Genomic DNA, 72,089 nt, shown 5'->3' on the forward strand with positions numbered 1-72,089 from the left:
TATTAGGATGGCCTATTGTAATTAGTGAGCACACTCTGCCTTGTGTAGCATGCACAACATAATTGTGATGCTTAAACTGTTTAAGACTTCATGTAAAATCAAACAAATGAATATACAGAAAACTGGCAATTAAAATGACATAAAATAAAAACTTATAAAAACTATACACATAAAGTTGTAAGTAGCTGGGACAAGAATCTGTTATAATAGTGATGTGTGTTTAGTACCTGGTAGTTTTTCTTGACACTAAGAAACAACAATAAAATATCATGATGACAAACAACCTTTTTTACACAAACCTGCCATATTAAATAAAATTATGAGGCTCACTGCATAGCACGGATTGGTGAAGAATTTGTGCTTTTGCATAGGCTGACTTTAATACCAATTTAAAGCCTGTAAGCACATTGGTATGGTAATTGTTTTACTAGAAAGGCAATTCAACTCTTTTTAATTGGAAATGCAACTAGGAAGCTGGAATTCTCCGGCACCATGGAACATGCTGAAGAGGTAGGAATAACTGAAAAGGCAAATAATGTGCTATAAATCTAAAGGCTGACGGTGGAAGGTAATCACATACCAACTTCTAAGCATCTATAACTCTTGGAAATGTTTAGCATTAACATTATCATGATATTTGATTAGTTATTTAGTTATGTGTCATTGGTAATAACTGTCATTGTTGGAATTATCTGCTTGTCATTTTATATCATTATTTGTGCCTGTTGTTGATATTTGCCTGTGGATGTTATCATCTGCATGTCATTATTATCTGCCTGTTGTTGATTATACCTGCATGTCATCACTACTGGAGACATCCAGATAAATTGGTCATACCAAACATCAACTTGGCCATGCTACCAAATGTTCACCACCTATTTACCCCCGAAAACCTTGTATTTAGATCTCTTCATAAGTTTCCAGGTATGGTTACTGCACTACCCCTGTAAAACAATTATAAAAAAAGAGTTTTTTTCTGCCCATAGCTACATGTTATAAGTCAAAATAACCACCAGCAAAACATGACAGTGGAGTCATTTCAAAATGTAAAGGTGATGTGCTTGTGGACAGAGCACTACTTACCATAAAGTGTATGGAAATCTGGGGTAACAAGCACCATACCACAACATTTACCTCTGCTAATAGCCAACACAATGCACAAGAAGGTATTAGGATGATAGTGAACTGATTTTACTGGTTTTATTTTTTAAAGTGCACCCATGTGGTACCATTTTTAAGGAATTCTAGCCTAAAACTCCACTCTGCAGTTCACAATGTCTGTTCATATTTCTATATTTAACCAGCTTCCACAATTAGTTCTTGTCTTGCCCACCCTGATTTATAATCAATGGAAGCAATGACATTTTTATCCCACCAGTGTACCATCGTGACAAAGATGGTTAGTTCTTCTGTGTTCAGGTTAGTTAATAGGATAGGCAAGCAAATTTTCTCTAAATTTGTATAGAGCTCTCTCTTGGGGAACTTCCAGGTCCATGTGTTTCAAAGTCTGTAATTGGTTCCCAGGAGGGATTGTCTGATTCACTGTTTTATAAATAGTGCCCACAGAGTGGGGAAGGATTTGAACTCCTGTTGGTTTTTTGTCCCAATAACAAGTTTCATTAAATTAAAATGAATAGAACATCTGCAGGACCAGGACATAGCAATGCAAATCCATCAGTAATACTATTCTTATCCTACTTTACTACAGATTGATCATTAAATCATTGATCCCCTGCCTACTGCTGCATCCCGCAAGAACCTTCAGTCACATGCCACTAGGTTTGGCAGAGCATATGGCATCTTTTTTTGGACTTTTAATATATATAATTTGTCTATTTTGCTGAGGATCTTTTTGCAAGTTGAGGAATTCTGTTGTTATGGATCTCCAATGCCGTTATTCTGATGTTTGAAATGCAGCACAATTCTTAATTTGATTCAAATAAAAAAACACAAATTGGCTTGGCATTCATTTTAGGTTTTCTAATATCCAAATCTGAAAATAAACACTGTTACACAAATAGTGATTAGTAGACTTAAAAACGCTGCTATGCCTCTTGCTGTAGGTAATTGTACAGTAGGCAGCACAGAGGGTTAATTGTTATAATATTGGGGATGACTCATACTAAATATTTTCTTTGTCTTGAAATAAAAATGCATGATGCTATACACTTGGCATTTGTGTTACTTTTTCTTGCTTTGTTTATATTTCTTTTATCCAGTAAAGATGCTAAGTTATTGTTCAGACAAGATTTTCAGCTACCCTGCCCACCCCACCCCATTACACTCTTTAACAGTAGCAGAAACTTTATAAAGCTGCCTTGTTTGGGGAAACTTCTGCTCTGGCATCCTACGGTGGATGTCATTTGGTATGTGATCCCCACTGCAAGGGAAGGATTAAACTTGCAATTGCTGATTGTCAATGGTTGCAGATTTCCAGCAGTTTGGTGTAGAAGCCATAGTAGACTGCAAGAGGCTGATACCAAGTTAGATCCAAATTCTTAATACATGTATTATTAATAATAACTACATAGCTGCATTTCTGTGTGTCTTTCTTATCTGCCTGCAGTTGGGCTTTAGGAAGGTTGTATGTTAGTCCAGCTGCAGAGAGCCCTGTGACTCTTCTCAGCAGTTACCACAAAGGTGACTAGATGATAGGAATTATAGGAGAAAAATTATAGGACAAAATGTGAAAGCTCTGTTGCTAACCCCTATGGCAAATGACCCTGTTTACTGTATATATATATATATATATATATATATATATATATTGCCAACATATTTTTTGCACAGGTCAGCATGTAGCTCATATACTGTTTAATCTTTATTGTGACAATATAAATAAAATCCTTCAAGTAACGTTACAGGAAACTGATGATTAAAATCTAATAAAATAAAAGCTTTAAACTGTAAAGCTTTAAATGCTGTAAATGACACCATACCATCAGGGTGACACATTTTGTAACTTTGTTCTTCACTAATAATGAAAAAATTCCTATTTTTATTATGTTGTACATTGATGACACATCTTAGGTTTTGTCTGCAGAAAATTCTGTGATATGATTGCTTGCAGTAGGACAACCTTGTTGTTTTACAATGCTATGTTCAGATTGGGTATGAAGATGGTGTGCAGTTACCACTTCCTCCTACATCCAGCTTCTCTTACGGGTGGCCCCATTGAAAATAAGTAAGGGTGTAAGTGGTATTGGTACCGGGCACTGCTGCCAGCTGTCAAATATGCAGACGCCGGTTCTCTAGGAATTAGCACTGCAGTGGAAGTGACCAAATGGCTGGTGAGGAGCTGCGCAGGATCACTGGAACCTGAACCTGCCCCTACAGTGGAGCTTAGTGTGTCACATTGTTTAAATACAACTACAGTTTTTGCTTTACAGAAATGTAGGTGAGTAGTAAAGGGTTAGAAGGCTTGTCGACTATTTAAAGCCGAATTAAATTCTTAAAAAACAAAAAACTTCAAAAAAACGAAAAAATAAGGTAAAACACATATAAAATACACACCTACTCCTCCATACAGTCCATGGACATCTTTAAAGGTAAGTTCATGTGTAATTTCATGCACAAGGCTAGATAGTACACTTTACATATTGGGCCTGATATATCCAAGACTGGAGAGGATACTCCAGTGAACCAAAAAACCTGGAATGGATCTGGTCTAGGTTTGAAAACATTTGCTAACAAAAAGAAAATCACTTTAAGGAATACATTCCAGGTTTGCTGAATCACCCAGGTTCATTGATGATCATAAATCATTCCTAGAAATAAAGACATTCCCATTGGCTGGAAGCAGGAATGCCACCACTTCTCAATAAATGGGGAATAACCAAAGGTGCAGAGAGAGAAAAAAAAAAAAAAAAGGTAAGTGAGAATAATGAAAAAAATAATGAAATAAGAGGAGAGAGAGGGAGAGATAATGATGGGATGGAGGGAAGGGGAGCCCATTAGTTATTTTTGCACAGGGGCCCCCTGGTGTCTGTATCTGCCACCCTATATAGATATACACATAGGTTTTTTATTAATATGGATATATGACATATGATTTCACAGATGACTTATGTTGCTATGCACATCATGGACATAATGTGTGTTGTTTAGTGTGATCAGGTTGTGTTTACTCATGTGGTTATTATAAATCACACAATACAATGCAGCATGCAAGGTGTGGGGCTGTTCCAGGCACCGGGTTGTATGATCAGGGTGAGTCCCTCTCACAACTTTACTTTCTCATCCACTCAGCTACCTGGCTGATCAGCTCCAACACCATGCAGGTACAGAGTATAGAGGGACACGCCCTCTAATGCTCATTGGTGGCCTGGTAATCCTTCTCGCGCGGCTGTGCCCAGGGATTGGTCGCGGGTTCTGTCAGTCAGTGGGTGTGTCCCAGCTACAGGTGCAGAATTGCGGGGACACGCGCTGTGGCCGCAGGGCGGCTGGAATGTGCGGACCGGAGCGATGTGTGAGAGATAACCGGAGAGGAGCCGTCACCCCCAGACATGGCCACCCCCGACACAGACAGGCTGGACCTCAGCTTCCTACACGAGGAAGAAGCCAGCAGGATCCTGGAGGTGCTGGACCGGGACGAGAAGCTGCGGAGGACTGACAAGCACCGGCTCAGGTAAGGTGATGGGGCGGCCATAGGGCAGAATGGAGGAAATTTGGGTCACCTCACAGCTATATGTCCATCATGTCACCATATACAGAAATACTTCCATAGTATTCAGAAAAACTTCTTCATCTCAGCAATAATCAGAGCATGACTGCCTGTGTGACATTATGTCCTTGCTGCAGCAGGAAGGAGAATTCCCCCAGTCTCCTGTCTGCCAGGTATTTGTGACTACACCAAAGTGCTGCACAGGTTTTGGAATTTATATGGCACCTCTGACCCCAGATGATGCCAGAACAAACACAGCACTGTACTTCTGGGGAGCACTTCCTATTAAAACTTTGTCAGTATAGCGATCCGTCTGCTGTGTGATCAATACCTGTAAATGTTACTTAGAGTGAGATATGCTGCCACTATTGTGATCTGGGGCTCTCTATGACATCACAGCATCTTGCAGCATTTAAAGATCATGCTGGGTCTTGTAGTTCTGTGACGTTTGGCTAGTTACATCCACCTATAGTATGGATGAGCAGCATAGCTCCAACACTGCTTTCCTGGGCAAAAAAAAGAGATGGAATGGGGGGCTGTGTATTTGGGCCTCAAGAAAATAATTTCTATGTGAAGCAACAAATTGCCTTCCAGCTGTCATTTGTGTAGTCTAGGTTTGTAAATGAAAGACAGAGTCTGATTGGTTGCTGTGGCTAATGGAAAACTTTCTTTTATATTGACAGCATGGTGGCTCAGAGGTTAGCACTCTGGCCTTTGCAGGACTGCTAACCTCTCTGCCAGGGTACTATCTGCATGGAGTGTGTGTTTCCCCAGGGTACCCAAATTTCCTCCCGCATTCCAAAAACATGCAGAATAAATAGCTTGCCCCTCAAATTTGACCTTCACCTGTGGTAATGACATATGACTATGGTAGGGACTTTATTTTTACTAATATATAACTGAAATAGGTGCACTGTCTATGTTTTGTTTTCCTTTGGAACCTGTGCCAACCAGAACTGCCCCACGCTTGCCTGCCTGCTTGTTTTGATGTGCAGAAGATAAGCTTGGAATTGCTAAGTAAACCAACCAGGAAGACTTATCCTAAAAGATGAACTTACAATGGGCTTCTTTTTCTCTGTCATACGGTGCTCCCTCTGAGCAGGTTATGATGTAACCATTCATAGTGGCTGCTACCAACACTACTGTACTGTGTGTTATGTAAACAGATGACATTGCTTTGTGACAAAGGCAGGTAGGATAACTATGGCTAATAGGTGGTTGGGTTTATATTTTAGACTGTGTGTGCTGGGTAACCTTATCAGATCTTATATCAGACCCCTAATGGGATGCCTTGCAATAGTCCCGCACCTATCCAGCAATTGTTAGTAGATACAAATGATCGCTCAGCAAACCCAACATACACATGTAACCTCACATTGCTAAAGACTTGAAGCAGTGTAAGGAAGAACAGGAAAAACGGTGAAACAAGTTTGTGCTGTATTAGGACTGGAGCCTCCAGGAACAGGAATGGATCCTGCTCATGAGACATTACAATGTACAACCAGAGCTTCGTGTAAACTCAGCCACCAACTTCAGACAAACAGAACTGCTGATTTATGGCCGTGTACAGCTGGTGCATTGTGCAATCTGCAGTTTACATGACAGCTGGATGATGTATACAGTACAGGGCTCAAACAAATGTAGGCGTTGGTAACCAATCAGATTTCGTTCTTTCAGAGACTTATTAAACAAGCGGCAAACCTGATTAGTTGGTATAAGCCGTGGTACTTTCTTTACTTAGGTTTTACTTTTGTTTCTCATTTTATGCTAATACTGCAGCCATAAGAGCTTTCAATCTAATGTCAGTACAACACACAGACATGAGCTAGCTCCTTTACATTACTGTTCATAAAGCCGCTTTACTTATTGTCCAAAAATAATGTTGGAGATATGCAGGAGGAATATGGACAGGTGTTTTTTAATCCTGATCTCAGTTACTCCCAACAAACTTACCTAAACATCAGTTTAAAAAGTAATAAACTAAAAGCACTGGCATCTAAGGCTACGTACACACGTCAGATGATTCTCATTCAATTATCACCTTAGCGCTTATATGGGACGAGAGTCTTGCATGTGTACAGCACTTGTCGTCCAGGGGACCATCCTGGCGGATCCACAGACGAGGAACGATCGTAATGAAAGTTAAGGGGAGAGAGCACAGCAGGGTGCTGCTCTGTTGTTCCCCCCTCTCTCTCTATAGAGCAGGATGGTGCTGTATGTACAACACTCGTTCATGCATCGTTCAGTCTTTTGTCATTGGAAAGAATCATAAAAGATGCTTTCCAAGACAATTATTGCATGTGTGTACATAGTCTAAGTCTTTTCTTTACCCCATTGCAAGGAGGTGGGGGGTCGTTCTGCAAAAATCCACATCTGTAATGTTGGCAGCTTCTATTGGCTGTCCAGTGGTATGGTCTTTTCTGCTCAGTCAATGGTGCCAAAAGAGTCATTGAGGAGGGAAACAATGGCTTCATTCCAAAGTGAGTGATATAGGGGATTTAAATCTTTATTGGACCAAATTAAAAAAGAAAAAGGTTTAGAACAGTGGGGAATTGGTGGTAAGTAGGGAAATAAAACTTTTCCTGGAGATCTTAAAATGGAGCTAAACAATATAAGAAATTGTGTACAGGCAAGTGATGTCTCTTCTGCAATAACCTACTTACCTGTCTGATGGCAATTCTTTTAATTTCCTCACCTGTATTTGCTGCTTAAAGATTCATACACATCATATAATTGCATACAGCACTTCAAGTCGTTTTGACATGGGATGGGAGAGTGAATATCTGTCAGCTGTTTCCGGCCCATTTAAAAAACGTGCACCATGGTATACCTCCATCTGCAGTGCTCATAAGCTCCATAGAAAAAGTTCTGTGATTTGGGGAAAGCCGGACACTTGGCCTTTGACAGGTCACATGAGCGGGATTCCCTCTTATTTATTTTTTTGTGTTTTTTTATTTTATCTAGTGGTGTCTGGAATACTTTAAAGCTTTATTTAAAGATATCACTAGTATATTGGTATAGGGTTACCTGGGTTAGCAAAATAACATCTTAATCTGCTGCTTTACAAAGAATTGGTTCAGGATAGGAGATAAGGATGGAGTTTTAACTTTGCCTAGAGATGGGCCAAGATCCGTTTGAGATCTGCTTAATTTTTCCTGTAATTACTTTGTACAAGAGATGGGGATTTTAGGTGATATCCTGCTCCAGAGTCATTGTCAAAGTTAAATTAAGTCAGTGGGTGCAGCAACCCCACCTTACTAAAATATCAATAATGGGGATATTTCACTGTCAGGGTTAATCATACTGACAAAAATACATTAGTCAACCATTTATAGTAACAGGCACATCACTTATGATAGCCTTTTAATGACACCTAGTAGGTTGTAAGGCTCCCGTGATAATTGCTAGGTGTGTAATTCATGGTAATCATGAAACATGTTTTTACTTGATGTCCATAAAACCACAATGCCTTTATTTCCTGTTTGTGTTAGGTAAATTAAAAACATTATATTTTGGTTAGAGTGTGTACTTAGGAATGCATCCTCCTATTGTTTTGAGTCATTTATTGGATGTAAAGCAGAAAACATTATGGAAATAAATCCTTTAATACTGCATGGTGTTTAAAAGATGTCAAGTAGGTGAGCATTACAGGCTGTATTGATGGCTGTGTATCACACAATTTGTTTTAAAGTATCAAGTGACCACTAATAAAAATATGTGCTGATACTGTTGATGTTGCCAGCAAAGTTACCCAATGTGGCTTAATCTAATGGTGTGGCAATGATGCTGCAAAGCTCCTAGATTCAAAGCAAGAGAGGCCACTTTCATGCAGTCTGTAGTACATCAAATAATAATGTATCTGGGAACAGTTCAGATAACCATAGAGGAGGTTTTAGTTGTTATATAGGATCTTCATAGGTAGATATTCAAAGTGCCATTCAAATTATCATATGGGGGGTAGCACCTTAAGGTGCACACTGAATCTGCTGTAAATGTCTAAAGGTGAACTCTCCAGCTACACCTGAACATTTAATTGCATGTTTTGTTTAGGAAATAGAAATGAGGAGAAGTGAAAAACTCTTTGCACCTGCAGCCTTCTTTACCGATGGTCCCCAGGGGCTGCTCCTTTACACTACTCATGGGTCTGCACACATCTGATTGTCAGGGAAGCAAAGAACAAGTGAAGTATTTTATCATATTCATCACCCCATAGAAATAATATACAATTAAGCTTTTCAGTACTGTGCAATGGAGTTGGCACTGCAAGGTTTTAATTATTTAATGGTGATGTTTAGCTTTAACAAAATATAAAGTGCTGTGCAGTGTGACATTTCTATCACCATCCAAACCAAAGTGACCCAGCCACCACCAAAATACCCGGTGCTTTTGGAGATGGGAGGAGCAGTGACCTGACTCTGGTTATCATATAATAGTGATCCCTGGACCCAAGCAGTATATCATTGGAAGTGGTCACATAATGCCCCATACAAGGAAGCACTGAACAGCTTTTGGTGGTGAATACAGAAAATGCAGCAGCATTTCTAGGGAAGGCAGGGTGGGAGAGCTTCACATAGATGTGGTCAAGTTGTGTGTCTATGTTCGACAAATTGCCAAATAAAACCAGTCTCAGATCCTGACATGTACAGAATTATAGGAAGATGCATAATTCTGTTGAGCATTAAGGAAATATTAACAGTTGCTGTTCTTATTACTGGTTACAGTATGGCTAATTGAGACTTTAATAGTACAGTAACTTGGAAACTGGCAGCACTGGGGATCATAACTGTCACCTGATGCCTGTGAGCTTTGAGACGGCCAAAGCTGTGCTAAATATTCCAGCAGTGATGGCAATAAGCCCTAGTAACATACAAAACACATATAGACTCTGGTTTTAATTTGTGAAATATTCATAGTAATTGTTGTGTGATGGGGGAGAATTATGTTTCTTTTGCATGGCATGGCAAAGGTAATTGGAAAGTTAATTTCAAATGACCAGTGATGATTCAAGCAGGAGACACTTGCCTTGGTGTCGGCACACATACAGGGGCGTGCATGGGTGCGGGAAATATCATGCAAAACGAAAGGATTAAATTCATGTCGCTGAGGCTTAAGTGATTACTTTTTACTACAGTACAATCATGCAAGTGGTATCGTCAGGAATACAATATTTCAAGAATCATATTCCAGTGCTATTTATACCTGTGTTGTGAGAGTCATCGCAGGCCATGGCCAATATAAACAGGCTACATGTATACAAATCATTATCTACAGTAAACCCTTATCCCAGCATTGTGGGATCAGCTTTTTTTTTTTTTTTTTGGTTACTTGTTTTGGTTACTCAGAATTTGTAATTTAGGATTATTTTACCAAACTGCATTATTTTAATCCTTTGAGAAATTGATCAGAAATTTCCCATGTTTGATTAACCCCAGCTTGCTCCAACTGCGTGTGACTCCAACAGTGGAAGCAAAATATACTCTAGAGGAATCATTCAAGTGCTTTTCCTCTGACCTAGACTGTTGTATGCTGTTCTCCATGGGGTATAGTGTAGACTGCAAACAAAACAACATTAAGACTCGGATGTTAAATGTACATTTTATATGTGCAGCTTAGTCTGGTGGGGGCATTTCTGCAAGGCTATCGGCATGGTGCTCAGTGCCTGTGTACTATACCCTTTTCAACTTTTATTTAACCCATAGACAATTGTACTCTTCATGTGTCTCACTTCATTGAAAGCATGTAATACCGTATATAATACAATGGTTGACATTCAAAAATCCGGCAACCTCCAGACCTGAGGAGTGACCGGTTTTTGAAAATTCTGGATTTTTGAATGTTATATATGCTGTATATATTAAAATTAAATGAAAAGCAAATGAAATTTTAAGTATTGCTATCAAGTTTTTTTTTTTTTTTAACATTTCCACTTTCTCTGCGATCGACAACGCTCAATGTTTACGTTTTACACCTCTTTTCTTTGCTGAATCTATCATACATACAGCAGCAAATAAATGAGAAGGAAAACACGTGCATGTAAGACCTAACAACTGATGGAAAACATCACCATCAAAACATATACGGCACCTCCAGAAAACAGTGTAAATTTGAAAATGCGCTCCGAGATTCATGCCGGAAAACTGATGGAATCGAATTATAGATAGCCGGATTTCTGAATGCCAACCTGTATAACGTAAAAGATCTAAAACTTTTTAATTTTAAGTATGTTTCCCTTGACTATGAAAATAATGAATTTTAATTCCATGCCAGATTAAATGGGACCTATTGGATAAGGTGGTAAGTCAGAACTAACCAGTTTGTTTTCCCCAGGTTTGTACTAGTATCACAGCTGTGTCTTTTGCATTGTTAGGTTCTATACAGATGTCTTTCTGTATCTTGTAGTCCTCAATATTAACCTTTGTAGTTGTCTCTCTTGTATGTTTTCATCTTTGGGTTTTAAAACATTTAAACTTTAAGGAATGTACTGTCTGTACATGAATGCTATTCAAAAAACTCAAAGAATTTGATCATGCTCTTGGAACATTTTAAACTATAAGCAGTAACAGTTTTTACTGTATGCTCCATATTTATTCTTAAATAGGAATTCCACAATTCAGAAGTTAACTTCCAACCAATGGGGTGGAAAAGAGAAGAAGGTAGGGTATAGAGAGAGAGCAGTGTCTATAGAAAGCGTTAGGAGCTTTGTCCCAAATAAAAGTGTACAGAGCATGAGTAATGCCTTTTTGACCCATTACTGACTTGCCATGCCTTGTTCTGTACTGATATTTTTTTTTTTTTGTGGAGGTGGCCACCTTGTTAAAGCTTTGCTTCCTCCTACCAGAGCCTCCAGGAGGGAGAACAATGAGCAGCACAGTACATGACTATCGAATCCCACCTAATATTACAGTTGGAGGCAGCAGTGCCTTAAATTACACACTGCGGATATCCAGCTATATGTCTGCAGGCACAGAAGTGCCTGGGTACCCTCATTAACTTTGCCTAATTTGATTTGGGCATTTAGGCTTTATTTGTCTATGATCGTAAAGGGGTTAAATAATGCATTTTGGCTTTTTTTTAATATTCATTTTACTTTTTTTTACAAGAAAGCCAAAATGCTGACTGGGCATTTGTGTGTTGGAAACCCATGTAAGAAAATGGAAAAAATGTTTTAAAATCCTCTATTATGTACAGCGCTGTATAATATGTTGGTGCTATATAAATCCTAATAATTTAAAAAATAAAATTCAAATGGCATGTGTATATATTTTTGAAATATAAAGCGTGCACAAATTATTCAATGAACCCTCTGCACACTGTTATACACTCATACTGTACATCTAGCAAACTTACATAAAACTGGTTATTGGCTTGTATATATTGCAATGCACACTCTAGTTGGCAACTACATCAAAGTTATTCCTCTACTGGCCAAAGAGGGGTCACTATGACACAGTTGGCAAGTGTGCAAAGGTTTTAATAAGAATTGTGATTGTTATGAAAATACATCCCTGTTGTCACCTAATTATTAATTCTGCTGGAACTCTGGCCAACCTTTAACATTCAGTATGGTTCTGAAATAAGCAAACCAAATCTCTGTTTGGGGTAACAAAAAGGGTGTATGTATGGGTGTACATACTTAAACATGGCTCTAAATTAAGTATGAGTGAAGAATAGCTAAAGTGAATAGCAATTATTTGTTCTCTCTATATTAGCATTAATATTAGTACTCATTCTGCCTTTTAAAAGTCTAGAAAGCACCATAATGTTTATATATTGTAATCCTTATAACTGCATATCTCATCCACAAAACATTGAAATTCCAGACATACTCATTCAACATTCTTTCCATGAGCCCTTGGCAAAATGCCTTTTTATCATTTTCATGTGTTTTAGTAGTTAGTGTCTTATTCAGGTTTCAGCTATGGGTATAACATATTTTTAGTAAGGCTGATAAACCCTGAGATCTCGTATAATTTGACTGACATTACAGAAGCTGTAAGCATTTAAAATATATAGATGTTTGGGAAAATGTGTTGTCAAACCTTTTACCCATTTAGGAAGTTTTCTGTGCTTTAACAAAAAAAATGCAGATTTTCCCCATTTTAAAGTATAGTGCTGGAAGAATCCTCATTGCATGGTTAGATCATATGATGTCCTGAGGGAGAGCTGTGCATGTGACAAATAAATCCTTTTGTTTTTGCTGTCATTTCATCAGTTCCATGTTTGTTTATACTGAAATCAGAAGCTTATCTTTACCTTTCTGAAAATGCAAGAAACATTCTTCTCTCACAGTAGGGATCTAAATCTGCTGCACTTCTGAAGGCTGGTTTAGGATAAAAAGTGAAACGTGAGTTTAACCCTTTTATATATGCTGGAGAGAATACACTGGTCTAGGATTCAAAACATTTACATTACATATAGCAAATGACTTTAAAGAAATCCATTACAGATTTTCTGGATCACCCAGCTTTACTGATGAAAGTGTATTCTCTCCAGCCTTGGACAGCTTTAATAAATCAGACCCAATATGTCAAAACTTTTCTGACTAGGTATGAGGAAGAAAAAGTACCAGTATTTTTCTCTTTCAGTAATTCAATAAATACTTTAATAAGACTCTGTCACCTGACAATTATTACAAGAAAATCTTTTCAGAAGATTTGTAAAGTAGATGTGTATTGGTCATACATTTTATGCATGTTAATTACATGTTTTTTTTTTTTATCCCCCAGTAGCTACATAAAAGTTGTAAATCAGGGTGAAAGATCTGGGCCAGCACAGACAGTAGTTTGACACTTCCATTGGAGCGGATAGCTAAGATGGGTCGAGAGGAAAGGGCAATTGTAAACGTGCTTGGGAATCAAAACTTCTGGTGAAGTCAAATCTATCACTTAAAAGCACATTGCAAGTGAATACAAATGTTTTTGGAAAAGAAAATATGTGCAAGTATTTTAATATTTTTTTTTAAGTTGGTCTTTTTAAACTGTTAGCATTCTTATTAAACACATAATATGGTCCAGGCCTGGTGCTGGCCACAATTGAAGAAATTTAAGCCAGTTTCAGTTATTTAACTGATCTGGTTTATTGATTTTTTTGTTTTTTGTGTATGATGGCTCTATTCTGGTCATGCTAAAGTATCTCTATTCATTTGGTGAGGATTCCTAATTTGGCTTTTCTCCTGTACAATATATGTTTTATTTAAGCTAATCTAAAGTTGTCTTGATCCTTTGTTTAGGTTTTCATTATGTATAGCCAAGATCATCTTTTATATACACGTATGTGTGTGTAATAATATATTAAATTATTTAATATATTTGTTGACCTCCCATAAACCCTAGGGTCTTTTCCAATTCCAGTGCTCCTGTCTTTACTTTTGTGATCTTCATAAGCTTTGGCATCTCTGCAATTCTTTCTGTAAAAATGAAATGTCATTTGATTGGGAAATGATTCACATTGACGTGACTAGGTGTCCCACTCAAGATATTATTAACCTAAAGATTTTTAATTTATCAGGAATCTTACTAGGTGTTTCTTAGCACTTGTTTTTTAGCCATTCGCAGCCACATTTAATAAATAGTATATGGAACACTATTAAACAAGATTAAACGGTTTTCAGACACTTAACATCTCAGAGCAGTGATTAGGGGCCTTGTTAATTGCCTTCTGACTCTGTCCATAATTACAATGATAACACTGGCCAACAAACATTTTCTTGCCAAACAGATTGAAGTCATTTTAGGTTCTATTTGATGCACAGATTCCAAATATGGTATTGGTTTTGCTAGATGGGCTCTAGTATTTGAAATAATGACCTCAATAATAACCACATGGAAAACTAATGAAACATGAAAATTAAGTAAAATTAAACTCGATATGCCTACGTATACAAAATTAAATTTTTGAAATACTTAATGTCAATATATTCTATATTCAGTATATTTTCATAACATAGAAGTCCTTTAATCAATCACGTTGGAGGCTCCAGCATGTGTCTATCCCATCTGCCCATATACCTTTCTTTCATCATCTTTATATCTTGATGGAACATCTCCCCTTGTTCCTCACTGAAATCGCCAAGGTTTTCTGGAATTTTTTACAAATGGCTATGGAGATAGTGTACCTTTAGCACCTAGTATCCTCCTAGTAGCACCCACATTTTTAAAGTTTAAGAGCAAGTTTTGTACCAGTTCTTCATAATTGTGTGCTTTATGGTTACCCAAGAAGTTCTTGACAACCATGGCATAGCTGTGCCAGGCTGACGCTTCAGTATCAGTCATGTAACTCGTGAAATTTGAAAAATGTATCAGTTTCCGAATTTGAGGTCCATCATGAGGATTCCGGCTTTTAATTTTTCCGTACTCAATCCAGAGAAGAATGTATTTGAAGCTATAACCGTCCTTGTTTACCTTGGAGACCATGTCACTTTTTTCCAGTGAACCTGCTGTGCTCTACTATCCCACAAGCAGATGATACATGGGTACTTTATGTATTCACTTTGCTGTCCAAGTAGGAAGTTCACTTTTTTTTAAATCAACACATTAAGACCATTGGTGTTCATGATAGCAAAGCTTTTGTAAGACCATTTTGATATTTTCATATTCTTCTTTATGTTTTCTTGAGTGACCGATTGGAATTGATGCATAGCAGTTGCCATTATGCAGAAAAACAGATTCCGTACTTCGAGTGTCTATGAAAAGCCGCCAGTCTTCTGCTCGGTGTTCTGGTACTCCAATATGGGCTAGTAGTCCAGAGATGTTACAACAGTACACAAAGTCTCTATCATCTTCACTGAAATATGGTCAGAGTTTCACCTCTCTTCCTATAAACCGTTATTTTAACTTCCGGTTTCAGACAGTTCTTTTCTTTTAGCCTGGATGATAAAAGTTCAGATGCTTGTTTTGACAGACTTAGGTCACGTATTAAATCAGCTCTTAAATCTATTAAATGAGCTCTTCTTGGGAGAACTGCTGGTTTGATTAAACACTTCCCTCATATTCACTTCCACTGCTAACTCCTGGATTACACTCCAAACCCTGTATATCCTCCATGTCGGATACGGGAATATCAGGTAGTGTACTGATCACTGGTATGGGAACATCAGCGTGTAAGCTCTTCGGGGCAGGGTCATCTCCTCCTGTGTCACTGTCTGTATTCGTCTGTCATTTGCAAACCCTATTTAATGTACAGCGCTGCGTAATATGTTGGCGCTATATAAATCCTGTTTAATAATAATAATAATAATAATAATAATATTAATATTAATAACCAAAGCTTGTAAAGTCTGGTACGCTCCATTCTAAAAGGTTGTAACTGCTTTGACTGGTTTCCATTTGTAAGTCTTTATCACTATAGAGTGATGGACTACACCCTTCTGGAGTAAGGTTGCGGATATCATAAAAGACCTTACAGATGTGGTTATACTAAATAAACTGGAGCTGGTTCTGCTCCACATCCCCACCATGTTCAGGAAAAAATATAGATCCATCTTACTGCACCTTTTTTTTAATGCGTCCAAATTCTGTATTCTTGCTCTATGGAAACACAGGTCCCCCGACTGTGAAACAATGGATAAATAGAGTTAACAATATTAGGGCTTTGGAAGACTAAAGCTACGTACACACGTCCAATGGTTCTCGCCTGATAATCAGCTCAGGGCCAATATTGGGTGAGAATCTGGCGTGTGTGTACTGCGCCAGTCGTTCATTGTCTGAACGACTGTCCTGGCTGATCCATGGACGAATAACGATCCTAATGCAAGGAAAGGGGAAGAGGGCTCAGCAGGGTGCCGCTCCGTCGCTCTCCTTCCCTCTCCATAGAGCAGAACGGTGCTGTATGTACAGAATCGTTCATGCATCGTGCAGTGCAAGTCGTTGGAAAGGATCGTGAAAGATCCTTTCCAATGACAATAATTGCACGTGTGTATGTGGCTTTATTGGTGACTGATGAAACAACAAAATGTAAAACGTACACGTACTTGGGTTTTATTGGGAGCAATTTATTTGGTCATCAGAATATCTTGCGTTTCAGCAGTAACAACAGTTGTGTTAATTTTTGGACAGTTGCATACAATGTCTACAGGGGAATTGATGTACTTTAAACATTTAACTGTGTGATAAGGAAAGTTTTTTTTGGGAGACTGTTGTTTTTTTTTCTCATCGGAGATGATCACTCATGTCTTTCCTCTTTGGCATTGTGTTAGCACACACCTGAATGTTACAGACCAGCAAATGATCAAAACTTCTACTTTTTATAGAGATGGTCAAACTTGATGATGATCAATTTTGCATGTGCATTTGATGAGCACACCTGTCTGCTACTTACGCTCTAAATTCCTATAGAAACAGTAAAGGTGTAAATTTTCACATTCTGAATTCTTGACTTTGTTTTTTGTTAAATAATGACATGGTGGAATGTCATGTGCCATTGTACATCTAAGGTTGTATTTACCTAACTTTACGACCTCCTAAGGACCAGATGTTTATGTCCTAAAATGAAAAATATTTAGAATTCTTTTTCTTGTTACTGTAGCATAGAAAAAAGGCAAAGGCCAAATCCAATGTGGACAAAAAAACACATAGGAGACCCCCAACTGAACCCAATCTAACCATGAATCCTAGACTGACCATAAAGCCTGGGGTAACTGATGAACCCCAGGCTGCCTATAATATCCATGAGACACTGACTGACCCTTGGGCTGACTATGCTAAACATTGAACAGCAGAGCTCGTCAGTGACCTTGTACAAAGAAAATTGCTTTGTAAACATTTAACATATGTATATAACTAGCTCATACTCTAAATAAAATCCATATAAATTATATATTTTTTTTAAGGGATTTTTCCCTTTTGCCCACAGTCTTAAGAAATATGTGGTGGACTATCAGGACCAAATGAGTTGTAGCCTTGTTTTTTATGTCAAAATGTAGTTTAGAGGTGTCTAGAACACTCACACTTCCGAAGTCCCATCTAGTACATTACAGCTCTTATCTTCAGAACTCACTTCTTTCAAAAGAAAAATTATTATTTTACATAAGTGAGAGGAATCATTCAAGGAATTAAAATTAAAGAGCAATGTTATGCTGGTTAAGATATATTCATTTAACCCACAAGCTGGAATTGTTTTGTCACATCCAACATAACCAAATAGTATTACAGGACTGTAGTGAATGATGGAATACCGTATATATTAGCAGTGGGGTCCAGGGGGCATGTTCAGGAGTGTCGCCATTTTCTTGTCATATTGGTGTCCTGATGAACCTATACCTGGGACCTTCTACCTATACCTCTTTTTGTTTATTTTTAGTATCTGAGCACTGGGTGAGTAGTTGTTGCCCACCTTTGTATGTAAAAATCTTTTCAGAAGATCCCACTGGTGCCAAAAATTGATTCAGTGATTTCAGGTCTATGGATAATTCTAGCCAAAAACTTGGAAAGCTGTATGCATTAATGCATAATAATCAAGGTTCTTTCTCTGATCACTCCATACAATGACGTCTAATTGTATTTTCTATAGCCTATGTTATAGAATAATAGAGGTCCGCAAGCACAAGAAACATAATGTTTGTGTACACTCTTGCACGTTCACACAGAATAGGAAATACTAACATGTACTACCGTATGTATATCTGACCTCTGATTCACACATGAGACAACAGTGCCACCATAGACTATGACAGGTACTACACCACATTAGTGCTGTCCATTCTGCACTGATGGTAACATGTAGTTTGGAAATAAAGTGGGACATCTTGAGCGTAATATGCATCATATGCTTGTACATTATGGCATTCTTGCCTTACAAGTGTGCTAGTCAGTGTCCCATTCCTCTACCTTCTTGTCAGCAACTTCTACAATTTTTTTTTTTTTGGTTCATGTATCTTGAAAAAACCATATGAGCTGATGCTTTTGTATCAATACAAAACAAATAAATTTTTCATCTGTTTATAAAAAGTGAAACAATTGAGCATGTCCTCAATCTCTCTATCACATCTGCCCATGCATAACAATATTAATATTATTATACAGGATTTATATAGTCCCAACATATTATGCCGCCCTGTACAATACATAGGAATTACAAATGACTGACCGATGCAGATGGTGACACAGGATGAGGAGAAGACCCTGTCCAGAAGAGCTTACAACCTAATGGAGATGCGTGACTTCTTTCTTTCTGAGTCAGCTGGAGGTCTCATGTGTCTCCCAAGTCCTTGCTCTGGAGCTGTGCTTTTATAGAACCTCACATGATGGTGTGGTGGCTTTGTTATTGCTTTGGATTTTCGAGGACCAAAGCTTTTGCTTTGTATGTGTCCACTTTGCTCTGGAAATACTAGCAGATAATTCTGTTAAATGGGCAGTGACATCATTCAGAGTAGATGAATTGTTTCTGAGCCTTTGTAATCAGATTATTTTGATGTCTTGCCTTTATTTGATCCAGCAGGGATTGCTGTAGGATTACAGTAAATGATAAGCACACCGTGCACAAGATGATAATAGGCTCAATGACATTTGTTCAGACATGCACTATTTGTGTTACCTTTTATCGTTCATGGACTGTAACATTGTGCTGCCAAGACTGCAGCATTCAGGGATTTTACTCATCAATGTGGATTCCTCGAATTCTGTGTACAGATCACACAGTAAATAAACATTCTTTTGTGTATGTTCATAGACATCCAGACAGCGATTGTGTTCCGTTTCCGTCACATCTACTTCTTCCTGTTGTAATAAATAGAAAGGTCTAAGCACAGACTTCATGTTTTACTTGTATCTCCTGCTGGTCACTTCTCTGTTAAAATGATCAAAAATATCTTTATATTACTACCGCAGGGCAAATCGGCAGGTTCACAAGTACATCTTTTTCTCCCTGCATACTCTCCATTCAGCCATTGGAGGAAAAGCTATTACCTAGTACTCCCATGTAAAGGAACCTTGTGCTTCACTTGCCTTCCTCTATACATAATGCACATGTGGGTACCTAAGTGACTGACCAACCAAGACATGTAGCACTGCCACATGAGAGTGGGGCGACAAACTTAATTCTTGTTTAGACTCAATGTTCAATGACTTAATCCTTACTCAAGGCTTGCTTGCGTTCCTTCAGCAAAGAGAAGATATGTAGGAAAGTATAAGCAGGGACATAAAAACATTATCCCACATTCCCTTAACCCCAACACTTTTTTAGTTACCCAATGCCGTGATCATGTGACAGGCCCCGTCCAAAATCTTTTAAAAGGATTCTTAATATTAATGCGCAGTATTTATATAGGCCTGACATATTACGCAGCGCTTTACAAAGTCCATAGTCATGTCACTAGCTAACATACTCGTATGTCATTATTACAAAAGGCAATTTTTTGGGGGGGAAGACAATTAACCTTACTGTGTGGTTAAAAATGTGGGAGGAAACCTAAACAAACACATGAAGAACCTGCAAACTCCATGCAGATGTCCTGGCCGGGACTCAAACTATAGACCTACCACTGCAAAGTCCATAGTGCTAACTTCTGAGCCATGGTAAATGATGGTTCTTCTTAGGTATGCACTTCTTCTTGGGTAATGTAGACAATCCCATTATTGTGCTATCTTTTAGTGTCTGGAGTCCAGTATATGGACATGAAATAGTTTTTATGATTTTTACAAACCGTAACATAACTTAAAGAAGCCACACTCTTCTCCAGCTTTAATGTGAAGATGATCATTGCCTTATTATTGTAGAAACTCAAACATCACAACCAACTATTTCAGTCAGTTTTTAACAGCTTAAAAACATCTGCTGGTGTTTGTGTGTTTTTTTTTTTTTTTTTAAGAAGGCGGGCAAGGTCTGCTTTTGTAGTAAACCTATGCTATGAAAGTTGTTCTATAGTTAGTGATGGAATATAATGGTAAACTCTCTGTATGACAACCACCTTCACAAAAAAAAGCCTCCATTAATAAGAGTATCTTTGTTATTTAAATAATAAAATGTTGAATTACTAATACAGATTCAGTTTGTTTTGCTATGCGGTCAGCAATTAATTGTGAGTTATTTAGGGTCCAAAGATAATAAACAAAAAGTTGTGTACACAAATTGTGTTTATTTTCATAATACTGATAAGGAATATTTCATGTGCTTGTCACATTCATCTTCCTTATTATCACACATGGCCCATCATACCATATGTAGTAGCAGGTGAGAGATTTCCTAAGGCTAATGCTGAATTACTAGCATCACTGCTCAGCATTGCCCTCTGCCTCAACTTGTGGTATTGCAGCCTATTTGCTTTGTTACCATTTAGTCTCTGCAAACAATATTATTTTATGTCAGTAACCCAAGATCAGTGAGCAATATAGTTATTAGAGCCAATATCCAAGTACAGGCATTTCCATGCATTAGGTTAGAATAATAAAAGAAGTTTAACCCCCCATCTACAAATAAGTATACACAAAAGCGATAAGTCTAAATGAATGAGCTGAAAAGACTTGTATATATGTATGTATATTGACTTTCACAAATCCGGCAACCTGAGGAGTGCGGGATTTTCAAAAATTACGGATTTTTTACGGTTATATATGCTGTATATATTTAACAGAAAATGACTACCTGTACAGTCCTTTAAATGGATGCTGAATCCATAATAGGGCTGTACAGCAGAAAATAAATGAGCAGGAAAGCACGTGCAAGCAAGACTCAACAGCTGATTTTGGAGTACAGCGTCATAAAAAAAAATAACCGTCGCCAAGTTATTTTGATAATTTTAGTTTCTTTTGAAACTGCTGATAAACTGCTTTAATATAACATGACAAAAAAACAGCACCTGGCACTATTTAAGTCTGTTGGTCCTTCCCATTATATAACTCAAAACATCACATCTTCTTTTATAAGCATTTTGGAATGTGTAAGAGAACTGGCAACAAAAGGGTTTCTCCTGGTAAAGACTGAGAAAGCACATATCTGATAAAGTGTTTAAATGGATCTTTTCCTGGACTGGATTTTTTCCTGGAACTTTCCCCACTTACACTAACTTTTCAGTGTTAGTGTAAGTGGGGAAATTCATGTTCCAATAAGTTTGTATATGTTATAATTATAAGATTACAGGTATTGGTTCTTGTCTCCTACAATGTCATTATAATACAATGCAAATATTTCTAAGGAAGTACCTAGTATTACATAGCACATTTTTATGTGTGCAATAATCTGTCTTGTGATGCATTTAATTATATCTATTTATATTTTATAGAGTGATACAGGTCTAAGCAAAGGTGTTTGACTTGTGATGGGAGAGCCATTTAGAACACCAGCCATGCCTTACGTTTTGCACACTTGAGATAGGAGACTGTTTAGAGAAGACTATCTCTGTACATTGTGACCATCATACAATATGCTCAGCAGCGGTCCACGCACCAGCAGGCTGAAGGGGGTCCATCACAGGGCAAGGTTAACCACTTTGCTACCCCTTGCCCAAGACATCATAACCGGTAGACTGCCACCACGTGCTTAAATTAAAGCCCGCACCATTACCCTTGACAACTGCAGTTATGATGCTGCTTCTTTAATACTGTCTGTGTCACCCACTGCCACTCCAGACAGGGATGTTTCAGAAATCACAATGTTTATAGTTGCGTTTTCAGGTTAGCAAGTTACACTATTTCTACTTGGAGATTCAGCTTACACTTTTTATAGTGTTTAATAAGTAAAAACATACATAAACAAATACAGAAAAATAAAGACTAAGAACTATAGCAACAGCGTAAAATAAAAGGGAAAACTCTGAAATAATCCTTAGGTAGAGTTGGTTTGCCTTGGTCCAGGTTGCTGTGTAAAGTCCAAGTTATTAGACTCACTGGGCTCCCGGCAGTGCTCAATGTCTCAGTGCCGTTGTCCTTAGCAACAAGATGGTATGTGTATATGTGAGAGCTCCCTCTGCTAGACTTACATGGCTTTTCCATTCCCAGATGTGGGACTAATAAAACAATCCAATGACAACAGGGTGGGGGCTGTCTGATAGACTGTGTCCACATGGGTTATGATGTTCTGTGGACACTTCTAAAATGCCCTGGTTCTAGCCATTATTAAAAATTTCATAAGTACAGGTTTTATGAAATGCCAACCCCCAAATTTTTAATCACAACATTCACAGAGTTTACAGAGGCCAAACTAGGCATGTTTACAGAGGCCTAGGGGACTAGTTCATGGTCAAAATGCTCACCATAATTATCCGGCTGCAAATCAGCCAACTACTACTTTATACGGAATGGTTTATTGGAAACATAAAGATTATTAATATATTTGTTTCAGAATACATCTCAACGCTCAATAAGAGGCCACTCTACTAGCCTTATCTGAGTTTTGACACCTGGAGACACAAAACTCCAACTTTTGCAATGTGTGTTGTAAACCAGGGGATCTGGAAGGATGCTGGTTGTCAGATCAAAAAATATCTGATAAGTGGAAATTTATGACACTGGTCTTTTGGAGAGACAATAGAGACCTTTTAAAAGAACACAATTTTTTTTTTTATATTTAAATCTGAGATCATGACTTAATGCTATCCCCAATTCCACAACTTACCTTTTACTTGTGAAAAGCCCTGGATCCCTCCACAAACAGAGCCCAGTGAATCCCATGCTGTCTTGGTTTCCCTCTTCTTGCTGGCACTCACCATTCTTTCCTGCACCACTGTAATAATTTCTCCTGGGTTTTTGTTCATGTCACACAAACTCACACTCTTCAGGGGTGAGATCAGGCAAAGTATCTTTTTCTTACAGATATGAAAAAAGTGCTGATCTCACTGTGCACTGTGGAAAGGCCTTGATCATGCCTTCTCGATTTTGGGCTTGCACAGAATTGATTGTAACAAAGGAGGCTGTGGGTTTCCCCTTCAGTGACACTGCTCTCTTTTGGTTTGCCTCCTATCTGTCTGACCGCTCCTGTACACCTCTTCTCTTGGTAGACTCATATCCTCCTTTGGCTTACAGTACCATCTGTATGCTGATGACACTCAAATTTATCTGTCCACCCCTGACTTATCTCCCTCAGTCCTGGATAAGGTCTCATGCTGCCTGTCAGCCATCTCATCATGGATGTCTGACCGATTCCTGAAACTCAACCTGGATAAAACAGAACTCATCATCATCCCCCATCTCAAATTCCAAATCTCCCCCTGACATATTTCAAACTGTTAAAAATACTGTTATTTGGCCCTCCCCTCAGGCACGTTGTCTTAGTGTCACCTTTGACTTGGCCTTCTCATTTACCTCCCATATTCAGAACATTTCCAGGTCCTGTCACTTTCACCTACGCAACATGTCCAAAATCTGCCCCTGCCTGTCCCCAGAGACCACCAAACTCCTTGTACATGCTCTTATCATCTCTCGTCTGGACTACTGTAACTTCCTCCTCTCTGGTATTCCACTAACCCAACTCTCTCCCCTACAATCTATCATGAATGCTGCAGCCAGACTCATCCATCCTTCCCACCGCTGCTCTTCCGCTGCATCTCTTAGCAGATCTCTACACTGGCTTCCATTTCACCTGAGAACCACATGCAAGCTCCTGTGCTTTGCCTTCAAATCCCTACACAGTTCTTGTCCCAGTTACATTTCTGACCTGGTAAAAAAAATACTAGCACTCTCTAATGACTTCCTCACTCTTAACCTCATCACACGCACGGATACAAGACTTCTTTAGAGCTGCCCCAATTCTCTGTAATGGTCTTTCTCATCCTATTCGGCTTGCTTCTACTTTCTGATCATTTAAAAGAGCACTACAAACCCATTTTTTCAAACTTGCCTACCCATCTTCTTCTGTCTTTTTGAAACCATCACTACTTCCCACCACTACATATCTCCCATCCTATTGTGTGTAAATACCCCCACCTACTAGATTGTAAGCTCTTCAGGGCAGGGTCCTCTCCTCCTGTATCATTGTCTGTATTTAGTCCGTCATTTGCAACCCCTATTTAAAGTACAGCGCTGCGTAATATGTTGGCGCTATATAAATCCTATTTATTATTATTATTATTATTATTATTATTAATAATAATAATCTCTACCGTTTTGCCAATGAAGATGGGAGAAGAGGGGAACCTCAAAATAAAAAAATAAAAAATAATTGTATATAAGGGATGGCCACACTTTTATGTAATGGTAAAGTGATTTTAGGTCCACTTTAAGTACAAGGATCACTCAGCCCCTAGTACTCCCCTATTTGTGCTGTCCTGGCCCTCCCCATTCAGCTACTTGCTTTCTATGTGTCAGCCATTTAGTCCCCACTTTTTGTGTAAGTATTTGCTAGGGTGGTCTGCTGACTGCAGTCTTAGAGCCAGGGATGAGCCATGTATGAGTTCAGCATTTTCTGAGCTACTAACATAGATCAAATCCCTAGGAAGTAGAAATAAAAAGTCCACATGTGTCTACTTGTTCCTCCAGATCCTAATAAAGCCAGAGGATCAGCAGGACAGCCTGGTAACTAGCATCTTCAAATGTTTGATTCAACATTGCATGCTTATTTCAGGTTGTGTTTCTGCCCCTCCTGTGTTTGGTATGATTGCATTGCTAGGTAGCAAATATGGTGAAACGTGTCAGATGTCATTTCTTTGTGATTGCTGACAAGGATGCAGAGTTTTACTTTTACCATCTCCAATTTTGCAATAGGTTTGTAATTCTGGGAACTGGCTAGACCCGCTCAGACACGGTAATCATCAATGCTGCTCTGGCTTCCAGCAGAGTTGGGTGTGTGATACATACGCCTTTAGTCAAAGCACTTCCACCACCATAATATAATAAAAATATGACTTAACTATGTTCTTGTATCATGGCTTCAAAAATCATTGCAAAACAATCAATCAAGTCATAAGGCTCAAGTTTGGCTAGTTTTTCTTCTTAGTTTTGGATAGCGTGGAGAAGCCCCTGGTTAGAACTTTACTTGTTTCTGCCATTCCTTTTGGGGTAATCTCCTCTATTCCTACTTTAAATATTTACCCATACAGTAAGTGAGGAGAACACAGAAATATGACTGCACTTCAACAACAAATTATAGATTTTGGCTGCAGCTTCACAGCTCGCTTCAGATTTTTGATGGGGGGTGGAGGGAACCAAACAGAAAAGAAGATTCTTGTGCAATTAATGCATTAAGTAAAGTTCTGCATTCTATATTTGCAAGGAAGCAGGATTTTTATTGCAGAAGGGACAGGTGATACTTACCTGCCTGTTTGCATTTTCAAAATACACTGATGGTATTCCGGAATCCCCTGGGGCTGCTGGGACTAAATAAATTTCCACATTCGTGTGCAGGTGTTGTCATCCTGGCCTATCAAGATGGCTGAGGATCTGATACTTGGACGAGTAAAATATGAAGATGTAACATAGGAAGATGGTACCTGTGACAGAGGACGGGTGAGCGTAAATAAAATATTGCAATAAGACTGGTAAGTTTATTTAATTGCAGAAGGGACATCACCTGACCATTCTTCAACAAAAGAACTTGCCTGATTGCAATTTTTTATTCTTACTTTAGAAAGTCAAAAAATCAAACCCCTAGCGTTAGACCACACATTCAACACAATTCATTAGCTGACTTTCTCAGAAGGGTTGATCATGAAATCGCCTGCTGAAACCTGGGATGTTTTTTTCCAGTGATAAAAGAATATTTACCATTCTTTGTGGAGATCTCCCTCTTCCTGTTGTGTTTTGAAAAAGAACACGACTGAAAGTCTTCACAAAGGGAGAACTTTTAACCATTCCCTGCTCCATCAAATTAAAAAATACAAACAAAAGTTTGGTTTTCTCTATCCATAACTAAAAAAATTTTACCGGGCTATTTACAAAATTTCTGTCTAATACGTCTGAATAAGTGTGATTTTTAAACTCCTAAGAATGTCATATTTCTTTCTCACAATTTTAGAAGTTTGTTAATATATATGAATTGGGGGGGGAGGGGATCTGTAACTCTGCATCAAAAACAACTGACCTTTGACTCTTTATTACAAAGGGCCCCTCCCCAGTAAAAGTTGACATTTAGGGAAGTTTGTTTCAGTCATGCAAATGATGCCATAGAATGCAGAGTCATAAATAAACATCTACTTGTGGGCGAGTTAATTATTTTCTAGATTTTATAACTGTGCCAAAATTAATGAATAATCGCTTCATAGTTTGATGCGTGTGTTGTATTCAGGTGACAGGTAATGTGAGTCATTCTGTAGGAAAGAAGTATGAAACTCAGATTGTTATGGCTGTGTTCAATACATCAAGCTGTCTTTTATATAAAGTACAAACATGGTAAACATGGGGCAGTCCATGACAATGGCTCCTGATTACAGCTTCATATCCACTGTGGAAGATGTCAGGGGATCACTGTACACGTCTGATTTCCATCCAAGACGAGTATGACCATTCGTCTCTGGCAATGATTATCTGACCTGTGTCACTCCTTAGGTTTAGGAATGCAGATATAAAAGTCATCTAAATTTTTTCTATTTGTTTACTTGTTCTAGGTCAGTGACTCAGTAAATATTAAAACCAAAAGGATCAGCACAACAGCCAGGAAATAATTATATTTGGGAGGAGGTCATTGATGGCATCCCCTGTATTTTCATTATTGTTAAACTACCTGAAGTGTATTAAATCATTCACTAATAATCTAGCATTCCCTTTAGATTCACATACGTAGCTGCACATATGCATTTTGTTTTGTTTTATGTTGACCCCCAAACATTCATTGTATTTATTTAGATGATCTCCAGATCTGTGCACACAGTAAATAACACATCACCATCTGCATTGGAATTACGCATTTCTATGTACATCCCATAGAAGGGGACCAGCTGTCAATCTAGGTGGTGGAGCAGGTTCAGTACAGTCATCTGCAGCATCTGTGCATGTCGGTACATTGAGTTTTTTTCTTACATAAAACTATAGAGACCTTTTAATTTTCATCTATGGACCTGCGTTTCATAAAAAAATTCTTTTTTATCTGTTTACTTGGCATGACCTCATCCATAATATTGTACAAAGAAATGGTATTGTCACGGAAATCAAAATTGCAACAAACATTATTTTATTCAACAGGGTCTTGGCTTTCGGCTGGGGTTACAAGAAACTGTATTGCAATAAAAAAAAATTCTTGCATAAGAAAATAAATAGCCCTGGGGAATGCCGTTTTCGTGCAATAATTATCGTTGGAAACTAACAGATTTTGTGATAATCGTTAACAAAAAAGTGCACCAAAACGACGCCATCCCCGCAGATCTAATTGGGTGACGATTGTTGTAATCTATTGTGTGTACGGTCGTTCAGTGATCGTGGATGGTTCTGCGGTACACTTTCTCCTTTACATGTCACTTACTGCATCCTTCAAATATCTAGTGTGTGTACACTATTGGTGAATTGTATTTGAACGACTGTATTGTTACAGCATGTACAGAATTGTGCACAATACAGAAGTTTAAATTAATCGTGCATAATCGTTGATTAGTCGTTCATTTTCTAATGACAAATATTGCACGTGTGTACCTAGCCTTAGATCTTACACTTGTTTTTTACTAATTTTTGGGTGGTGAATCCAGAAATGACCCCATTTTTATGCTATAGCAACCAGTTTTTACGATACAGGGTACCCTCCATTTTTGTAAAAAAAACATACAATGAAATAACTTGAATGTACTGTTTAAATTTCTTTTGTTCATACAAAGGATTTATTGTTACTCTGACTCTTTTTTTTTTTTTTGAAAATTAATTGGGTAAGTGGTTAAAGTAAATATTTATGCTTTTAGCTTTTCCTGGAGTGTTTTAGTGTTAGGACAATCCAGCCGGATGCTCCAACATCAGCCAGCCAGCGTATGTACATCCCATCTACCCTGATACCGTCCTTCCATGACCTTCAAATCTTGGTGGAATCGTTCACCTTGCTCATCACTGACTGCACCAAGGTTTTCCAGGAAGTTTGAAAGATGGCTATGCAGAAAATGCACCTTGATGCTCATATTGCAACCAAGCATTTTGTTATCTCTCTAAGAGTTTCTGGACAATATCTGTGTAATTATTTGCTCATGTGTTTCCAAAGTCCTTGGCAATGGTTTTGAATGATAACCAAGCATTCTTATCGACTTCTGACATTGTCCTGATGAAATGTTCATCTTTGATGAGCTGCCAAATCTGTGGACCATCAAACACACTGGCCTTTGTTTTTTCAAATGCCAGGCTAGGAAATGCCGAAATGAGGTACTTGAAACAGTCTCCTTCAGTTGGCAAAGCTTTAACAAACTGCTTCATCAGACCCAGTTTTATGTGCAGAAGCGGCAATATAATAATCTTTCTATCAACAAGTGGCTCATGTAAAATGTTTGGGTCACCTGGTTTTAGGGCAGGTCTTGGAGGCCAATTCCTTTCCACCCAATGCCTCTCACAAGCTCTGCTGTGCCATATGCACAGATAACAAGGATACTTGGTGTATCCGCGTTGCTGACCAAGAAGGAAGCATACCATTTTAAGGTCAACACAGATGACCCAATCGTGTTTGTGATATTGCAACAATTCAATGACTGTCTCTTTATGTCTGCAAATTCTTCACATAGCGAAACTGAATGGCCAGTCGGGACTGACCCAAATATATTGCCATTGTAAAGGAGGACACACTTTAAGCTCTACTTTGAGCTATCGATAAATAGTCACCATTCAGTTGAATTATAGATTGGAATTCCCAATTCCTCCATTAAACCAGGTATGTTATGACAATACACAAATCCATTGTCAGTTCTAAAGTACTGCAGAAATACAATTTCTCCGATTCAGAAGTATGATACCTTTATTCCTTTTTCAAGTTTTTTTTTTTTTTTTTTTGATACGTGTTCTGAAGCCTTCTTCGATAGGCCCAAATCACGTGCCAAATCACTCAACTCATGCTGATCAAATCCCTTACGAACAAAGTACTCTTCAATTTTATACTCTTCAACGAAAACCGGCACTGGGATTTCATCTGAAAGAGCCACTGCGCGTATAGCCAATGGTAGACTAGGATACTCTGGTACATAAATTTTGTCTTGGTAAATCCCTGAAGTTTTCACCATACAGAAGTAACAGTCACTGAAATGATCTCCTGGCTCTTGCCAAACCATAGGTATACCAAATGTCATCTTAATACGTGTGCCCTTTGTCCACATCTGTAAACCTTTGACACACTGTTTGCACACTTTATGAGGGGCCCAAGACGTATCTTGATCACCAAGTTTAACTTTTAAATATGCCAAATAGGCTTGTTCTACAAATGTGCTGATGTTTGTCCTTTGACTGGGAATAGTGAAACTACCACAGATATATAACAAAATGAACCAGGGTTGTTAAGGTACTTACAACGAGAAACCACAGAGCCAGACATGATCTGAAAGAAAAGAAATATGTGTGAAAGTAGAAAAATACATTTTGCTTATTCACTGCATAGAGCAGCTCATAACCTCTGACCACACTGTCCTGCGTGTAAATGAATAGCCTATACAAATCCACGCTACAGTAATCGTATTAATATAAGCGGTAGAGAAAAAACTTGACATGATAGAAAAAAACTAAATGCACCTTCAGAATCGGCATACCTATTTTAGTGTAAATAAGTTTTTTTTTTTTTTTTTAAATTGTTCTCTAGTATAATAGAAATCACTGCCCACCAGATTTATTTGTATCTTCCTATTAAACTCAAAAGTCTGCCTGTGGGGGGGATTACTTCTGGTTATAGTCACATTTATACCAAAGGTTAAATTAGAAACTGGGGCACGCCAGTCAAAATAAAAAGGAAGGCCCATAGTCACTAATGGCAAAGTAGCATTTTTATGTAAAGCAGCCTGGACTAGGGGATTACCTATAACTAATCTTGGGGTAATATGGATGAAGCCAACCAGAAGGGTTCCCCCCACCCACCTTGTCCTCCTATGAGCCTGTTTAACTCTGTCCACATATCAAATGGAGCTTTCCTATATGTAATTACCACTCATGATTATAAGGTATCCAACTCACATCTTATCTGTGCTTAAAATGTTACTATCACATATGTGACTTGCTAGCTGATCAGAACAATTGGAGAGAATCTCTGAGACACAGCCATAAAAACCTGTCTGTGATTCTAACCACTTCACCCCTCTAAAAAAAATCTACAAACAATTGCTTTATACAATTTATTTTAATTTAAAATGTATTCACATAACCTGATGTTGTGTGAGGGATCCCCTCAAATTATTGTTATATTATTGCACCTTCACCCAGTTAAAGGTTTTATGTACACCTTGTATGATCATCAATGCAAGCTGTAAACACCAGAATCCACATTCATTTTGACAGCCCAGAGTATGATTAGTATAATAAAAGCACCATCCTGTTTACAATGTAGCTATTTTTATGTGTACTTTTACTGTGTAACTTTATGTATTATTGTATTGAGATAAACTATGTATTTGCCCAGGAGAACAAATATGACACAACAATTTATTTCATCTGATCTACCAGTACAGCAAGTTTACCCTTCTCATGCTACCTTAAACAAGATTCTTGCTCATTGGTTGCCCTCAAGGGAAGCCTGTCCCTGCTTGATTTTGTATCAAAGTTTTATCCTTCACAAGACTCTTTTAAAGCACATTTCATTATAACAATATAAAATTCTACTTAAACAGAATAACACATTATGGGGCAATGAAGCCAAGGGCTGTGGTGCAAGCCATAACCTCCTGCTCCTTTGCTTTACTAAAATCCAAGTGTTTAGCCAGACTTGCATCTTGAGGAAATCTGACATCTTTAAATTTCTAGTGTTCAATGTTGACAGAAGCGTTTTAACCACACATACAATTTCATATGCACATTATGGTGGGGGGAAAAAATGGAGGATCTAAATGAGCCTGTACAAATCCCCCCCCCCCCCAAAAAAAAAAAAAAAAATGAAGGTAGAAGTTTTCAGTTTACTGCGCAGACATCTGCTCTCACTTCATTCTCTATAATGGATTTTTTCAGTTTGTTTAGGGATAATATTTCCAGCTATTTAACACATTACTGAGAATAAAGCTCTGCATTTCTTAGTTAAAAACACTTTAAGAAATGCAGTGCTTTATGCTTGGCTATATGTGTGTGTTTGGGGTTGGTAAAGAGATGGAGTTAATTTTGTTGTTAAAATAATTCAACGTGATATTTTAAAATGCAACAACTCATAACAGCCAATCACATCAGATTAGTAAAAAGATGTATGATTGGATGGATTTGTTTGCTTTCTGCATTGTTGATTGTAATAGGTATTTACATTACAGTGCACACAGCATTCTTTTACAGTAAATGGAAAACACAGGTTTTCTTAAAATAACCCCTGGTTTTACAGTTAACTCAGATTCACAGAACATCCATCACACTGATTACATTTTATTTTCTGAACCACATAAGAACTCTTCTAGTTTGGGGTTGGGACCGGTTCCGCCCTGGTATGTCACTGTTCAGGAATGAGACCCATGGAGGACAATGATGTATACTTCCAACTGTCAAAACTGTTCAACTTGGCCGATCCAAGTTTAAGTGCACACTTGCTGTTTTGGGCTTAATGGTGGCACACCATAATGACCACATCTTCTTCCTGTGGTGCTGGACTGGGTGCATGGGTGGACAATTTTCTAAGCAGTCACAAGATGATGTAGAAGGGTCCTTAACGCTGTGTAAGTTACAACCCATCCATCCACTCATCAGGAACTAACCGGGATCTGGAATGGGCAAAAATCCTGCAATTGGCAGAACCATTCATTAAAAAAAAAAAAAAAAAAAAAAAAAAAATATATATATATATATATATATATATTTAGTACTTATATTTTTTTATGTTCTAGGAATTGTGCATCTCTGATTTAAATCCTTTATCTTTAGTCCTTTATTTACAAATTTTCTGATTTCCAAGGACAATTCTACATGTAGATTTAGGCTATGTACACATGTTAGACTTTTGTCGTTGAAAAGGATCTTTCACAATCCTTTCCAACAACAAAAGAATAAAATATGCATGAACAAGCACTGTACGTAAAGCGCCGTTCTGCTCTATGGAAAGGGAAGGTGGAACAATGGAGTGGCACCACGCTACGCTCTCTCCCCTTTGCTTGTGTTACGATGGTTTGTAGATCCGTCAGGACAGATCCATAAAGTATGTCAGACTGCCACTGTACACATGCCAAGTTCTTATTCAATACGAGCCCTGAGAAGATAATCGGACGTGAATCATCTGACAATTGAATGTAGCCTAAGGCTACGTACGCATGTGCAATAATTTGTCATTGGGAACGAACAAGTAACGACTGATCAATCAATAATCGTTAACAAAAACTGTGTTTTAAATATATATTTCCTCCAGTACACGTCATTTCCTGCATTGTTTGAATGATTGTATCCACTGTGTGTACATTATTGGTGGGTTATTTTTGATTGTTGATCTGTCATTAGGCATTCATTTTCTAACGACAATTAATGTACGTGTGTACGTAGCCTAAGTCCAGTGTTTACATTTTATATTAATATGTATTATATGTATTATAAAATATTTTAATATATTTTTTTTGGGGGGGGGGGGGGGCTTCTTATGGATGTTTATTTTTTTTCCTGTTATGGTAACTAAATTATTATTTCAGGCAATTGGATCTCTCGAAGGGGACCAGCAATACCAGTTAATGGAGATTCCAGCCTTTCCCACACATTACTCTTAGAAAGTAATTTTATTGTCCTTTGTTTCTCTTTACCAGGGATGCCCCTCCACTGCTGATAACCTTGTCACTGGGACAGGAAGTGATGGAAAATCTCCTGATGGGGTGACCGATGACAATAAAAACTTTCAATTGATTACAAGATTTATGCACTTTAATGTGTATAGTGCATAGGCTTTCAAAAAGCAAAAAGATGCATGTGTTTTGAAATAAATTACACACTTCCATGTATATATTCTGCTTGTTACATGATATTTTGTATGTGTTTTGAGCTTAGATACTCTCAGAGCATTGGCATTTATTAATCAGATTTCTCAATCTCTGCTGTAAACATTTCATGAAGCCAATATCATCTGCCACAGTGACAGATGTGCCTGAAGCTAACCTGTACAGCAGCTGCACCTCCCTGTGTACATGTTCCCAGTTGTCTACACTCCCTCCCCAATCACCTAACTAGAATCACCTGTGTTGTGTGACGTCCCTGTACCTCTCCAACATCTGCAGTCGTCCCCAACCAGCAGGAGTGTCATCTCCACAAGCTGTGCTGGCGACGTCACAAAACATCTGGTCCAACAGGTTTGTGTCTCTGGCGTCTGCAGATTGTCTGATTATTCTAATAAACATAAAGCATTAGGAGGAAAGTCTCGGCAGAGTGCAGTCGCTAGACAAACCCTCTTCTGTCTTTTCAGCAAACTTGAGACCTCCAAGCGAGATGTGAAATGGCTGCACGCAGTAACTGGAGAGTGGTTCGAAGAGATCCAGAAAAAGAAGTTTAAGGATGACCCAGACGTCAGGAACTTAGTGAGGCCTCCTCTGACCCATCGTCTCAAGAAGAAAACCCCTAAGGGAGGTGAGTCAGGAAGGGAGGAGGTGGTGGGTCTCTGTCAACAAAGGGGAAGAAGGACTTTCACTGATTGTAAAGCAGCACACAACACATGACGTGGCTGACATGAGCGTTAAAAGGTTCCGAATTTTCTCTAAAGAGGAATAATTTAAAGAAGAATTTTTCTTGTCAATCTTAGATTTTTCAGATTGGTACATTTCTATATTTTACATGCACAAAATTTTACTTGCTACTGTTGGGTTTAAAAAAAACAAAAAACTTTTTAGGGATATTTTAAGGCTTTTTCTCTTTTAGGGGGGATTCCAGCAGTAGCCCATTCTTAGAGTGACAAGGCTCACTTCTTGTACCCTGGTGAGGAATAGACACTCTCCTCATTGGTATAATAAGGGTCAGGTGTTTGTGGTTAACATAAATTAAATGGGTAATGCTAAAAAAGGTCGGAGATTTCAGTGCAGAAATGGCTGCACGCAGTAACTGGAGTGGTTCGAAGAGATCCAGAAAAAGAAGTCCGCTTACTACACAAAGAGAGATTATTTCTGGCAGGATCAATGTTCTTTTCTGCTTGAGGATGGATCTATGTGCAAGGTAAGCCTGTTCTCTGTGTATTGGTTGCTATATATGTATGTTCCAAATAGTATAGAGTTTGGTAAACATGCATGCAACAAATATTGTTTTAAATTTGATAAAACAGTTTTATTAGATCACCCCCCCCCCCCCCCTCCTATTGTGTGTTACTTCCCCCACCTCCTAGATTGTAAGCTCTTCTGGGCAGGTTGCTCTCCTTCTCCTGTATCAGTCTGTCATTTGCAACCCCTATTTAATGTAAAGCGCTGTGTTGGCGCTATATAAATACTGTTTAATCATAATAATGTGCACATTTCCTGTGCTGGTTATATATTTATATAAGCTTCTACTGTATTTTGCTTTGTATTTATAATGTGCAGTTGGGATAACACATAAAAATTGCATTATGGCATACAATACATAAACTGAGATTTAGAACTAAACAATAATTTTTGACTCCCAGGAAGTAAAATATAGCTAAGCTGAGTGATTTGCTGTGACCCATAGCCATCAACCTGAAGTTAGCCTGTTGCTGGCATTGTTTTTAGAATACACCTGCTGGACTTCCTTTAATGTTAGAGAGAAAACATAAGACATGCTTTTACGTACTCATAGCTCTCTTCATACAATACGTCTAATAAATAATGTAGGGGAAAGGAATGTTAATGCTATATAAATATTATCCAGCCTAATTACAGAGTATGGATGACATTACCTTACAATGTGTTTGTGGTAGTATACTTTCAGGTATGGCATAAAGTACTGTGTCGCTTTTGGTTTGGTTAGTTGTGTAACCAGACGATTGTCTGATAAGTTCAATGTCTTTTGCTAAAGAACACCCTGACACCCACATAAACTATGCTTCTTTAATTAGTTATGGCTGTCCCAAGGATCTAGACGTGACCGTAGAATAGAATATGTCACAGATTTGTTTCTGAAGTTATACAATCCAGGAGTCATCCTTGTCCTTTTGCTACTAGATAACACATTGGATAACACAATCCCACTTTAACAGCGAGAATGGACAGTTACAATACCTCCCTTTTTTTTTTTTTGGTAAATGAACTCTAAGCAAATGATCCATATCCGATTTCCCCCATAACCAAAGCCGCCTTGTGATTAGGATTCCCCTGTATGTTTAGTACAACATTAGCCAATGCAAACTGTGATTTGAGCAATTGTAATTGCTGGGAATTAAAGCAAAAGTAATTTGAATTCTTCAGTTCAGATTTAAATGGAAAGGGTAACGTATTTGCAGTAAGAACATATTCTAAATTATTATTGCTTTGTGAAAAAAAAACTTGAACTCCAACTCTCACTTTAAGGCTGGACCTAATCCAACAGGGTGTGTTGTTGTTCTGTTTTTTTTTTTTTTTCCGGAAAACCGTTCCGGTCTTTCAGACGTAAAGCAGGATAGGATTTTATTTATTTTTTTTTTTTGACAATAAAGACTGGTCTAGGAAAGAGTGGACAACCAATATAATTCAGTGGTTAGGCACAAATTCCCATTCCTCAGGCAACAAACAACCAGGCCTGATTATTAAGGCTACAAGACTGGTGAAGATTCACTTTCATCAGCAAACCTGGAATGGATCTGGTCCAGGATTGAATTGAAAACATTTGCTAATTACTTTTACGAAATCCATTCCAGGTTTGCTGGATCACCCATCTTCACTGATGAAAAAGTGTATCCTCTTCAGCCTTGGAGAGCCTAAATAAATCCAGCACTGCATGAGAACAAAAAAATTAAATGTTACACACATGATTGGGTATATACATCCTTTAAAAAATAATATTAGATAGGAATACATTTCCTAATTTCCATTTTCTAACTTTATAAAAGCATATATGATGGTAAATTGTTCTTCATTCAAAAAAGGTTCATTCAGCAGATTGTAAGTACCCATAAATGACAGCTTCATGAAGTATGGGATTTCCACTTTTAGTTCATTGGGTATAAAATAATTATACAGACAGGCACTGTATATGTATTTGTGTACAACTATATGACTGCTAGATAACTTTTTATTTCTGATTCTACTTTTAGTATATTACCAACAATCCAGAACCTCAATTCATATTCTTACATGAAGGTGATGAAAATAAGAATTTATTTTGTATGAATGTTTTCTTACATTTAGTTTTATAGTATGATAACCCCAGTTAATCCTAGTTATGTCACCTAAGCTGTAACTCCTTCTATATAGCTGCTATGGCCTTCTACTCAAAAATCACTAATGGGTGCACTAATCCTTTTAAAGATCTCTACACAAAAGATTGTTTTTTTTGTTTTTTTTGAGCTGGTTGTAAAAAAGTGGGCCTCTAAACTGTTGTTGGCATCCCTGTTGGCTGGGAAAGGTCCGGGGGTCCTTGTGCAGCAGCACACTATGTGCCTTCCTATGTCTGTCTCTGATGGTGTATAAGAATTGAAAAAGTGTTCTTTATAGCCTGTTGCAAACCTTGCAGTAGAATACAAAGCCCTCTTATACCTTCTTGTCTCCCATCCTAAATTTCTGTATAATTTTAGTAGAAAAGTGCATCTGTCGGGAAGTTTTACCCAAAGCTATAGCACGGCAGGGGGACATCACTATCGTTTTGGAGAAATTCTAGGCAATGGGAAGCATACTGAATTTAACAACGTTACAGTTCAAGGACTGCCTTTTTCAGGGTTTGGTTTCTTCCTCCCAGGATGTCATAATCTGCAGATTATGACATCACCTTTGTTAAGCATATCTTCAATTTTTCCCCCACGGGGGCATTTTTCTTCTATGGTGTAGTGATGTATAAAGTAGTAGAGCGGCCTATATTAATAAGCAAACCTCCCAGAGCAAAGTACACTTTAAATCAAAGGAATTTATTTGCCAAGATCTTACAAATCATTATTATTTGGAACTTGCAAGTAATAACTTAAGTTCAGTAAAGTTATGTCAATCCTGTATTTGTCACTCATTGCTATAAAATGTTGTAGTGTAATTGTTGTATAATTTATGGAAGAAGTTGGCTTGTCCTGGACAAAATTGTCAGTAGGACAGAATGTGAGGGCAAATCCCTCCATGGTCCTGTGTTGACGGGCTTTGTTCGCCTCAGGCAGATCTTACATTCCTATGCAAGTCCTTGGGTAGAGAAAACTAATTTAAAGCGGTTAGTATATAAGTACAGGTCAAATGCACCTGTAAGTAAATTCTGGTCTCAGAAGCAAAAAGTTTTTTTAAGCAACACAGTGTAGTGTTGTAAATAAACCTCTCCTATTCTAAGTCTTTTACCGTTTTGCTGCATTGCACAAAAATCAAAATTCTGTATCCACAAAATTGTATCCACAAAATTTGTTGGTTGGATTTTCTGAGCAAATATTGCAAATTTGCAAAATTAAAAAAGCATTGCATTTAGGAAAATGTACCCGAAATGTTTTTTTTTTTTATACTAATTTTTCAGCATTTCTTTTGGATAGGACAGGTCCTAATAAATAAAACTATATCCACTTGTGCTTCCAAATGAAATCCCAATCTGTCCAAAAATAAACCATGCATTGTACATGAAAGTAGACTGCAAGTGCTAGAAGATATACATTTGTGGATTTGAGACAGGTGAAAGAAATACTTTGAGACATAAGAGAATTTAAGAAGGATAAAAAAAAAAAAAAAAAACTGGGAGCTTAGGTGTTATATACCTGCAGTCTCCAAAACTTTTGGAAAATAGAGCAAAAGGTTTTGGCTGCAGATACATACATACATACATACATACATACATCTGTCAGTTTCCCCAGTGGCAGCCATGCTTGTTTATAGTAATATACCAGGTCTTGCAAAACTCATGGGAAAGTTATGTCCTACGTGTGACATATTAAAATGGTATGTTCATCTTATCCCTTCCCTCAGACTGACATTTATTTGCATTACTTGTTGTGTTGCTGTTTCTGGGCAATTTACGAGCTGATCTAAATAAAGATGTATATACTTTGTACTTTGATCCTGTCCGTCATGATTTTTTTTTATGATAAGCTGGTTCAGGAAATTCATGCTGCACTTATGGCCTGACTGGCTCATCTGTGAATGTGATGCTACACAGCTTGGTGGATATCATCTGCATAGATGGACACCTTTCGGGGGAACTTCCTTTTTCATGAGTCATGAGATACAATGCACATGGATCTTCTAGCAAAACATTTGGAAATGAGAGATGTGCCTAGACTCGTTCAAGCCATGAGCCAATGTATATGTCGTGTGTTTTCTTAAAAAAAAACAAAAGAGTATGTATAGCTTCTGTCTCCTTTATTCCAGAATGTTTTTTTTTTCTATATTAGATTAAATGCATGGAGAACTTTTTTTACCTTTTACTTTTAAAATTTTTACCAGCATTCCGTAATAATTTGTTTGTGTAAAGGGTATTAAAAGTGGATTTGTGTACTTTGTCCCCCATGATTATTGTATGCAGCCAGATTTCTGCTAAAAGGTGATCATATATCACAGGTCATTGACAAATAATTTTTGTTAATGTTTTCAGACTCGGAATCCTCCAGGATGTCATCATCAAGGAACTACCAGTCCCCGAAGAGCTCTAACTCTGGACCTTCCTTCCTGAAGATTCGCTCTCCTTTTGCGTCATTGTTCTCCTTTAGGAAGTCAAAGCATGAAGTGAATTTATCAACACAACATGAGAGGTAATTAAAGACTTTTATCTGTCAGGCTATTATTCAATGTTTAGCTGCTACAATCACAGCAAAAAATCGGATATTTGTTATATAATTTGTACTTTCCATTCCTATGTCCCAGCAAAATTTGGAATCGGCTGATAAGAAGCCCCAAGCCTTGTCATACACTGTCACCTGCTACCTGCCCATAGGGTACTTTGAACTTTGTAGTCACTTTGGACAAATGCAATGGGGAAGGATTAAAACGTCTGCTGGGGTTTTTTTTAAAGCTCTTTGGGATGATTTACTCTCAGTTCATGTCATGTTTACAGCTTAACCAGACAAGAAATGTGAGAAAATTGCAACAGACCCAGCCAAAAAAATGAGAGGATTTTAGCTTTTTAGCTCCTGCTCTACTAAAGAAAAGCATTGTTTTTTCTGTCTGAGCTGATTTTGAAGAGTTTCCTCTATTGCTCATTTGATAAATTGTCAGCAGAATAGGAATTGAGGATGATTCTTCCTAATGGAGCCTTCATTAGAAGGGTTATTTCCCAATCCTGATCTGTCTAAAATGAAGAAATGTTTGTGTTGGACATACACTTGTACTGAGCGTGTAGTAAGGTAAAACAACTTCATATCCATTCTGTGTTATTAAACACAATGCAGTTCTACCCAGCAAGACACCCTTCATTGATATTGTTTCATAAACTAAAAAAAGTAATCCTTCCCCAAGGCTTTGGAGGTCTTTAGTTCCAAAAAAGTATAGAATAAAAGCCACTACCCCTGACTTCTGACTGGTTTATAATTGTTAACACCAACACAAATGCTGGTCATACATATAACAATTTTCAGGTAAGTTTCAACTACTAATACTAGCAAAAGTGAAAGAACAAAGATGAAATATTGACGTATTTAATCAGCTGGCAATCTTTAAATAACTTTACAATTTTTCAGTCTAATAAATCTATTTCAATATGTAATCTAATAAAAATGGACTGAAAAACGTAAATCCCTGTCACACACTGGAGAGATCAGCGTTTACGACATGTATCCTCAACTTGACAATGGTCATTTGGAAATAGCGGATTTTTCATTGCATTCTTTGATTTGAAATTGAAACTAAACTGAGATTGGGTGGTCAGATTGTCTATAAGCAGGCCTACATCTAATGTAACCCATAAAACTAACCCTGAATGCTTAAGGTAAGTGTACTGTAACTGCACAATTCCCACCCTGTCCGCAAAAACCCCAAGACCGCATAGACTGACTTGTGTGATAGACCCCACTGTGTGATGAGACATATATTTGTTCTTTCCATAAAAGAGGGGAACTCGACTGAAATGGCCAGTTTTGGTAACCTACCTTTAGCTGAAAATACTATTTTCTGGCTGCCTCTTTGACACAAATATGCAACTAATGAAGTCGGAACCGGCAATTTGCAGACTTTTAGATCAGTGACTGGTAAAATATGAATGTGTCTGGATTAACATTACATTCATGCAACAAGCCTTACAAAAATAAATTGCAGCCTGAAAAATAAATTGCAGCACAAGCTACATTTTAAAAAGATTTGCATGGGAGAAAAATGCCAGTTACCTGGCTCTGAGAGGTGCGCAATGGTAATATTTCATTTCTGATAGCTTTTCCATCCTGCTGATGATAGTTCCATCCTGCTGAGTATAGCTGAAGGCACTGCATCAACTGAGTTAATATTTGAGTTCAAGTCCCCTATGGGAGCTCTATTTTTAATTCCATGGAGAAGCAAACATTTAAACAAAAATGGAACATTCTTTGTCAGTGGGAAACTGTGTCATCAGCTAAGCAAGGCAGAACCATTCGTGGATCTAACATTATTGAAGTGCTATGGAGTGTGGAAACAAGACTAATAATTTATTGCAGGAACTCCTGCAGTTTACAATAGGGACACGCTACATGAATACGTATTCTATTTGCTGTGATTAATCCTAATGAATAATAGCATATCCCATTAGGAGGGAGTGATTAATCATGTTGCTAAACAATTAAGGGCTGGTGCCCATATGTAGATTTTTACTTGTGATCTGATTTCTAATTCGATAAAATCATCAGGTCTAAAGGGAGAATTAAGCAGCCAATGCAAGGGACCATATGTTTTGGCTGGGTAAGGGGGTGTAGCAGTTAGGTTTAATATGGATTTAAAGTACACAGGTTGGATTTTGTCTATGTACCATGGATTTCGAATTCTAAACACTTCTATCTGAATGCAAGGCTGAACCTCTTACATATATTTGCTGTGTTTCGGGAAATATTTATTATTTGGAAAATTTGTCAGTGAAGTGAAAAATTGGCAGAATCTGCTTGTGTTTACAAGGCCTAAAAAACTTTATTAGACCAACCTAATGTGTCACGCCTAGAACACTATCGGGGAAACCGCAGACCGCCATACTGGTACCACCAGTAAAGAGGAGAGACTCAATGAAGTCTTTACATTAAATTCCTCAGGGACATAACTAATCACAGTTGATACCTGCTGGCCACAGCCCCATATCTCTTTTCCTAATTTTCATTCTTTAAATTTTCTGAGCTGTAAGCTGAACAATAGAACATTATCAAATACTTAGAATTCCAAGTTGCATTACATACCTTATTTATCTAATTTCACCTGTGATATTGTTCCATAGTAGTGACACCAGAACACCCTTCCACCCTATTTGAAAATTAACTAAACCCCATCTAATTGCACACAATACCAAAATACCCAGAACTCAATCTTGGGCCAAGCCCTAAAATTACTTTCTTTGACAAATCAGGTTGTTGTAAATTGAACATTTGGCTCTTTTCTTTATTGTGTATTATCCATATGGTTTGAAAAGGGTTCTGCTGGAAGTATCATAAAATTTCCTTGGGCAACCATGTGACACTGTTTTCAATGCAGACATGCAAAAATGGTTTTGAGGTTTCTGTTTTTTTGTATTGTTTGGCTTAAGCACTTCACAGTGTTATACGGTAGCAGGTGGTTGCAGTCAAATATCTTTCAGAAGCTCTGTTGATAAGATATTTGCTCGAGTTCCTATATCTGTGCGAATTTCCTAAATCTGCTGTGGCTGTTAAATAGGAGTTGCATTCTCCCTGTTTGATTTTGAGAGTTTTATATCAAATTGAAAATACAACAGGGCACTGGAGCATGCAAAAGTGTGCAGGAACACCCACAACTTTCAAACAAAAAAAGAGAAATTGTTCTCACTCTTGGTGTAATAAAGGAATATATTTAAAAAATAAACTAGATCAGCTAAACCCACCAAATATATTTAAGATCACAATATCATATATTTGTAAGGCGATATTCTTCTTTACGGTTTACCCCTCTCCCTAAAAGGTAACACATTTAGAAAAAAAAAACCTAAATACTTAAGACTAAAAGAAAACTCTACTCTAGGATGTTACAGGAGCCAGTTAGGGGACTTAAAGCCCACACTTCGATCCCAAGGCCTGTGCTAAAAAGAAGGATCAGTAAATGTAAGCGTTGATTTTCTGCCTAATTAGTTCATTGGCCACATGTCAAACTGGCATAAGCAGCGCTGATTCTTTTCAGGAGTAGAGAGGGCAAAGTGCCTGGGTTGCATTATGTACAAAGAGATCTATGGATTTTTAAAGCCATCTAAAAACCTTTGTGTGCAGTATTCATGGGCTGTAAACCAGGGTCTGATTTATAAGGCAGCTTTAAATGCTGGATAACTGTATGTTAAAAATGTTTAATTGCCATATCAACTTCGAATTGGCAAACATCCAGTTCTTTTCATTTTATGTTCAGTGGCATGTTCATTGGAGCATTGTTAAGTTTGGTATTCACCTGTAATCAGTTTGATACAGTGTTCCAATTCTGCATATATATATATATATATATATATATATATATATATATATATATATATATATATATAAAATATGTGTCACTAGGACAGTAGGTGACTCTGTTGTGGTAAATGTATATGATCAGTGACCGGATGTTTCAGAGAAGAGGTTTCTCTACCTTTCTTCTGAATAATATGTACACACAGTACGGTTTTACAATCTTTTGAAAATGTAATAAAATGTTAAAATGTTTGTTAAAGAAAGGACATTGTGGAATTGGAGAGAATGCAAAGAAGGGAAACCAAACTAATAAAAGGAATGGAGGAGCTCAGCTATGAGGAGAGATTAGCTGAACTGAACCTATTTTCCGTTGAGAAAAGATGTTTACGGGGGGATATGATCACCCTGTATAAATATATAAATGGTCCATATAGTGAATTCGCCTCCCGAGTATTTACTTTGAGATCATTACAAAGAACAAGAGGGCACTCTTTGCGTCTGGAGGAAAAGAAGTTTAAGCTCTGGATAAGGAAGGGATTCTTCACTGTAAGGTCTGTGAAAATGTGGAATCGGCTCCCTCAAGTTTCAGCAAATTCTAAAGATTGCAATAAGAAAAATCTGGATGTTTATCTATAAGCACAGAATATAACTGGGTATTAAAATTTTAAAGTAAAGATAACAGGCTGTTGATCGGGGAACATCTGATTGCCTCATGGGATCGGGAATGATTTTTTTTACCCTGTTGGAGCCTTCCTCTGGACCTCTGGACCAACTATGTCTATAGAGTTTTATATCTGGAATATGATTATTTCCCTGGTGTTTAAACTTGATCGACTTATGTTTTTGTTTTTTTGTTTTTTGTTTTTTTCAACCTATGTAACTATGAAAGGATGTACTTACTACTAAAAGATCTGGCGGGAGCACAGCAAATCTGTAATTGTACTGTTTTATCTAGCAGTTTAGCTTGCTGTGGGCCGTTGCAGGGATGGACTTGAATGGAATGGCATGGCAGATGATCGCCCTGTTGGCCATTTTGAATCTCTTGGGATCAAGCGTTGTTACAGAGGATGTGGAGTAGAACAGTGTGTGTGTGTGTGTGTGTGGTGATAGTTTTAGGGGAAGTAGGGCAGTGAAAATACTCTACAGAGCATTATTATGGTAATTGGCATGAAGCAGGGTGACAAACTGGCTGGGTTGCATTTGGAATGGTGTGCTTACTTTCAGGTAACTACCACCTATAGGCCCATGCCTACTGTGCGATATGGTAAATCGAGCCCTGCTCATGCAATGATGTCAGCATTTATACATTAGAGTCAAATTTTACTTTATCCTGTTCACTTATCAACCACTCATTTTTTTTTTATCCTACCCTCAGTATAAACACATTCATATTATATATGCTCATTCATACAGTCACAATAAGTAAGTATGAGTAAGTAACTGTAAAATACAGTTAGGGAAAAAAAGAAATCACACCTTCTTCCAATTCTAAGGTTTTTTGTATCTGGACTAAAAAAAAAATATTAGGTCCCAGGTTCTAAAATTGTTTAAAGCATCACGTGAAAAACTTTACACAAAAGTTTTAAATTAACAAAAATGAAATAGCCATGTGTGACAAAGTTTACCCACAGGAGCTGAATGTTTTAGCATCAAAGAGATTGTTTTCTGTTTGACTTTTTCAGTCTTTGACAATATTGTAAAGGAATTTTTATCTGCTCTTCTCACTGAACTAAATCAATGTTGTTGGGTTTGCAGGCATTTGTTTATGCACAGCTCTGATTTCCTGCCACAGCATATTGATCAGGACTTTAACTTGGCCATTATAACACCTTGATTTTTTTATTTGTCAGCCATTCTGTTGCATATTTGCTGGTGTGACTTTGGGGTGAATTTCCTGGTACGTCTGGGAATGACAACTGTCTTGAATGTTTTTCACATGTGAATAATCTTTCTCCCTATGCAACGATGGACTTCTGATTGCTTGGGAATAGTCTATATAACTCCTCCCAGATTGATGGGCAGTTAAACATGCTTCTCTATAATTATTGCTGATGTTTCTCCTCGACGTTGTCTTGGGACACACCTGAATGCTGAAAGCCAGGAGTCTGCCAAAATGTATATAAAAACAGAACTAAAACAATGTTGTTGGGTTTGCAGGCATTTGTTTATGCACAGCTCTGATTTCCTGCCACAGCATATTGATCAGGACTTGACTTGGCCATAATAACACCTTGATTCTTTTATTTGTCAGCCATTCTGTTGCATATTTGCTGGTGTGCTTGTGAGCATTGTCCTGTTGCCTGACCAAACTTCAGCCAAGCTTTTAGTAGTCACAAAAATTGCCTCACATTTGACTCCAGCGTACATGGGTATACAGTAAAGTTCATGGTCAATTCTATGACCGTACGATACCCAAGTCATGTGGTTTTAATAAAAAAATTCATCAGCCCTTGATCATAATACTCGGAAGTTGGTATGAGGTGTTTGGGCTGATGTGCGGTCTTAGTGTTTCGCCAAACATGATACAGTGCATTATGGCAAATCATCTCTACTCTGGTCTCACCTTTTTGAAGGACATTATTTCAGCAGCCTTGTCGCTTGTTCAGATACAGCTTTGCAAATTTAAGCTTTGCTGCCATGTTCTTTTTAGAAGGAAGAGGCATTTTCCTGGCTACCTTTCCAAACATACTTGTTCAGGTTTTTTTGTCTAATTGTACTGGCATGAACTTTACCATTCTAACTGATGCTTGTACAGTCTGATATGTAGCTCTTTCTGATTTTTCTGCAAATTCCCTGTGTTTTGCACTCTGACCTTGGGGTGAATTTGCTGGGACGTCTGGGAATGACAACTGTCATGAATGTTTTTCACATATGAATAATCTTTCTCCCTATGCAACGATGGGCTTCTGATTGCTTAGGAATAGTCTATATAACTCCTCCAAGATTGATGGGCAGTTAAACTTGCTTCTCTATATTAAATTGCTGATGGTTCCTCCTCGACGTTGTGTTGGGACACACCTAAATGCTGCAAGCCAGGAATCTGCCAAAATGTATATAAAAACAGAGGTTGTCACACTTGCTGATGAACAGTCGAGCAAGTGCATTTGATTACCAGCATCTGGCTGCTACATAACCTCCTAATTTCTATGGAAATGGTAAGGCTGAACTTAATTTTGTCACATACACTTCTTCTGCACCTGGTAAATGGGACAATGTAAAATGACATGTGTTCATCTGAGGCTGTAATAACCTAAAGACTTGCTAAGGGCCACGTGATGTGTGTGTTTTTTCTTAAGAATTGGAATGTATTAACTTTGAATTGAACCGGGGGGGTCTTTTTTTTTTTTTTTTTCTCATGACCTATGTTTATTTTGAGGGAATATTAAGTTCCATTAGAAAATAATCGGTTATTGGCATGAGGTTGTCTTAGGATCCCAGTAGAGCTCAGATTCAGGTGTCCTAATAATGCTGGTAAGTTCTGCACACATGAACATGGGCAGACACGAAGGAATGTGCACACAATGTTATGATGGTGTTTTGTGTGTCCTTGTTGCTTGGTGATCGTAGTCCTCTGCTCCATGACTTGGCTCTTGACATCTATGCACATGGTGATCAATCCATACTTTAGCAAGTAAGAACCTGATTACCAAGCAGACTGACAGGTTCTATGCGTCAGTGCCTTTCCCTCCAGAATTTCTTTAATAATAAATGAATAGAAAACTGGAGTGCTGGAAGGCAGGGAAGAACACCAATCTAGTCTTTTTTTATGTTTAGGTTTTGGCTTTACGTTCTCCAGATTTATTGTTGAATAACGAGGTATTTTGTAAAAATAAGATGGCAGTTTCTGCAAATAAGATAGTAGGGTGTCCTGTAGGTGTGGATGTTATTGTAACATTTTATTATTGTGATTTATTAAAGGTCAACTGCACCTAAAAAGGAAAATGCAGCTTTGTAATGAAGTTATTGCACTGGTGCTTAGTACACTATATGTAAACATTTTCTCTCTTTTCCTTTTAGATCAAATATCTTCTCTGTCTTCAACCAGCCAGCTCCAAACACTGAGCCAGTGAAAAAGAAGGTATGTAAGACTGCTAAAGATTTATTCACAATTAGATGAATTCCATCTTGTGAAGTATTGTGCTTTTCAATGGGGGTCTCGCATATAAAATGTCTGAAAAAATAAATTTCCCATGTGCCCTCCCCCTATGCATTCAGCCCTGTTTCCCCTCCTCTGTAAAAAAAATAATGTGGACTAGTTTGTAGGGATATATCATCCTTTAGATGCTTCATGTATAAGCCCAGTATAGTGGGGTGGCTTAAATTAGTTTGTTTTGAAGTGCTGTGCGGTCATTGAAGGGAATTTCCACTTATAATTAAAATTGGAGTTTTATAGGTAATATTACATGTGAAGTCTACACTCTCGTTGTGCTGATTAACTACATGTACAGCAGGAACCTGTGCAGCTTCTGTGTCTGTATGCGCCAAACCTAAAACAGAGAAGATGGGGGAAAAGTTGCCCACAGGCAGGTGTTTGTGAAAATGTTTGCTAAGGTCAGGTACAGCTTTTGAGAAGACCTTGTTCACTGTAACCGTTCTAGTTTATTCTCATGGTTTTGAGCCAGCTCTTTATTAGAGTGGCGTTTGGTGACGTAGGCAGCGGAAGAGGTAGGTTTTCACTTAATTCTTTGTTGTAGCCGGCTTTTTAGGCACGTTCAGTAAGGTTAAAAGGTGATTTAAAATAATCTTGGCGGTTAACATGGAAACAAACAAAATTCCAGCAGAGATAAAAAAAAAAAAACCCAAGACCTCAGGAAAGGTGTAATAAACACGGGGTGATTCTGATGACTAAACATTAAATTCTGCACTCATTTACTCATGTAGCCTATTATGTTCCTCTTTTGCAGTTTGAAATCTACCAGTCGGCAAGAAGTGTAAAACAAATTGCCAGTTTTTTTGAGAGCTATCAGAAAAAGCCGAGCCAAAATATTCCATCTGATGCGCAGCTGCAGAGAGAAGCTTTCCAAGGTAAAGATGGGGAGCATTTAAGATGGTAGTTATGTATTAATAAAAATGACAGTATTAATTAAGAATGGTTTTGAAATTTGCACTGAACCAAAGTAACAAACCATTTTCTTAATCTGCTTAGAGCATGCTTATATGCTGGAATAGTTTCCAGGCATTCTGCTGCCAAAGTGTACATGCAAGCGATTTTTACACAACATTGTCTTGGACTTCCGCCCCATGGGGAAAATGTTAAAACTGGCTATTTTTCCTAAATCTCTTTATTGAACGTTTTATTACAAATCTAATTAACCAGGAGCAATGTCTTTCAGCATTTATCTAATAAACAATATTAACAAAAAAAATAGTGTGAGCATAATGGAAACAGTTTAAAGCTATTGATACATATTTTATATCTGCCTAATACTTTTTATTATTTAATAAAAAACACAATCGCAGTATACTACAGTTTTCTATCTAAATGTATTAACTGTATCTGTATTGCTATGAACCTTCTGCTATCTCTTGCAAAGCAGCACTTTGGGAGAGAAGGGGCAGTTTTAAGAGCCAAACCAAACAGAACCTGCCTTTGTCTGCATGCACATATCCTAACGGGAAGAGCAAGCAAAACGCAACTAAACATTTCTGTGTGTTGCTGCTCTCTCCTTATTGCTATAGGTGAGAATACTGTATTATTTAAACCACCATAGTTCCCCTGACCTCCAGCCTTGCACTTAAATACCTCCAATGGACCAAGTCAATGAAGCCATATGTTGGTTTGTAAAAATCTTCCCAACCAGCCCAGTGCGTTCAATCTGCTATGTAATCCTATAAATTAGTAGTTTGAATAATGATGATGTACTCACATAAGTAAAGGATTAGGTGAGAGTGCAGCTCGTATGTTTGGTCCTAAGCACAGGGTATAAGCCTAGGAAGTATAACTAAGGGTGCAGGTATAGTTTTTTTCTAAAATGTACAGGAAGCAATGTCTCTTTACTGGTAATACTTTCTGTCAGAGGTGTATTTTTTCCAGGGGGTTGGGCAGGATACAACACATCATTTAGCAGGTCTGTGTATTTCAAGCCTTTGGCATTAGTAGTTAACTATTTTTCTCCTAAGCATTTCATTAGCTGGATATAATCAAGCAAATAGGCCCTGTTTAGCCTTTGCAGTTCTTTCATGACATTTGGTATTTCCCAGCATAGGATTTTAACTCATGGTCTTTGTGCAAATCCATGCTCTGTGTTACAATTGGTAAATATAGTACAAGAACAATATTATTACAATGACTCATACATTCCTTTTTATCTAGGTTATTTTTGGAGGAATTGCTGTCCCATGAAAGTAGATGCTGAATGGCAGCAAATAAAATGTTCTGCAGTTCTGAATATGAAAATCACAAATTGGCTGTTTTGTAACACTAAGCATTTCTTTTTATTGCAGCAGTGCGCCAACATGGTTTTATATGCTCCTTTTCTTTTTTTTTTTTTTTTTTTTTTTTCTTGAGGCCATTTTATTCTTTTATTTCACTTGTCTTTTTTTTTTTTTGAGTGGTAAGGCGTACTTTTAATTACAACTTGTCAATGCAGCTATAGATCTAGTTCTATGATCGTTCTGAACAGATCTACAACTAATCTGGATTGCATTAGTCAAATTACAAATATATATATAAAAAAAAACTAGTACTGTTTTTGGCAAAGCCAGGAAATCACACATGCATTTTGGCCCTGCTAGGCCCAAACAATGCAGATATGTAGCCAAAAATTTGGTTTACAAGGCCACAATCCCAAATACCTTGGCGCATCAATGAATGGCCAAAGAGAACAAGAGGATGCTCTTCCGACTTAAAGGGGCTAGAGTTGGGCAGAAATGTTTTCTGCTGCCGCTATAGTTAAAGAAATGCACATAATACTATTTTTTCTTTCTACTGATCTGGAAAGTTGTGTTTGGACTTGGGGTGAAAGAGGAATCTGTGTAGAACCTGGAGGTATAGTTTACTTCAGGCAGACACAGACAGCCTATGGACAGCCTGATTTCTTAACTGGTCACTGCATCTATTTAGCAGATTGCATTGCTAAGAAAAATATTGCACTTTTCTATTCTTTTTAACTGTTCAAACCTGTGTTGGGACTGGTACTGGTCTATTATTCATTGGCTATTAAATGATAGATTCTTTTTAAATGTTTTCAAAGATTTAATGGGTAGGATATAAATTAATAATTTTGTATTTTTAGTTTTAGGAGATCTGGACCATAAACTTGCCCAAGAACAAAGTTACAGCCACACGCTGAGGACCTGTATATCGCCAACTTATGAATATGGCAGTATACACAGCAAGGAAAGCTCATACCATAGTACAGCAGATCAACGGAGAGAATATAGCACTTTATCCTCTCATAATGGAAGAAGAGTCTCTCTGGAAGAAGCACATTCCACCCATGCCACATACCGACCAAAACGGTTTTATGAAATGTACTCGGTTAGGCATAACTCGGCATCAAAATCAGAGACTTACAGTAAAAATATTTATGCTAAAAGCCCCTCAATGTGTTCTGACTCCAGCAGAAATCCAAACTTTGCACCCATTTCTGGGAAATTTTCTTCAAGCAGCTTGAATCTTCCATCCGAGAGCTTAGAATATGAACGAGTCAGGCAGAACAAGTCAAGAAGGATACCTGTCACCTCAATCAATTGGAATAAATCCAGTTTTAGCCAACCTGAAGTCTCCAGAAAACCTTTCCGAGCTCAATCTGCTCTGGATCTTACAAATGCTGGTAACACTTCTCAGACCAATCGAATTTTTGACCTTTACAAGTACAGAAATTCCAGCAGAGTACCTGCATCAGGCTCCAAGGTCAGCTATCAAAATGACTTAACAAGTAGAATGTCTCAAAACAGTTCAAGTAAATTCTCCACTGGATATTACAAAACCGGCTCTTGTAGACCTCCCGGTAGCCACTGGGAGGAGGAGAACAAGGAAAATTCTTTTGAGCTAAACCATGTCGCAAATCAACCATCTTCTTGTGCTGAGACTAAAACTGAAAGAGATACAGAAGTCTTGGAAGTTTTGAATGAATTTCCAGTACTGGAACATGTTTACAATTTACAAGATCAAGCACAGAATTTTATTGTCCCAAACAATCAATCTCATCCAAACACTTTGACTTTGCAAACCGAGGACAACGCAAATTCAGATGTGTTATCAATAGACACTGGACTTTGTGAAGATAATTTGAATGTGAGTCATACGAACGTTCCAGTAGACTTTCCAATGACCATTGAAATTGAGAACAAAATGGAGGAGCCTGTCACGTCATCTCCCAGTAGTCTATCAGAACCAGAGCCCATGGAAGTTGACTTTCCAAAGGTCTCGCTTCCATCCACAGGGAAAATTCCATCCACTGCTACAGACTTGCAGATACTTGGCAATTCTGAGCAAAAAGACACTTCTCTTCAAAGTCTACAAAAACGTTCATTTTTTACAGGACCGTTGTTTACTAAACAAGATAGGACAACATTTGTATTTCCCAGTTGTAAACAATCAGTTGAACCGAGTACTTCAAATAAAGATTATTCTCCTTCTACACATGTGTTTAAATCTTCAAAACCTATTAGTGAGATTGATACAGCTTCCAAAAATGCTTCCACTGATATTGCTGAGAGACCTGTAATGCTGAACACAAGATTGGATTTAAGGGACAATAACTTGGGGTATAGGTCTGATATGCTAAAGCATCAGAAAAGAAATGCATCCTCCCTTCCAGATTTAATTGATGAGAAAAATTACCTATGTGATTATATAGATGACCATTGTGCTAAAGCACATAAAATGTTTTCAGGAAACAACTTCAATACTGGGAATATTACAACCTGGAGAGAAGATCCAAATTCAGTCACTTTTGACTCTTCAGAAAAATTAAAAACCTGTTCTTTTGATCCAGCACATAAAAGAACATCCAATGAAAAAGACCAAAATACCTCATTACTGGAAAAGTTTTCAAATTCAACAAACACTGTAGCCAAGGCTGATGGTACAAAAGAAGGCTTACATTTGCCAGAGACTGTTCCCCCTTATTCAGACATACATAAAAAGTATAAATCAATGTATTTTAATCGAGCAAACTATGTCCAGCATGGAGATGACACAAATAATAACAGACCATTTTCTATGACCAAACAAACTCGACAAGAAATTGGTGAAGCTGAGGGTTTAAATAACATATTTATTGACCCCAAAATAGATAGTGATAACACAGAAAAAGTAAAAACACCAGAATATGGAATGTCACAATTATATACAGATGGTGAAAAAGATGTTTCCATTGCAAATCAACAAAGTGTTGACCGAGGAATGCAAGATGTAGAAACTACAAAGGAAATGGCCCAATGTGTTTCAATTCATTTTAATCAAGCGCCTAACAAGATCACTGAATTCAATGAGCAACCAAGATTTCAACGCATAACCATCATTCCTACCAGTCAGATTGAAGAAGACCATTTACATGAAAGGCCTTGCACCAAGGACAATACAGAGTTGAAGTCTTTGAACTTGCTGAAAGAGCACTTGCTGCTGGCACCAGAACCATACAAAAGGAGCGTTCATCCTAAGGAGGACACCAACCCTCCAATTTCTGGCTGTAGGCTGACTCCAGACATTTATACTTGTGAAAATGTGCCTGACATCAAAGCTTCTGAAATTCAACAAAAGTCTGAAACCTACACTTGTCAAGGCGTAACAGAAAAAACTCAGATTTATGAAACCTGTTATACAGATTCCTCTAAGCCTGATGTGGATACAATTGAATATCATAAAGTTGTTTCAATCTATTATACCTTGCCTCGTAAATATTCTAAAACATTGTTAAATGTATCCCAGAACAACTTGAAAAATATTGATCAGACTCTTGAAAATAATAGTGCTCCCAGTACTCTTTTGGGGAATATATTAAACAAGTGCCCAACAGCAGAAGAAAACCATGAATTCAGTAACCAAAATATGGTAAAAACATCACTGTCCCAAATTACTCCTGAAAACAAAGAGTTGGATTTGGGAAAAAAATCCTTAAGGCAAGAACACCTTTTCAATTTTAATTTAATCCCCCTGCAAACTAATCTAGTAAATAGGAATACCGAACCCCTTCCTGGTGCAGAAACCTCATCTGATGTTGGTTTGACAGATCCATTTGATTTGGTGGACCGGTTTAGTAACCTGCACATAACGTCCAGTGACAGTCATCCTAAAGGTATTGAAACGCAGAGAAATATAAAAAATAAAAATGAATGTAGTCCTACAAGGACTTCACCCCAATATACACAAAACCCTTACTACACATTGCCAAATAGGAAATCTAACTTCCAGGATTTGGAGAGAACTATTCTTGAGAATGACATTGCCATGGCACGCAACAGACATAACCTATATTCTAAAAGAGGAAATTCATTTCCCACAACTCCAGAATCCAAAGATGTTTTTTTATCACCAACATTTGAATATGCTAATCTTAATTTTACAGAGGGTTACAATTCGCCAAATTTTCAGGAAAAACAAGCTGATACTCATAATTTTGTGAAAAAAGACAATGGTTTGGGCAAAAAGGATTCCTTTGATGATGTAATTTACAGGGAAGATATTCCTTCACTCTATAAATCGAAAAGTTTAAAAAATTTAAAAAGGCAAGATTCATTCTATTCTAGGGATCCCTCCCCTGGCATGGAAACCAAACTCAGTCCACAGTTTCATAGCCAGTCCTACATTGCTAAAGCAAATGAACCTTTAAATCTGACTAGACCATCCTATAACTCTGCGTTTGTCCAAAAGAAAATGAAACCTATAAACGCCAAGAAGTTTACTTTTACCTTTGATAACACTGGCCAAAGAGAACACAGCAACTCTCGATCAAGTGAATCCTTTGGGGATTCTCTTCGGCAGTCTGATGTGGATTCACCATGTGTGTTCTATTCACCAAAGGACAACTATCCCTTGCATGTAAAGAGACATAATCATGGACAAGGAAGCCGAGCGGAGTCCAGAAGTTATCAACCTTTCAATATGTACCGTTCCAAAAGTTTGAAAACCTTGAGTCACGATTATGAAGAGGAAGAAGAGGTGGCGATCAGAAGAAAAAGCGATGGGAATTTTTCCTCCAAAAGTTATGGTGGGAATATGAAAGGCAGAAGTTTTCGTACTGATAGCACACATAACAGGAGACATTCAACTGAGATGATTGATGAGAATGATAATTGGCCACAAGGTACAGACAGTGGCCAAACCCCTGTGTATACTTCTAAGACTGTTGATTATGGGATTTTTGGGAAAGATCAACAGGAAGAACTTTTAAACAATGTAAAGAGATCACTTACTGAGGGTAGATTATGGAGACCAAGTTTTCTGAAAAACCCAAGCTCCCTGAGGAATGAGGAACCCTCTACATCTCAGGAATCTCAAAAAACTGCCTGTAAGCCTGATGGTCTGAAAGGAACTCTCAACATATATGAGGAAGAGGTCCTTCCCAATTCAGATTCTGACAGTGATACAACAATGGAGGATGAATATTACTTGGATGACATAGAATCTGAATTATAAAGCCCTTCAGCATATGAACCGAGACAGTATTGGCACGTTTTCAAACTTTTTACTGACTTTACATGAAAAGATATGTAATATAACTATTTTTACAAACAGAAAGGATAACCTAATTTTTTTTCCATTTTGTTTTATTAAAGTGCAATATGGAGGGCAGCTTCTGAATGCCATCCACATAAATAATTAAATTGATCTATAGTAGAAGGGGACACCAACGATTGTCTAAGGTCATGGCAGAATAAGTGAGACATGAGAAAATGACCCCATTGCTGTAATTTACAACTGCAGATGCCATTCACTTTTGCCAGCAGCTCTCTGGCTTTGCAGGTAAATTGGAATACTTTGACAGACACTTAGACAGGTAAATGGATGTGATGACAGAACAAAATGACTTTTAAACTGAAGGATTAAGGAGACAAATAATGCATTCAATATAACTTTTAAATATCCACCACCCCCTTCCCCTCTCTATTAAAAACCCTTGGGTGAAAGTATCCTTTAAAATTATAAAGTGTATTCATGGCAGACACAGTGGAGGTTGCCATTATGTTGAATATGCCAATTCTAAAGTAGAACTAAGTGCTAACCAGTGCTTCCCTTTGCCTGGGGTGATATCTGATGTGTATATGCATGGATTAAATTCATCAAAGCACAAAAGCAAGCTGAAACTATACACTAAACTGAGCATAGACAGATTCACCGTACAATCAAAATACATCTGCTGTTAGTCGGGTAACAAATTTTTTTTTTTTGTGCCTTCCTGCTAGACATTTAAAAATTAAGTAAGATTCAGCTTAAAGTGCCAGTAGAATATTGTACTTTATGCCATTAATAAAAGCAGAGAAAAATACATTTTTAATTTTCTGCTTTCAAACTGATGGTTTTGTTTTTTTTAAGAAAATTTGCAAATCGAGTTTCATGAATGTTCTCTGAACTATTTTATTTAAAAACAACGACAAACAAAGTGGGGGTCTCACTAGACCACACCACTGACTAAAAACGAAATGTGTGCAAATATAGAGCACAGCAGTGTGCATTAAAAATGTGCATTGCACTTCAGCAGTGCGGAGATAGCAGGACCCTATTCAGATTTTATAGGAAGAAGAAAAAGCTTGAGGAGAGTTCTTTCTTCACTTTCAGGCAGAAAACCCACTTGTGGAGACATACCGGGCATCACACTGTGGTCTCAATATATGAATGGGATGCAGGTGAAATGCAGTTTTAAGCAGATCGCAGTATCCACTCACCATTTTTAGTAGGCTAATAGGTTTGGGTTTGGTATGAAGCTTAGAGCCACACATTCAATTGAGCAAGTCATATAATCCCACCCACTGAAGGGTTAATAATACATATCTAATATTTTCTTATTAGAGTTCCAAACTTATCTCCTAGATTCTGTAATTTCATATGACATACAAGGAAACCTAGCATGTTTTAAAAGCTGCATAAAAAGATGTTAGCCAGCGGATTGTATGACTAAATGTATGCATTGAAATGGCAGCGTTGAGATTTTTTTGGGGGGTCAAATTTAGAAAGCTCTGCTTCAATCTGAACAATTATCTTCTGCAAAATGGTTACCTCCACTGTCTGTACATTTTGTACACTTTAGTAGGAAACTGATGCTGGATTAATGAATGGCTTCACTAAACACAATAGATGGTTTTCTGTGCCCTTTAATAATGTCTAAACGGTTAGACGTTCTGCCCTAAAAATAACAAGTCTCATCTTCCTTCAGCTTTTCGTCAGGTGGTCGGAGATCTCTGTAGACTTTTGTGTACAACCTATATTGAGTGGTCACACAGTGAGTGTGATATATAATATCATATGGCCTTTTTAATTTTGCTACAGCATTATCATTACCTACTGTTTGTCTTCTTTTGACATCATTTTAGAAAGGTAATGTGATGGTTTGTTGTCATTTGCTTAGAATAGTGATGTGGATATAGCATTATCTCTAGTACAAGAATATCCCTGACCCCCCTTTTCTTTAGCGAACACCATTTATTAATAGGACATAAGCTTTGTATTCTGTTCCCCTTCTTGTTATTTAATGTTACCTAGTTGCTGAGAGGGAGGCAGTCCATTATTAATTCCTTAAGTCCTGATCACTTAAGAAGTTTCTGCCTTTTTTTTTTAGCACAAAGAAACCTGTGAGTCCTGAATAATTAAAAGGTGGTGGACCTGTTGCTAGTAGTAGTAGTTTTGCAAAGTGCAGACCATGCAAAGCATTTAGGTTTACGAAGTGCTAGGTATGACTAGCACCGCCGTGTCTAGGATAAAGTACAAATGACAGAGCATTGTGTCTGCCTTGAAGTGGTAGTTCTACTTTAAATGTGCAGTTGAGAATGCCTCTTAGTCCTAAAGGGCCATAGAGTACAAGAACATAAGTTTTCTACATGACTGGCCTCATTGTTGTAGAAACCCCTTGTAGCCTCTGCATATAGATCTATACATAAAACTGAGGAGTAGTTATTCCTCACCAACACCATACGGCGTCATGCTTGCACAACCTATCTGATTCTGTTCACGTGAGTATGACATGGTGTGCCCAGTACCTATGTACACACGACCTTTAAAAACAACCCAGTTGCCAGACAACAATATTCCTATAACACTAAGGGCTCTGTTTATAAAACATGGAATCAGACTTTCCCTCAAACATTCCCTTGAGGGAATCGTCCAGGTCCACTTGTTTTGATGGCAGTAATTGATTCCCATGGGGGAATGTTTGAGGGAATGTCAGACTCCCTGTTGTAAGTATTGAACCCTACATTTGTGTGTACTTTTATTTAGATTTGTTCGTTCCCTGTAGAAGCCTCCCTTGTATAAGCATCCAGAAGTTCTGAGACTGCTATGGGGTGCACCATTATAGATGCGATGTCAGCAGCCCCATAACATTTGGCATTGTCACCCAAGTGACCCTATGTAGCATTCCCCTTAGTACCTCTACAAAAATTTAGGGGGATCAGGGCAGCAGAGACCCTATTTACTCATCAAGAATAGAAGAGCGCTACGATGTGCAAGGTAATAGGAGGCTGTGCTAGGGAGTTGACATTTGTTGTCCATTGCTTAGCATTTTCAGAGGCTCTATGCAAGTCATTGAAAAATGTTAACGGTTATGAAAAACACTGAAAGTTAGGGTTTCAAATGTTTGATCCTTTAATACTTTTACCTGAATTTTAGGTTCTTGACATGGTGTGTAATAGTTTGTGTAATCACTTTGTACTGCATCCACAAGGAAAGGGACTGGAAGTCTCATAAAAAAAGAATGTCTTGGAACCATGTGTGAGAAGTGTGTATAGGGCTTTCCACTGCACAAGTTAATTTGAAGAAGTACAAAAAACGTATTTGCATATAAGCAGTTCACCGCAAACGCTGTTTCATTTCAAGGTATGAAATGTCAGATTATTTGGATTCTAATGGCATTCCCATTTTGGTCAATCCCACTACAGATATCAATGAGTGTACTACAACAAGAGATCTTTTATGTTTTCAAATGTTGTTCCTAGGTAGATGTCTCTCCATAATGTTGTATACAAACCTTGCTCTAAGTAAAAAGTATGATAGGCAAAGCAAAATGTCTGTGTTTGGATGCTGGTATAGAACTTTCCTAGGAAACCTGGTACAGGTAAGTTGGAAAATCACAGTGACCAATACCAGATGCTTCCTCTGGTCAGAAGTACTCCCGCCCCCTAGGAAAACATTTTTGGTTCTGTTCCTATCACATGGGCTACTGAAATGGTGCAGAATCAGGTTGTATACTTCCATCTCACAAAGGGAGCCTGTCATTTGCCCTTTTTCAGTTGGGACAAGGTAGCAGGTTCACTGAGTTATAGACACCTTCTGACTGCCAGAGACACCACAAAGCATGGCATAATATCCATCTTGGTTCTGTAGCTTACATTATGCTAAAGACTTTCGCGGTGCCCTTGCAACTACCAATACTGCATTGTTGGTGTAAAGGGACATGACCACTGTTTACCTGTCATTTTACATTCAGCCGGTAAGTATCATGTCTTGAGTGGTTGCTATGGGTAACGTGCGTGTATTTCTCATTCCCTCGTGTGTTTTGTTTTTTTTTGATATACAGAGCTGTACATAAACTGACTGCACTTTCAAAGATATTTATTTTTGTCTGAACAGAATTGGATATATTTTATAGCTGGGTGTAATGCTTGATACAACATATGTATATTGTTAATATTGTCTATTATGTATTATAATGAAAAGGATTTTGTATTTTTTATACTGTCTATCATTTTTGTATGTTTTGAAAATGTAAATGAATGTTTATTCTAAGCCCTTGATGAATGCTTTGATCTTGGAAAAAGATTATTCACCAAGTTGTGTGAGCTCAGACTGGAATGTTTGGTTGTCAAATAAATCTTGTACTTGGGACTTGTGGGTCCTTTATTAAGATAAATCCAATGCTATACACATAATAAAGAAGAATAAATGGGATGGGTTGAGACCAATTCTAACATTGACTGTGCTATAGTATTTAGTTTTTGGCATAGTGTAAAACTTATTCCCTACTATTTATCATAGAGAAAAACATTCAGGCTGGGTTTACATCTATAGGGATTCCAGAAGTAAAACCAACTGTAGCTGTTTGTAGTAAATTCACATCTCTGCCCTGCATTTAGGCTGGTAGGGAAAAAATAACCCCACCAAAAGCATTAAAGTGCAAACACCCTAATCTTCCCTGAAATACAGGGCTGTACCACTTACTTTGCCTGTCCTGCACTCAAGTCATTCTGTCCTGCCTTCTTGGGTAAGCTCTGTACACTACAAACACCTTTCCTTTATGGGAAAAGGGGTCGGAGAGTCTAAATAATGTGCAAGTGACCTGAAGCTGCTGCTTTATAAATACAGTGTAATGAGTGAGTGTTGTCAGACTTGAACATAAACAGCCTGTGTGTTGTTAGCTTTAAGCAGGTTTTGCATTCTTGCACAGTGTTTCCCCGAAAATAAGACACCCCCCGAAAGTAAGCCCTAGCAGGATTTTTGGCTGTTTTCGAGCAAGCTCGAAATATAAGCCCTTCCCCTAAAGTAAGCCCTAGCTTAATACCTTAGAATATCTTCAGCACATACTGTACATAGTGGTGGGGGAGGAAGTAAAGGACATCACAGACTGTCACAACATCACTACATTACGTACCGGTATTCCAGGCTCACACAACCCATCACTTCTCCAGGTGCAGAGCTGTAGATTGTAGAGAGAGATGTGAAGGGAGGGCACACTGAGCCTGTCACATCTCTCCTTCTCCGTTACCGGTAATACGGCGCTGCACAGATGATCGTGGTGGGGGGAGGAGAAAAGGGAGGACGCTGAGGATGCCACACCTCTCCTCCAGGGCACCGCTGGTACAGTGTACCCGGCAGTGCAGAACTGATCCTGGTGGGGGGAGTGAAGGGAGAACAGCGCGGATAAGGCTGTCCCATCTCTCTTCCAGAGCACCCCCTTGATGTTCCAGAATGTGATAACATTTGAAATAAAGGTTAATTTTTTTGTTAAAGAATAAATACGGTTTGTTGTTCTTCTCAAAATATAAGCCCTACCTGAAAATAAGCCCTAGGGCATTTCTTGGAGAAAAAATTAATATAAGACAGTGTCTTATTTTTGGGGAAACACGGTATATGTTTAAGGATTACACAACATACATCAGATGAAATGCAGGTCCAATGCACTTAATTTCTGGATGACCTCAAGAGTCTAAAACTAATGCTCAAATATGAGAACTAACACAGCCAACACCTATAAGGACTAGTGGGCTACAATATTTTTGTATTTTTTAGTATAGATATATTTCAGGGGATGGTAACATCATGAAAAACTGGCCAAAGTGGGAATCGATTCAGCCTTAATCACTCATGGGAGTTCATGTATAATGAAGATTGTGGGTGAAGTAGCCAAGGTAAGTACCTACCCCCAATGTTAGCTAGGAGTGAGAAGTGCTTGGCGCTAGCACTAGTTGCAGTTAAAGGGAGCAGGCTGTCCACTCAGTCACAACCCCATGTCTTTAGGTGTACCAAGCCTTACTCTGAACTCATTGCTCCTTTTTGGTCTTTAAATATACCATGTTCATACATTCTATGTAACCACCCTTTAATAACCACCTAATAAAAAGAGCATTTTACCTAAAGTTGAAGATCTATAAAACCATAATAGTGGTTACAAATGGCTGAGAAACATGGACTGTGATAACCTAAGACTAAACTAGTTTAAATGTATTGGAGTGATAAAAATTTGCATAGGATGTTTGGGCCCATACAAGATAATATAATGTGAAAAATAAGAATCGACAAATGGTGCAGACAAAGTTTTAAAAAAAAGCTCTGCATGGTAAAAAAAAAAAAAAAAAAAAAAAAAAATGTACATTGCTGGTTTTCTTATTGATGTCTGCTCAGCCCATTTCATTTAACACCTCCGACAAATACTACACTTCCAGGTAATGGGATCACTGAGAAACAATCACAACCTCAGCATTGCCTGGGTTTACACTGCTGTGTTGCACATTGTATTTACACAGCACGGTCACATAGTACATTGCAGTGCGCTGGGCACATCGTATTAGACAGCACAGTCACATAGTACATTGCAGTGCACATTATATGACGCTGCACGGTCACACAGTACATTGCAGTGCACATTATATGACACTGTAAAATCACACAGCACATTGCAGTGCACATTATGTGACATGGCATGGTCACACAGCACATTACAATGTCACATAGTCTATTTTTTTTTTTTAATCGAATCTCGCATAGACGTGTTCCACTAAACAAAAACCCTGTGCAGTGCAAAAACGCCACACAAAAAATGTGCACTGGGGTACTATTGTGATCCCTCCTCTAAAGAGGAAGGGCCATCCAATTTCCCCAGACCACCCGGGGCAAAGCTCCTGACAGGGGCTGGGTACTAAGGCCACCTAGCCGAAGCTGGAATGGACCTACTAGCCCGTCTGACCGAAGTCAGACAGGGTCCTTTTCTTTTTGGGACTACACAAGCAGTCCCAACCGAGACTAGGCTGGGAGCTTTCCTGTAGAAAAACTCCCAGTAAGGGAGAATACCTGACAATCAAAAAGTGGCACACATCATTCCTGGGCTTTAACTCTTTCTCTGCCCTTCTCCACCATAGCAGGGCTGTGCAGTGCAGATTGTCCCAGCAGCTGCCCAATACCTCTGCTAGAGAAATCTTACCACATACACCAACAGGATCAGCCCTTCATAGTGCAATCCAAATCTGATATCACCATAGGGAAAATGCCATGACAGCTGCATGGAGGATGTAGATCATGATGACAATGTGAAATTATTCCTTGTCTGTCATAAGGAATAAGAAGGCTGATAGGATCTTCCAGATCTGTATTGTTCTGGATCAGTATTGAAGCCAGGGGATCAGTATAACAGCTAGGACAGATTTAGAAGGAAACCCCACACAAATGTTATCCCATCCCCCCTCTGATTTATTATAAGTGTATTTTTATTTGCACTTTGTGTCTTTGTTGGAGAGATTTCCCCTGATTTCTGTCAGTGGGTCAGAAGGTTGCACCTGGGGTTCTTCTAAATAGCCCCTGGTGTGTGTGTGGTCCCCTGCAGCCTCTTTTGTAGGGCCTCCATGCTGCAATCATAGGGACCCAGGACAAAGTGGGATCCTAACTTTCTGTAGTGATCAGACAACTCCTGCTGCACTCAATGCTATGCTGGTATTATTATTATGTTCAGGGTTATGAACCTGTGATGAGTGTCTGAGCTGGGACAAGAATGCAGAATAGAAAGAGTGAAGTGAGAATGCCTGACGTGCATACTGGACTGCAATTAGAATCCATGGAAGCCATTGGATCAACATGATAGCCAGACATGTAGCATTTTCAAAAGAACAAGAACTGCAGGCCACATATTTATAGGTGCAGGCCTCCCGTACATCAGAGGAGTATACCCAGCCAGTCCTTGTATAATCTCTGCTGCCATTACTCCCGGTCTCTGCTCACCATATCCTGGGTTACCTCTATCAGACCCTCCGCAGGTTGCCCCCACACATCTCTGGCTGCCCCCCTCTAGTAATCCCGACCTAATAATATCCAAATAATACCGGCAGAACATCGGTTGGCTCTTACTGCCTCTATTATTCTATATGTGTGTTCTTTATTACAGATGTGCACCATAATCCTGGCTCCTCAGCTCTTGTGTCACTGTCTGTATCTGTCTGTCATTTGCAACCCCTATTTAATGTACAGCGCTGCGCTATATGTTGGTACTATATAAATCCTGTTTATTAAAAACAGTGCTCAACCCAGAAATTTTTTTAAGCCAGGTGGGAAGAAATTGTAGGTGGGTGGCAGCCCCTGTATTGTGACCAAACTCTTTAGTAACCACCCAAAAACAGCCGGGTGGGTGCTGAAAAGTGCCGGGTGGTGCACCCAGCTAAAAGGGTCTGGGGAGAACCCTGATAATTATTATTAATAATAATAATAATAATAATAACCCAGGCTCCTCTCCTCCTCCTGTGTCACTGTCTGTGTCTGTCTGTCATATGTAACCTCTATTTATTGTACAGCACTACGTTATATGTTGGCACTATATAAATCCCTTTTATTATTATTAATATTAATATTATTAATAACCCAGGCTCCTCTCCTCCTCCTGTGTCACTGTCTATATCTGTCTGTCATATGTAACCCCTATTTATTGTACAGTGCTGCGTTATATGTTGGTGCTTAACAGAAAGTTTATCAATGACAATAATTTGTGTCACTACAAATCACCTCATACAGTTTTCACCTTTATTCCTTTGTTGCATCTCACTGCTTCTGATCTCTTACACATAGTTGGGGGATCTGCTGGTGATTACGGCTGTAATATTTTAAAAAGGCCACCATGTAGCCTCATTGAGTGACAATGCAAGAGACAGAAATAGAGTGTTGTCACCCTTTTAATAAAAGTTGCAGATTTAAAATATTGCAATGACTTTGGCATGGTAAATGTTTTTCAGTTACTGGCCTGGAATAGGGATGCAGCCAGTGTTGGAAGTCCTGATCTAAATACTTGTTCAAGATCAGTGATTTGCAAATTATAAATAACAGAGGATCAACATGCAAGCCAATTGAGTAGCATTTTCCAGTGGAGGGCACAGCAATGGCAGCCGTCATATTCTCTCAAGACATGTATCAGAGACATTGGGGGATGACTGTAAAAGATTACTATAGAGTGACACTTAAAGTGTAGCTAAACGCAGAATTTTCACTTTACATAAAAGGGTAGACAACCCTTTAATGTAAAGTAAAAATTCTGTTGTTTTTTTTTTTTTTTAATTATAATAAAAAGGTGCAGCACTGCCCCCTAATTCTCAATCACCTAGGCGATCGAGAATGAATGGGAGCGCAAAGGCTCCCGGGATACCTACGCTACGCATCCTGGGAGACTCTTGGGTGCTCGGGCATGTCCTGGAGACTTTTTAATGAAAAAGGAAAAAAATTGCCAATCTCATGCATGCGCAGTAAGTTTGGCAAGTTTTTTTCCCAACATCCAATGTCACACGACCCAGGCGCGAGATTGGGTGACATAGGAAGAAGAACCTTGAAAAAGAGGCGAAGATGGCGGCACCTTGAGCGCCGGCTCGGAGGCGGATGCTGGACGACGCAGGACCTGATGAAAGGGACCTCCGGATAGATTGGACTGCCCTGCAGGATTAAAGGTAAGTGGCTTTTTTGCGTTTTGGCGTATTTCTAGTTTAGTTCCTCTTTAGGTGAGAGCTCTGAGTCTGCTGGGGTTGCTGACATCACATCTACAATGAAGAGCAACATCCAGCAGCCATCTCTGTGTTTTTAAATATCTATACAATGGAGGTCTTTACAGGTAAATAACATACTGAATGTTCATTATATGCACCTATATATATTATGTTCAGAGTGTAGTTGAATTAAATGTTCTGATGACTCTTTAGCCCAAAAAATTGATACTGACTTTTCTTTCCTTGTGTTTTTGTTCAAGGGAGTAAATCATTTAAAGTAACCATCAAAGCCCTCTCCAGCAAGGAATATGTCCGCATTCACGTACCTGAACCCCTGGACAGAAATGATGGCTCTTTCCTGATGAGGTACCGCATGTATGGCAGTGTTAATGAGGGGCTGCTGATTGAAGTTCTCCACAAGGACAAGCATGTGGCTCAGTCTCCTTATATACTGAAAGGTACAGTAGGAGGATCTTGTATTGGTATTGTGTGTTGGGTTCAAGGGTTGGTCCACCTAAAATGGGACGTTAAAACCTTGAGAGCTGGCATTCCAAAGTATCCTCAGTTTGTTTTATCCTGTAATTCTTCATATTATAAAATAAAAAATAGAAACCCAGCAGGTAGAAGAGGAAGCCCAAACAATGACCACAGCAGACGTGCAGACCTGGAGATCTCACCAACAGTCCTCAAGACTTATGACACTCTGCCAATAGTTAAATGCTCCACCATCTACTAAAAACTAAAATATCAGTTTGGGCTGAACGGACTTAAACGTTTGTATACAGAACCTGAACTGGGCAATCTGTGTTCAAAAATGTTAGGAAATTGGTAAAGGAGTAGTCACCAGTAATGGTCTCCCCACAGCTGATCTTTTTCCATTACCAATTTACCATGACTTGTTCTACAACTTGTCCCCGGGTGGGTAATGGTGGTCTTGGTTGGGCTTCCTGATGACCTGTAATCCAAGGACTGGTGGAAGAAGAAACCGGCACTAGAAGAACTAGTTGAGTGGAGTGAGCTTCTGCCTGCCAATTACATAGAATTTCCAGTAATGCAGGAAAGGGAGTTCTGCTGTAACCTTGATTTAATTGGGCAGGAAATCACTTCTGACAAATGCTGTTGGTACAGAATTGGAACTTCAGATTTTTACTAGTCTAATCCAATATTACTACCCATCATTGTACAGAACTCAAACTGGCTGCACAATGACAGGAGCTCATTTGGGTTAGAGCCAATGCAGTAAAGGGGTAATTGAGAAAAAATGTCCCTGGATGCCCTTCTATGATTGACTATGCTCACAGGGCCCACATCATCACTACTTACATTCATTCAGCCAATCACATAAGACAGCTGTCGAGGACAGTTGACCTTGGCTAATCCCTTGCATTCCCCAGTATAGACCTGAACAGAATGCTGGAGGAAGTCCCTCGGAGGTTTGCCGAACAGCGAGGAGCCATAGTACATTACACAATTCTCAATAACCAAATCTATCGGCGCTCCCTGGGCAAGTACACAGACTTCAAAATGTTCTCAGATGAGATATTGCAGTCTTTGGCAAGAAAGGTACCAGTATGCCAAGATTCCTTCCAATTATTTCTTCTGTCCTCCAAGCTGTGAACAAGGCTTGGCACGTTATTTTTAGATCACAGCAGTTTACTTTTATTAGAAATGCCGATGTGTCTGATTGTTGCCCCAGGGGCAGATACTTGTGTGTATGATTCAGCCACCTCCAGTGGTGTTTGAAGTTCTCAGAATCGAATAATCTGTAAACATTTGTTTTAGGTACGGCTGCCTGATATAGAATTTTATATCAACGTCGGGGACTGGCCGGTGGAACATAGAAAAGTCAATGACACACCTGGGCCGCTGCCGATGATTTCTTGGTGTGGATCTACAGACACTAGAGACATCATACTTCCTACATATGACATCACTCACTCCACTTTAGAAACCCTCCGTGGTGTCACCAATGACCTCCTTTCAATCCAGGGGCACACTGGTAGGATTTTCATCTCTCATTGATTAAACAATCCCATATTGTACACATGTAACAAATTATTGCATATATATATATATATATATATATATATGCAATAATTTGCACCATTGAAATGAATGTTAATACATCTTCCATGTGAAGTTAAATACGGCACACTGTGGTATAGATCTACTGAACAGTGTCAGTCAGGTACCATTGTTTCTTCAGAAATGCTTAGAGTATGATTTTCTTGTGTACTCTTTGTATGGTTTGTCGTGGTACAGCATCCAGCAGTAGTCAGCCATCATATTTTCATTCCAGAAACCTTGGTAGCGGTGCTCCCTTAACGGAATGACCTGGCATAAACGTTCTCCTTATTCCTCACTCACTATACCAAGATTTTCCGTGAAGAATTCTAGATGTGAGTGCAAGAAATGTATTTTTAATGACATGCGACAACCCAGTTTCTGGTACGAATCAAGCAGATTCTGAACTCTTTCCATGTATGCAGGAGACTTATGGTTGGCCAGGAAATTTTCACACAGCCACTTGAATGCATCGCAAGCTTCTAGCTCAGCTGCTGAGAGAGATTGTTTGAAAACATCATCCTGCAAAACAGACTTGATCTGTGGTCCTATAAATATCTCGTCCTTCATTTTTGCAAGATACTGAAAGCCCATGAAGTTTGATTTACCCATGGCCTTTACAAGGTTCCCCATCAAGCCTAACTTGATATGGAGAGGTGGCAGAAATATTTTATGCGGATCAACCAGTGGCAGAAACTTGACACTGCTTGTTCCGTGCTTATAGGTATCTCTTGGTAGCCAATCATGCTTGACATAATGGTCTCCCGTAGATCGGCTGTCCCACAGGCATAGGAAACAGCAATATTTTGTGAATGCTCCTTGCATTCCCATCAACAAGCCAATGACCTTTAGATCCCCACGGATGTTCCACTGGTATGTTTTATACTGGAGTGCTTCAAGTAGTAACTTCATTTTGTCATAGGACTCCTTTATGTTAAAGGAATGGGCAACCGATAAACTTGGATTAGAATTACCATTATGGAGTAAGACTTTCTTTTAGAAAAATCAATGTAGATTAACCATTCAGATGGAACATGCTCTTGTGACAAACTGTTAAATAGTGCATTTATATCATGATAGTAGCACAGTGAGCCATCACTAGTAAAGAATATTGTCAAGTTATGATTTTGTTTTCTGTAGTGAGTTACAGTTATACTCTTTGCAAGCAAGTGCTTCTGTTTCAGCCTTGAAGCAAGAAGTTCTGCTTTGTCTTTGGAGAGATTTAGATCACGAACAAAATCATTCAGCTCTGCATGTGTAAAGGTCTCTGGTTCTGAATCTTCATCGGCCAAGTAGTCAGGATCAGATGATACGGGGTTGTAACTGGCTGCAACTCCAGCACATTTCTCATCACCTTCTACAGAAGCAAATCCATCATGTGGCCATACTGGAACCAGCAATTAATCATCATGGGGAACAGGCCTAATTGAAGGATAGAGGCTAGGATATACAATTTTGTGCTTAGTTTCACCTGAGAATCGATTATTGTTGACGCGGCAAAAATAGCAGACGATTAGATGGTCTTGAAGTTCTCTCCACACCGGGATTGCAAATGGCATTGCTGCTTTACACCGATTTAGCCAGTCATGCAGTCCGTTGGAACAACTGGTATAGATGACATTCCATACTCCATGCCCAAGATTTATCCTGGTAACCAAGTGGACAGCCGAAATATAGTTTGTATATCTTTTTAAGTTCTGTGGTAATATCGCGATGTTGTGCTTTTGTCCTGAATGAACCACACACGTAACAGAAACTGTCTGGATCAATAAGGCAATTTCTAGGCATGATGACAAATAAAATCAATCTCAGTTAATGTGGTCTCTAACCTTAAAAAAAAAGAAAACTGTCGTTAAATGTTGTAATATGTTAAGGCTATTTATAACAAATTTCACACAATTTATAATTAGCTGCATCATAAAAACTAGACGTGCTAGTGAAAAATTGAACATATTAAATTTAGTTTCCTTCACTTTATGGTACAGATGATGATGCTAGACTATTGGTTGATTACTTCTGAACTACATTGATTTTATCATCAAAAAACCTAACTTTCATTCTTGATGCTTAAGGTCCGTCCTGGGATAACAAAACAGAGCAGGCCTTCTTCAGAGGACGGGACAGTCGAGAAGAACGTCTCCAGCTTGTCAGAATGTCCAAAAAATACCCTGATCTTCTGGATGCTGGTATCACTGCATATTTCTTCTTCCGAGAGATGGAGAAAGAGCTAGGAAAAGCACCATTAATTGGATTCTTTGACTTCTTTAAAGTGAGTCTTGTGACCGAGGTCCATATTTCTACCCAGACAAGGTAGTCAGATCAGATGGATATATGGGTTCAGGCAAGACGTAAACCATATTTAGTTTTCGATGTTACTGGTTATCACTAGTGAGACTATATTATAGTATAGATGTGTCTGGTACACAAATATATTGTATAGTGTGGTAGAAAGAAACATTTTGTGCACTGGTTTTGTTTTGCAATTCTATCTTACATTTAAAACATTATGAAAATCTAGGTTTGTATTATTTAATATGTGTGGGAGGGGTCCTCACTATTGAAGGTAGCAGGATTATTGCCAAAATATTCAGTAGGGAAAAGGTATAAATATAGTTACTTCGGTATAGGTAAATATAGGTATAAATAATCTTACGTCTGGCTTCTGTAGTGCACAGGAATGACATCACTATTCCTTTAACAAGATCCTAGGGAAGGCTGGCTTCATAAACAGATAAAGAAATCCAAGACTAGGATACAAAGGTCCTAAGATTAGGGTATTGTCAGTCTTCCAGCATTCAGCTATATTTATAGATGGAACACTGAACTTGGAGATACCATTAAAAATTAACACCTTTAGTTACCCATGACAGAAGCAAAGTGGGAAAATTAAACAATTAGGTAAGGAAAGGACGAGGAGGAAAGGAGACCCAAGCTGTCCTGCAGTATACAGAGCACTCATATCCAAGGTATACCCCAAACATGGGGAAGGCAGAATTATAAAATTATTAGGAAGTAATTAAATGTAAAATCTAATGAGAGGTAATAGTCCATCCATGGTGACCAAACCCTTTGGAAGATGGAAGATGTAGAATATTTTTTATATGATTATATCTTGTGTTTTCACAGTACAAGTACCAAGTGAACGTGGATGGGACAGTGGCAGCATACCGTTTCCCCTATCTTATGATGGGTGACAGCCTGGTACTCAAACAATCTTCTCCTTACTATGAACATTTCTACAGTGCGCTAAAGCCCGGGAAACACTACATTCCCTTCAAACGTAGTCTAGGGGATCTCATTGAAAAGATACACTGGGCGAAGGTAAGACCATCACATTGAGAAGTTTCTTTAAATCTGATCTGAAAATCTCAGACCTTTATCCAGTGCATTTATTTCAGGAACTGAATAGAAAGAGAACATCTTTTACCAGCAGGATTACACCCAGGGCTTGTATTTCATTCCACTGCTTTTATAACTGGCTATACCTCTTCATGTAACAACACACACACTTTTTTTTTCTGTATGGTGATTTTACTGAACCTTCTGCTATTATGTTCTCATCACTTTTTTTTTCAGGAAAATGATGAAGAAGTCAGAAAAATTGCCAAGGAGGGCCAAAAACTTGTCAGGGAGCTGCTGCAACCTCACCGCCTTTACTGCTATTATTATAAAGTCTTCCAGGTGAGTGATCTGGAAGCCTCATCATGAAATCAAGTTATAGTTTTATTTTTGGTGTCACTATAATCTCATAGAGATAATTAGGTACTGCATCTTGAATGCCCAACCTGTACCCTGTTTACAAGATGTTCGCTGCAGTTTTATCACGTCACATTTTTACAATATACAGCTATTCCTTACTTACGGACTTGCTTGCTTATCGATGGCTCGCACTTACGACCTTTTCTCTGACAAGTGGTTGAACTTGATGGACTTTTGATGTGTCTCCTGATGTCTTTTTTCAACCTGACTTACTATGCAACTATGCAAGTACACTGTACGGATCGGCGGGAAATTCAAATAATTTTGTATTGAATTCAATATAAAATAGCTGTACTGAGTCCAATACAAAGAAGCAAAAGTTTACCTTTTTTTTGTTTTATTTAAAGTTTATTGTTAAATTTATTAAATATTGGACATATTTTGGCGAGTTATGCCTAAGAATTATAGGCCTACAATGTAAAATAAATTTCCATGCAAAAAAAAAATGCTTTTTGCATGGAAATTTGGACGGAATTAGAACGCTAGGGGGGTTAAGTGAGGAGCAACTGTACCTGGATATTACAGTGACCCTTTCACCAAAGTCTACATGTCCTATCAATAGGGAACATTTCAGCATTTTGTTAAGAAACTAAGCACCTATTTCCTGCACATTGCTGCTTCTTCATGTGACTTAAATCAGAGGCAGCCTAAACTGTCTGGCCTTAGTCTGCCAAGTTTGTGTAATTCATGTCATCAGAGATTGCACATTGTTGTTCCCGTCTGATTTGCTTGCAGTGAGATAAAGGCACAGCAATTCTTCAGCATTACTATTTTTCTATTTGACCCCCCAATACATATATAATAAAATGTATAAAAGTACATTTTTTTTTGCATAAAAGTATGTTTTTTTTAATTACTACACACAGGAAAGGCTGATTCAGTTAGATCAATCTCTTAAAAATATAAAAATAATACATTAAAAACAGAGTTTTGCTTAATTCTTATATACTCTGTTAAATTAAAAACCTATTATGAATTTACCAAAATAAAATCTTATTTAACCACTTTTATTTGAACTTCTTAACCACCCATTCTCCTGAAGTCCATAGCAGTTCCCTCAAATGTTTCTTTAAGTTCTGGATGGGTTGCATCAGGGTTAGGTGTTCTGTCTTTTGCTGTCTGAGTCTGGTTGGATATCTCCTCATTTCCTGTCCTAGTGGGGACATGGTTAGGTGCATTATAAAGCTTTATTGTTATCTAGGTCTCTGCCTGGGAAGTTTTCCCCTCACTTTATGTCCTGGTGAGGTGGTGCAGGGTTAGGTGCTCTGTTTGTGTCCCCACCACGGGAGATTTCAGTTCCTGTCTTAGTGGGGTTGCTGCGTTAAATGCTTTGTCTATTGCTGTATGTGCTCCTTGTCCTCAAATCCTATTCCAGTGTAAAGTATACTTCTACTTCCTATCTCTGCCGTGCATTATCATTTGTTCATTTGGAGTCTCCAAGCCCTAATGGATTCTCCAAACATTCCAGAAAGAGGAAGACCTGAACAGAAGATCTAACCCTTATCCAAACTAGTAAAGATATTATACATTACTTAAAAACCTTTTCTCCAATTGAGTATAAACTAAAACAGTTTAACGTCTTTTTTTTTTTTAAGATGTATGCAAAACGTCAAACAAGCCACCCAGAAATCCGTGATAAAATGGAACATGTTCCCCAGCCAGACGATAATACGACTATCTGTAAATGTCATAAAAAGAAGAAAAGCAAAGACGAACTGTAATTGGATCTGTAATTGGAACTGTC

The 72,089-nt window shown here is 38.2% G+C and overlaps 2 protein-coding genes across 3 annotated transcripts in view; both read left to right on the forward strand.

Annotated features, from left to right (window-relative positions):
* The first annotated feature begins 4,427 nt into the window (after nt 1-4,427).
* On the forward strand, nt 4,428-60,522 carry EXPH5 (exophilin 5). Of its 2 annotated transcripts, XM_072405324.1 has the most exons (6): nt 4,428-4,627; nt 34,025-34,185; nt 39,244-39,400; nt 47,219-47,279; nt 48,106-48,226; nt 50,437-60,522. In XM_072405324.1, exons 1-6 carry the CDS (start codon nt 4,506-4,508, stop codon nt 54,783-54,785), a joined length of 4,971 nt encoding a protein of 1,656 aa, XP_072261425.1. In that variant the 5' UTR covers nt 4,428-4,505; the 3' UTR covers nt 54,786-60,522. The 2 variants fall into 2 exon arrangements, with proteins under 2 accessions (XP_072261425.1, XP_072261432.1); XM_072405331.1 differs by lacking the exons at nt 4,428-4,627; nt 34,025-34,185 and adding an exon at nt 34,526-34,764.
* A 5,392-nt stretch (nt 60,523-65,914) lies between these two features.
* The window catches only part of POGLUT3 (protein O-glucosyltransferase 3), a gene marked incomplete at its 3' end in the record, with an annotated part of 6,755 nt that continues 580 nt past the window's right edge, over nt 65,915-72,089 (forward strand). Inside the window, 6 exon segments of the mRNA XM_072405357.1 lie at nt 65,915-66,085; nt 66,305-66,521; nt 68,659-68,855; nt 69,713-69,907; nt 70,163-70,267; nt 71,941-72,089. The exon segment at nt 71,941-72,089 is cut by the window's right edge and continues 580 nt beyond it. Of these exon segments, the coding sequence (XP_072261458.1) occupies nt 65,933-66,085; nt 66,305-66,521; nt 68,659-68,855; nt 69,713-69,907; nt 70,163-70,267; nt 71,941-72,066 (993 nt within the window). The 5' untranslated portion in view covers nt 65,915-65,932.

This window comes from Pyxicephalus adspersus, chromosome 1 (genome assembly GCF_032062135.1).
Source record: "Pyxicephalus adspersus chromosome 1, UCB_Pads_2.0, whole genome shotgun sequence".
NCBI lineage: Eukaryota > Metazoa > Chordata > Amphibia > Anura > Pyxicephalidae > Pyxicephalus > Pyxicephalus adspersus.

What these genes read in the sequence shown, in the direction of transcription:
- EXPH5 (XM_072405324.1), top strand. Translation starts at nt 4,506, where the DNA reads ATGGCCACCCCCGACACAGACAGGCTGGACCTCAGCTTCCTACACGAG. An exon ending in CTGAGCCAGTGAAAAAGAAG is followed by an intron (nt 47,280 to 48,105) that starts GTATGTAAGACT and finishes CCTCTTTTGCAG; the next exon opens with TTTGAAATCTACCAGTCGGC. An exon ending in GCAGAGAGAAGCTTTCCAAG is followed by an intron (nt 48,227 to 50,436) that starts GTAAAGATGGGG and finishes TTGTATTTTTAG; the next exon opens with TTTTAGGAGATCTGGACCAT.